This window comes from Tiliqua scincoides, chromosome 8, assembly GCF_035046505.1.
Source record: "Tiliqua scincoides isolate rTilSci1 chromosome 8, rTilSci1.hap2, whole genome shotgun sequence".
Taxonomy (NCBI): domain Eukaryota; kingdom Metazoa; phylum Chordata; class Lepidosauria; order Squamata; family Scincidae; genus Tiliqua; species Tiliqua scincoides.
The window spans coordinates 42367810-42428393 of record NC_089828.1 but is presented as its reverse complement, the minus strand read 5'-3'; the positions used below and the strand labels follow the sequence as shown (position 1 = coordinate 42428393).

The 60584-nt window shown below is 44.5% G+C and overlaps 1 protein-coding gene across 2 annotated transcripts; it reads left to right on the top strand.

Annotated features, from left to right (window-relative positions):
* The first annotated feature begins 11659 nt into the window (after positions 1-11659).
* Positions 11660-57100, top strand: LOC136658618 (zinc finger RNA-binding protein-like). Of its 2 annotated transcripts, none has more exons than XM_066635398.1 (19): positions 11660-11757; positions 23193-23427; positions 26327-26444; positions 28169-28405; positions 28507-28817; positions 30691-30873; positions 33000-33234; positions 33789-33940; positions 35517-35636; positions 38201-38346; positions 39785-39926; positions 40734-40921; positions 43645-43816; positions 43953-44094; positions 46669-46763; positions 46973-47068; positions 48082-48193; positions 53832-53929; positions 54558-57100. In XM_066635398.1, exons 1-19 carry the CDS (start codon positions 11705-11707, stop codon positions 54747-54749), a joined length of 3027 nt encoding a protein of 1008 aa, XP_066491495.1. In that variant the 5' UTR covers positions 11660-11704; the 3' UTR covers positions 54750-57100. The 2 variants fall into 2 exon arrangements, with proteins under 2 accessions (XP_066491495.1, XP_066491494.1); XM_066635397.1 differs by having other exon boundaries at positions 26324-26444.
* The last annotated feature ends 3484 nt before the right edge of the window (positions 57101-60584 follow it).

Sequence of the window (60584 nt, the reverse complement as noted above, 5' to 3'; positions counted from 1 at the left end):
AATGCTTAGAGCTGCCATCCCACCCACACTTTCCTGGGAGCAAGCCCCATTGACTCTAATGGGCCTACTCCTGAGTAGACATGCATAGGAGTGGGCTCTGAGGCTGCCATCCTACCCACACTTTCCTGGGAGCAAGCCCCATTGACTCTAATGGGCCTTACACCTGAGTAGACATGCATAGGAGTGGGTTCTGAGGATGCCATCCTACCCTCACTTTCCTGGGAGCAAGCCCCATTGACTAAAATGGGACTTACTTCTGAGTTGACCTACTTAGGCTGGTGCTTTCCTACTGATGTCAAAAAAGACTTGCCCCTAAGAGAGATGCTTAGGGCTGCCATCCTATCCATACTTATCTGGGAGTAAGTACCATTGGGATACACCTGCCGCCAATAGTGTGCATGGCATCTGCTTCGGCAAGCCATATCTGCTGGGCTGAGGAATGCATACATGACACTCCTTAACAGAGTATCAAATCTGAGAAGAAACTGGCCTGCTACAGGAGCAATTTGGCTTGTGCATCCACTTACCATGAAGGAATGTATAGGAGCTCAGGGACACAATTGCAGGGCTACAACTGCTGCAGAAGTAAGTTTTGCTACACATAGGACACTTTCCATTCTAGTGTGAGCCTAAATACTGTGATGCTCATTTTCTGCAATGATTTTCTATATTTAAAAGATTTTAGAGAAACTTGGGAGAGTATTTGGTTTTTTGTATTACTGTATCTAGCTGCCAATGCTGTGCAGTCAGGTGAACCTGGGTTCCTCATTGGGAAGCCCAGTAGGCCTGGGCTCCAAAGACCTTTCTGGCTGTCACCACCCTCCTCCTGCCTTGTTTTGCTTCCTCCCTACCTCTGTTCTGCGCACCCCTCTCATCACCCTCCCCTGCTCTGTTTCACCCGTCCCCACCCCTTTGGAAGGAGCCCAAAAGAAAATTTGTACCCCTTGATTCCTCTTGGAGGCCAAGTCTGCCTCCCCACCTACTGCACGTCCCTGTGCTCCAGTGAAGTTTAGAGTGTTTTAATCTGGGAGGTCTGCCTCAATTCCTGTCTACGACTGGAAGCGAAAAACAATTTGCAATCAGATGCAGGAGTTCACGATTGCTTGTAGGCCAGAGATGGGCACTGGACTCAGATTGACTTGACTCAAGTCACACAAAAATGCTGTTTTTGATTACAAAATAGCTGGTGCAGACTTGAGAAGCCCCATTGCGGGGCTTGAGGCTTTCCTTGGGGGAAGGAGACAAAAGTCTCCTTCCCTTAAATAGACCTCCAGCAGCTTCCTGGCGTCCGCGGGATACAGCGGTCACTATTTTGGTGCTGCTGTTCCTCTGGGGGCTAGTAAGTATAGGATTGGGCTGCCCAACTCATTGAACTTAGTGGGACTTATTTCCCAGTAAACATGTATAGAGTTGTACATAGTTGATCAGTCCATTAAATCTGCATACATGTTGGATAAATGATTTATTTCACAACAAGTTATAAAAAGTATTCCATAAACCTTACCTATCCCATCTTTGTACTTTTACTCATATAATTCATTGATTAATAGCACAATCCTAGAAAGTTTTACTCTCAGGAAAGTATATGTGTGTATATGCATACTTTGTTGGGAGTAAGCCCAACTTACTCAATGGAGTTTATGTTTGAGCAGACATGCATAGGCTTGTATGCACTTTGTGCCATCACATCACTGTCCAGATTCCATCCCTCTTTCAGGTTCTTTGGCATGTTGATCAGATATAATGAAGGACAGAGTGCCTATACCTTTAAACACTGTATAGAAGAGGGATTTTTGGCAGATGTAGCTTTTTAAACCCTTCCATGTTGTGTTGCACCTGCCAAATTCCCTCTTCTATACAGTTGTTAAAGATATAGGCACTCTGTCCTCCATTGTATCTGGTCACCCTGAATTATCAGGGCTTAGACTGACAGAGGGCTCATCCACATGTGCCAGAACAGCTGGTGGAGTGAAATGGTTCTATTTTAGGGCTTGTCTTGTATTAGCAATCTTTTCTTCTTTTGGGGGATGTCAAGACAATGAACTAAACACCTCTGGTTGGCAACCTTCAGTCTCAAAAAATACTAGAAATCCTGTTATTTAATCACTACAGTAGTTAGTATAGCTCTTATAGCATAATCCTATGCACATCTACTCAGAAATAAATCCCATTGTGTTCAATGAAATTTTCTCCCAGGAAAGTGTGAATAGGATTGCAGCCTTACTATTACAGCAAGAATAACAAACAGTAACTAGCTGTAACTAGATTTTTTCAGGTGGTTTTCCTAACTGGAATTTTAATTGCTTTCTCCTGCTTTATTGCTTGTTTGTTGTGGTTTTCATATTAATTTTATTGTTGCTTATAATTATTTTATTACCATAGAAATTGCTTATTTTTAATGCAAAGCATTTATAAATAAATATTGTAAATAAATAAATAACTATCTCTGGTATTGCTGCTACCAGCAGTAATTGTACCTGTTACTAGAATATCAGAATGTGGCATCTTAAAGGCTTAAACATAAGTTTTCATGGCAAAAGTTTTCATGGCTAAAGTTCAGTTTATCAAATGCATGAAGGTGGCAGGCATTTACATGGACACACACAGAGTTAAAATTGTACAGAGTGAACAAACAGCCATGAAATACAAGTTGTATCATCTGTGATGATTCTGTGTGAATCTGAAATGTGAATTTTTAAAATTACAATACTTTTAACCACCTTTCTAAAAAATCAAATTGGTTAACAGCTAAAATAAGTACACATACAATGTTATAAAGGACATTCAAAACTAAAATCTTATTAGTGATGTCTTGTCCTTGATCTGCTTCAGTGTTAACTTTTGACACCACCACCAAGTAGGCGGCAGCTCCTACTGAAGACTTCTGAGGGAAGGGAGTGGGGCTGAATAAATGGAATTCACTTGCCCAGTGATGGAGGCAGATCTTCCCTTATCTACAATTAACCATATATGAGGCTGCAGGTCTATATGCACTTATGAACATTGAACTGAATGGGATTTGTTTCTGAGTGTATGGGAATTCGCTACATGATGTATATTAGATAAACACAATGACAAATCACAACAGCAGTAACTGATGATAACAAAGCACTTCACTGTGGCTCATTCACATCCACAGAGAAGCCATCACTATAGTTATCAATGGAAGAGGCCTCTAGAAAGAATTTCAATACCTGTTGGAGAGCATCAGGAATGGAGAAAAAAGTATGCTATTCGTACCCCATGGGTTGCCAGTCATGACTGAAGGTGTTTCTGTGCTGTCAGTAACATATATTTACTAATACAGTATATTCAATATATGTACAGTACAGTATCTTGGTTTCATATAGTAGCTAGTGATTTTGTGCACTGTTTAAAATGCAGGTGCCAAATGTCACAGTTTTGGCGTCACTCAGCATTCCCCTATGCACATGCTCACAAGCCTATGGGCTATTTTTTTAATGGTTGCTATAGTGCTTTAGCTCCTTTTCAGTTACTTTTTGAGTTCTCTAAATCAGCCATTCTCAACTTTTTTTGTGGCTACAGCCCTCGAGGAGCTCTTCTTAGTTTCCAGGGCCCCCCTTTCACACACAGGCAAGGATGGGTTTTGTGGAGATGTAATGAAACTATGAACCAACCGTATTGGCTTCTGCCTTTCCATTGGACCATTCCAGAGACGTGGAGAGGGGGGATTTGCTGCATGGGTAACAGCCTATCCTCCATACCTTCTTTACCCAGGCTTCGCGCACTGGAGAGGACACTCCAACTTCGCCATACGGCGTCGGCACAACACGGGAAGCAGCAGTTTACCGGTTATAAGTCTTTGCTCGATTGGCGTAGAGCATGACGCCAGGGGCTGCTTCCGACGGTGGGAGAGATCATTGCATCTCATTGGGCAGCTACCGCCCGCCTTAAGCTGGGCAGTCCCCAGCCAGTAAGGTGTTGCCTCGCCACGGTCCGTTAACCTCATGGGGTGCGTGGGGTTTAGGGTGAAAACCGACAAGCGGATCGACAACTCTGCACCATGCAACAGAAAACAGAAAACTACTGCCCTAAAGCTGGGCACCTGGAACGTTAGGACAATGACACCTGGCTTCTCTGATGACCTGCAAGAAATAGACGACGCACGCAAAACAGCTGTCATCGACATGGAGCTGAGCAGACTGCAGATGGACATCGTCGCCCTTCAAGAGACTAGGCTGCCAGATTCAGGATCTGTCAAGGAGAGAAATTTCTCATTTTTCTGGCAGGGAAAACCACCAAACGAAACCAGGGAACATGGCGTTGGCTTTGCGGTCAGAAATACCCTGCTGAAATCCATCATCCCACCTACTGTGGGAAGTGAAAGAATTTTGTCCCTGCAGCTCCAGTCATCAGCAGGACCTGTCACTCTCATCAGTGCTTATGCACCGACTCTGTCGTCTCCAGCAGAAGCCAAAGACAAATTCTATGATGACCTGGCCACCACTGTCAAGAAAATCCCTGTAAAAGAGCCATTGTTCATCCTCGGCGATTTCAATGCTAGAGTTGGTGCTGATAACAGTTCATGGCCCACTTGCTTAGGTCAGTTTGGCACTGGGAGGATGAACGAAAATGGCCAACGCCTGCTAGAGTTTTGCTGTCATCACGGTCTCTGTGTCAGCAACACATTCTTCAACACAAAGCCCCAACATAGAGTCTCTTGGAGACATCCAAGATCAAAGCACTGGCACCAGCTCGACCTGATCCTCACCAGACGCTCCAGCCTTCCCAGCATCAAGATCACACGCAGTTATCATGGTGCTGCCTGCGACACTGACCACTCCCTGGTGTGCAGCAGAGTGAAACTGCAAACAAAGCGACTGTATCACACGAAAAAGGAAGGAAGACCTCGCATTGATACCAGCAAGACCCGGGATCAGAGAAAAGTGGAGGAATTTGCACAAGCGCTTGAGGAATCTCTTCCAGGCCCGGCCGACGCAAACGCATCCAACAGATGGGAACATTTCAAGAATACCGTTTACAACACCGCCTTGTCCATATTCGGCAAGAAGACCAACAAGGCGGCAGACTGGTTTGAAGCCCACTCTGAGGAGTTGACACCAGTCATTGAGGAAAAGAGGAGAGCTCAAGCAGCATACAAGGCCTGTCCCAGTGAGCGCAACCTGCAGGTCCTCCGAGGTGCTCGCAGCAAAGTCCAGCAGACTGCCAGGAGATGTGCTAACGACTACTGGTTCCAGCTCTGTTCCGAGATACAGATAGCAGCTGACACGGGCAACATCAAGGGGATGTATGATGGTATCAAGCAGGCCCTAGGTCCAACACAGAGGAAAATTGCCCCTCTGAAGTCTGCCACAGGCGAGGTCATCCAGGATCGGGCGCAGCAGATGGAACGCTGGGTGCAGCATTACTCTGAGCTATATTCCAGAGAAAATGTAGTCACCGAAGAAGCACTGAACAACATTGAGTGCCTGCCTGTGCTGGAAGAGCTTGACAGTGAACCAACCCTAGAAGAACTTCACGTGGCCCTGGACTCCCTTGCCTTTGGCAAGGCACCTGGAAAAGACAGCATCCCTGCTGAAGTCCTAAAATGCTGCAAAGAGATCATCGTCACTGAGCTGCATGAAATCCTCTGTCTCTGCTGGAGAGAAGGTGGAGTACCTCAAGACATGAGGGATGCAAACATCATCACGCTGTACAAGAACAAAGGTGACAGGGGTGACTGCAACAACTACCGCGGCATCTCTCTCCTTAGCGTTGTAGGAAAGCTGTTTGCCCGAGTTGTACTAAAGAGGCTCCAGGTACTTGCAGAGAGCGTCTATCCAGAATCGCAGTGTGGATTCCGAGCCAACAGGTCCACCACTGATATGGTATTCTCCCTTAGACAACTGCAGGAGAAATGCATGGAACAACGACAGCCACTCTTTATAGCCTTCATAGATCTCACAAAGGCTTTCGACCTGGTCAGCAGAGACGGCCTCTTCAAGATTCTCCCCAAGATTGGATGTCCACCCAGGCTCCTCAGCATCATCAGATCTTTCCACAAGGACATGAAGGGCACTGTTGTCTTCGATGGCTCCACATCAGACCCTTTTGACATCCGAAGCGGAGTGAAGCAGGGCTGTGTTCTTGCACCAACCTTGTTTGGGATTTTCTTCGCTGTCCTGCTGAAGCAGGCCTTTGGAACTGCAACAGAAGGCATCTATCTCCGGACCAGATCAGACGGAAAGCTCTTCAACCTCTCCAGACTGAGAGCAAAATCCAAAGTCCAGCTGAAATGTCTGCGTGACTTCCTCTTTGCCGACGATGCAGCTGTCACTACCCACTCTGCCAAAGATCTCCAGCAGCTCATGGATCGTTTTAGCAAGGCCTGCCAAGATTTTGGACTGACAATCAGCCTGAAGAAAACACAGGTCATGGTTCAGGATGTGGACTCACCTCCCTGCATTACAATCTCTGAGCATGAACTGGAGGTTGTCCATGACTTTGTGTACCTTGGCTCAACGATCTCCGACACACATTCTCTCGATACCGAGCTAAACAAGCGCATCGGTAAAGCAGCTACCACGTTTTCCAGACTCACAAAGAGAGTCTGGTCCAACAAGAAGCTGACGGAACATACCAAGATCCAGGTCTACAGAGCTTGCGTCCTGAGTACACTTCTGTACTGCAGCGAGTCATGGACTCTTCGCTCACAACAGGAGAGGAAACTGAACGCTTTCCACATGCGCTGCCTCCGACGCATCCTCGGCATCACCTGGCAGGACAAAGTTCCAAACAACACAGTCCTGGAACGTGCTGGAATCCCTAGCATGTATTCACTGCTGAAACAGAGACGCCTGCGTTGGCTTGGTCATGTCGTGAGAATGGATGATGGCCGGATCCCAAAGGATCTCCTCTATGGAGAACTCGTGCAAGGAAAGCGCCCTACAGGTAGACCACAGCTGCGATACAAGGACATCTGCAAGAGGGATCTGAAGGCCTTAGGGATGGACCTCAACAAGTGGGAAACCCTGGCCTCCGAGCGGCCCGCTTGGAGGCAGGCTGTGCAGCATGGCCTTTCCCAGTTTGAAGAGACACTTTGCCAACAGTCTGAGGCTAAGAGGCAAAGAAGGAAGGCCCATAGCCAGGGAGACAGACCAGGGACAGACTGCACTTGCTCCCGGTGTGGACAGGATTGTCACTCCCGGATTGGCCTTTTCAGCCACACTAGACGCTGTGCCAGAACCACCTTTCAGAGCGCGATACCATAGTCTTTCGAGACTGAAGGTTGCCAATACTAATGAAACTATATGATAAGTATTCCACAGAATACTGCCAGCATTTTTTTTGCCAAGGATCTCATGGGAATAATTATTTCTGAAACTAATTATTAAAAAATATTAAGAAAGTAATGAACAAATATGGTATATAATTGTGTTTAGGTTAAAAAATTTAGGTCTTAAAATTGATCCTAAAAACCTGGGTTGACTTATACACTAATACACATATGGTATGTCGGATCACAAACTTGCTATTAGGGCAAGTGGTGGAACAAGGAACCCAGTGGTCCTCTTGCCCCCTTAGAGGCAAGAGACAGCACGTGACCCACCCTGCCCCACCCTTCCTGTCGCTTGTCCCACCACGCTCTACTACCGGCTTTCTTACTCACTTCACTCACAGACATAAGCCATTACACAAGCATCCACCTGTGTTTTCTGAACTGCACAGGGTGTGTTTGCAGCAACACCAGCCTGGGTAGGTTGAAAGGAGGGAAGCCTGGCATGGAAAGGAGCATTTGATTCATCCATTGCAGCAACTTCAAATGTGTGGCACAACCCATAAAATGCTACTTGGGTATTTCAGCAATTCATTTACCAGGCCACCCCTATAAACCATTGAGGTTCCCTTTCTCACAGTTTTCAATCTGTGGCCCCCTCCAAATGTGCCAGGGCTCTGCAGGGGATCATACAGCCCCCGGCTGAGAATGGTTGCTGTAAATAAAAGCTATGTTCAAGGCTAGGTGATGGGCAGCTTTTTGCATGTTGCTGTAGTGGTCACAGTGAGAAGGAAAAGCACAGACAGCCACATGACTACAAAAAACAAAAACTTTCTCTAGTTTCTTTAGCCTTCTTGCATCCTTCCATTTCAGATGACCCCCAAAAAGAGGGGCGGTGCTTGGAGCCTGTTGCTAAGAGAGATGGAGAAACAATTGAAAATGAGACGGCTATACTGATAGAAAATACATATTTTCTAATGTCTGTGTAAAAAGCTTTGCATGATTCACAGCCCAATCCTAACTTGCACTGGCGAAGTGGGGCTGCACAGCTTATGCTGTATCCAGTACTAATTAGGAAGAGGCCAATTTGGGATAAGGGAACATTTGTCCTCTTATGCCAGATAAAGCCACAGAATGCCCAATGGAGCTTCTCCGATCTGTGCAAATCCAGAAAACCCTGTGTAAGGCCATCTGTTTCAGGAAGTGGATTAGGATACAATGGTGGCCTCCTTTGCCAATCTTGCCCCCCCCCTTTCTGGGCCTGTCCCACACCATTCCATCCTCTCCCTGCCTCCATTCCACCCACCACCATCCTCCCCCAGCTTCTGGGCTGCTTGGTGTTTTCCATACCTCCGCCATCAGCCGCTCTGTTGGATGCAGTACTGGGCACGCCTTCCCACCAGTGCTGCTTGTTAATAGTCACAGATGTGCTTTATGACTTGCTTGTGACACTCTAGGCTGGTGCAGCAGCCACTGCACTGGCACAGGTCAAGAATAGGATTGAGCTGTCATAAAATGAACTTCAGTAAAAGTTGAAAGCTATCATTGGCCAGAATTCTCTTATAGGTGCAGAACATCACCACTCTAGGCTTTGACATCTAGCAGTGTGTAATGGAAATGCGCAAGATACCTCGAAGAGATAGGATGTTGTGTCAGCAGTGGCCCCTTTAAGGGTTAAGGCCTGGGCATTCAGCAGAGGGTGTGCTGCACAGCTGCAGCCACTTGAAGGCAATAGAGCCCTCTGGCATAAAAGCAGAGTTTGGGGTGGGTAGTAGTAGGAGAAAACCTGGATGGGGGGGGGGGTGGCAGACTGGTGAATAGACTTTGGAGACTCAGAATGGTGTTTGGCTGCCATGCCCAAGACCTGCTGAGAACCAAGGGGCTGCTGTAGTGGTGGGAGGCTGCTGGCAGGTGAGAGGACCTCTGCAGATTGAATAGGCAAGCTACCTCGGTGGTGGGGTCCAGCAGGACTGCAAGGCAGAACTAGAGACACTGTTGAGTAAAAAAAGGAGCTAATTAGCTAAAAGTGGGCATAGGTTCTCCAGGCAGAGCTTGGATTGGGAATCTGGAAAAACAGAGTGGTAACTGTCTCTAGGCATCCCAGCATAGTTGCTGTTCTGGTGGCTGCTTTGCTGGTGTTTCTTCTTCATATTTTTAGATTATGAGCCATTTTGGAACACTTATCTGTTTTATTTGGTCTAAGATCTGCTTTTCAACAAAAATTTCACAAAGCAGGATCATTTTTTTTTGTTGAAAAGCAATATATAAATTTAGGTGTGCACTGCTTAACAACCTTCTGCTTAACTACAGATTGCATATATGATGGTGGTCAAAGCACAACAAACAGGTGCTTAATGAGGCAGTTGGGTCTTCCATACCCTGCAGCACAGAGTCTGTTTACACAACAAAGGGCACAATCCTAACCAACTGTCCAGCACAGAGGAAAGGGCAATGCAACTCTGAGTTAAGGGAACAAACATTCTCTTACCTTTAGCAGGTCTCCATGACTGCAGGATGCAGCATATGACCTACAGCACAGCAATGCCAGTGCTGGAAAGTTGGTTAGGGTTGTGCCCAAAAAGGCTCTTAATGTAAAGAGGCAATCTATCTCCAATAACCTGTGCAGCCAGGTAGTGTCAGGCAGGGAGTGTCTGTCTACACAACAAAGGTACTAGATTGGGCTGAAGGTTCTCTTAATGACCTAATAGCATAAGTACAGGTTCCTGTTAAGTGGCACACACCTGTATTCTTAATCATCATCATTATAGCTCAGTAGAAAATAAACAATACACATCTACACCTAAATACAGAAAAACAAATATTAAATAACTGTTATAATAACTGTTAGTGGAATTTAATGTTAAATAGTCAGACCCTTTTTTTTATCTGATTTGTCTGGGTAGCCTGGACTAGCCCTGAGCTGCTTGGACTTGCACCTCTAATTTAGGTGGCACAGATCCAAATAGTCCCATTAGGGCTGTGCAGCGTTACCTGAGATAAATGGAAGTATTTTCCCTTGCACAGGGCTGGCCTGCAGTCAGCCCCAAACTTGCACTGGATACAGCGCAGGTCTGCTAGCTTGCCTGTTTCAGCACAAGCATTTTTAAGACGTTTGCTGTAAATGTGTTTTATCTTCTTTTTAATCATGTTTTTAATTGTTTCCTTTTTTGCATTCTTTTTAAGTATTGTTGTAAGCTGCTTTGGGTTCCTTTGGGGGGAAAGGTGTGGTGTAAACAAACAAATAAGTTAGAAAAGTGGTTCTCAAACATTTTGAATGACAATCTGTTAGAACCCATTGTAAGTGATGTCATTAACCTAGAAGTGATGTTGTGGCCGGAAGTGACATTATCAAGCAGGGATATTTTTTAACAATCCTAGGCGGCAATCCTACCCACTCTTACTGAAGAGTAAGACCCATTTACTGTCATTGTTAAAAGCATATACAGAATAGCCTGTTAAAAGTACAGCTGTCCCCAAATGCAGTCACATACCATGTTGGCATCAAGTCTAATATGCTAAAAATACAATATTGAAATGAATGGGGACCCACCTGAAATTGGCTCGCGACCTGCCTAGTGGGTCCTGACCCACAGTTTGAGAAACAGTGAGTTAGGACAAGAACATGAGAATAATAATGAATTCTAATTAGAAATACAGGTGCCCATTTGTGTTTATAATAATAATACAGGTATTTCTATACTGCCTTTCTTGGTCCTCAGATTTCTCCTTAGACTTTATTCAAGGCGGTTTACATAGGGAGGCAATTTAAATCCCAGTAGGGATTTTTACAATTTGAAAGAATTTCTATCTTTCAAGAAACCACAACATTCAGGTGTTTCTTTCTTGATCTGGTCGCATATTCTGGCCTCCATCCTCCCATGCACAGAGCAGATGGAATAGCTCAGCTCAGCTTGTCAGCTGCTTCAAGGTCGCACGATGCTTGAACTGGCGACCTTCGGGTGTTATCTTCAGGCAAATGCAGGCTCAACCCTCTAGACCAGACCTCCTGCCCTCCTCCTGTTTAGTGTGGGACACATTTGCTTGGGAGGCGCATGGGGGTCATTACACTGCTGAATTCCTCCATTCATTCTATGGACAGCTCAGAGCAGCTTAAAAAAAAAAAAATCTAGAAAACCCGGAAGTCGACCTCGTGTGTCACTCTTCTAGTTTTTATTTTTATGCTTAGCCTTTGATTTTTTTAAGCATGGCAGCCGGTTCCGGTTCAAACCGGAAGTCGCTGCTGTGGTTGTGTGGGGGGCATTCTCAGCCAAGCCGGGGCTGGGGATTGACCATAGAGATGTTCTGAGGCCAGAAGGGCAACGGATAAGTGCCACTCTAGCCGCTTCCTCTCATTGGTGGCTCTCCCGTGGGGAGGCGGGGCCTGTGGCGGCGCCGGCCGGCTTGCCGGCGCGCGCTGACGTCGCGTGTTTCCCGGCTTCCCCCGCACTGTCCTGTGAAGACGCCAAGATGGCGGCCAGTAACTACTACGGGTTTGCCGCCGTCGCCGGGCCCCCGTACAGGTATTGGTGGGGGGGACACACCACGGGGGGGGGCGAGGAGCGAGGGAGGGGGTCCTGAGGGCGCTCCTTCAAAGCCAGCGCACAACAACCCTGCGAGGTAGGCTGCTGCCATGCCTCTTGTGGCTTCGTTGCCTGTAGTGGAGCTGGGAGGAGGAGCAGCCCCCAGGCCTTGGGGAGCTTCTCGCCTGCCCTGCTGGGGCTCCTTGCAGCAGCCTGGAGGGGCAGAGCCCCTCTGGAGTCCTTCGAGAAGCGCCGCCGCCATGTGAGGCGCCCACAACCCACGCGCATTCGCGGCGCTTCTGTAGGACTCCGGAGGGGAGGCTCTGCCTCACCTGCTCCCCCACCCTGCGCCTCACATGGCGGCACTGCTATTCAAAGGACTCTGGTGGGGAGGCTCTGCCTCCCCACCCACTGCATGTCCCTGAAGCATGTGTAAATATATACAGTATAGAGGTGAAAGTGAGCAAGCATATTTGAAGCATGCAGATAATTTTGTACATGTGATTCCAGTTACCCTCCCATCAGACTTTTCACCTGTTGAGAAGATAATTTTGCTGCTACCTTCTTAGTTTTGTAGTTGGGGTGGAGAGAGGACATGCCATGTATCCCTCTTGAAGTGTGTAGAGATCTTACCATGTACCTTCAGACACCTTTGCTGCAACAGCCTGATGTGATAGAATCCTAATTTTCATCCACTTTACTGCAAGTGGGGAAAAGTGGCAGTGCTGCAACACCAACGTTTCAAGTGGGCAGAGAATCATCCTTCCAAGAATCTTGCAATATGGGTCTCTATGTAATCACTTGCATACTGTATTGCATGTGGTGAGGGTCTGGGCAGAGGCAGAGAACAAGTTGTGTTTGGCAAAAAGCCTGGCAGATATTAGCTTAGCCACCTTCACAACAGCTCTGCAAAGTCGGTCATTGCCTAATTATTCCCTGATGTGATGTGGTGGGAAGATAACAGACAATAGTATATGGTGCATTTAAGCAATTTGGAGAATCTTGCATATGCTATTCTAATTATCTTCACAATAGCCCTATAAGTTAAAACAGTGCTGTAATTATTGCCCCGCCCCTAGGCAGATGAGGAATGAACAGTCTGGGCTGAAACAAGGTGATGGCCACTGTACATTTTCCTTTTTGGATCATTGAAAAAGCTTGGAAGATGCTCTGAGGAAGGGCAGTGCTACAGTTATCTCCTGTGTTACCAATGGAAAGGAGGTGGAGGTCTGAGGTTCAGGAGTTAAGCAATTGTGTACAGAACACATTTCAAGAGTGCAGAGAATGATCGCAACTGAGTTGTGAAGTAGCCTATTTTGCTGTTATCCACACTTTCTGTCATATTTCTTATTGAGTGGGTCTAGACTGGGGGAGAAAGGCATCATTTGTGTTTCCTTTCAAGTGTCTAAAGAGCTGTCTTCAGAAGAACCTGGCAGTCTAAGCCAGGAAGTGGTATAATTATCATCTTCTATTTTGTGGGGAGTGGAGCAGCAACCCAAGAACCATCTGGAGAATTAGTGGCAGAAGCTCAGTTCACAGTTTGTCTTGGAGTCTTGATCGTATTTAAAATATATATATTGGAAAGCCATACTCACCATTTATATGGCACTTTCAGTCTTGGTGCTTTGTATATATTATTTTGTAACAATACTAATGGCAATCCTCTAAAGTAGTCTAGTATCATTATCCCTATAGTGAGGGTGAGAGATAATGTTGAGAGAGAGAGAGAGAGAGAGAGAGAGAGAGAGTTAGTTGTCTGAGCCACCTTGTGAGTACATGGCAGAGGAGCAGTCTGAGCTTTCAGATACTGTAGCCACTAAGATAAGAATAGTCCTATAGAGTTCAAGCATTCAGAATTTTTATTGATTTATTTTTCAGCTGTTCTCATGGCTGAAACATGGTTCTTCTTATCCCCCTGGGGGCTGGGGATAAGAATAGGCCCTCAGTTTGGCTGTACTTGTCGTAAGAGGCGACTAAACAGCCACCGGGTAGATGGGACTCGATAGCCTGGGAAGGCAGCTCATCTGAGAGAAGGAAAACTCTGATCCCAAACCTCCACTGCCTTGTGGCTACACCCAGTTATGGAAAAGGCTTCAGGAGTCAACCTCGAGGCAAAATCTGGAGCCGGAGTCCCTGAGGCAGTTCATGGCTGAACACAGTCACGTTCTGGCAACTCCTGCGACGCCGCTGGAACCAACCGTATTTGCCTCTGCCTTTCCATTGGACCATTTCAGCGACGTGGAGAGGGGGGATTTGCTGCATGGGTAACAGCCTGTCCTCCATACCTACTTTACCCAGGCTTCGCGCACTGGAGAGGACACTCTGTTCCAGAACCACCATTCAGAGCGTGACACCACAGTCTTCCGAGACTGAAGGATGCCAACACACACTGTTCTCATGGATCATCACAAAAGAGATCTTTCAGCACTGTGTAATGTAGTGGCTAAGGGGAAGTTCTGCTTAATGAAGACAACATAATCTGAATAGATGAGCATCTATTCAGGACAGAGCGACCCCACTGACTCTTAACCCTATCTGCAATTTGATACTGAGTTCAATTTAAAGTGTTGCTACCAGCTCTTAAAATTCTGACAACTATGGGACCAGATAATTTTAAGGACCACCCCTCTGTATGAATCCACCTGAGTCCTAAAATCAACCACCCAGCCTCTCTTCTTTAGCTTGCTATTAACTTGGATGCAGTTTGCATGCCAGAGATGAATCTTTTTGATGGGGGTTCTGTACTTGTGGAGTTCTGCCTTCAGGAAAATCTGCTAAGTTCAGTTTTAGATAGCCTGAGATCTTTTCTGTTCTGTAACAAGGCATTTTAGCAATGATTCTACTATTGCTGGCTTTTAAATTAAACTAGATTTTTATGCTGTTATGTTCTAGTTATTAACTTTGGTTTAAATTAATAGAGAGAAGATATGCAATTATCTTTGGTAAACTATCTATGACAGTGATTTTCAATCCTTTTCATCTCATAGCACACTGACAAGGTACTAAAATTGTCAAGACATCCGTTTTTTTGTCAGTTAACAAAGCACACCATTTTGTTGGTGGGGGTTTCACATTCCCCAATGGCCCTACTAATAAATGGACCTCCGCTAAACTCCTGTGGCACACCTACAGACCATTCATGGCACACCAGTGTGCCACAGCACAGTGGTTGAAAATGGCTGTGAACTTGCCTTTGTATGTGGAGGAACCTAAATAAATCACCCAGAGCAGCATTTTTTGAGCAGTGGTACATAAGATATTGTCCAGTAAATGCAAGGGGCCTCAGTGGCTGGAGCTGTAACATTTGGGTTCGATGAAGAAGTGACTGCTTCAAGAAAATCTGAGAAGCAGTTGCTGCGCCCTATTCTGTGGTCGCTCTGAGCTTTGCCAAGTTGCTGATCCCTGTTCTCACAAGCGCTTGTGAGAACAGGGTGCAGCAATTACTTGTCACAGTGAAAAAACTAATGCTCCGTGTTTTGCAAACCCAGGTGTGATGTCATGGCGCCAGATATTTCAGGTATTGGTGGTACTTCGATAACTGCAACATAAGAAGTGGTACATCAGGAGAAACAGGTTGAAAAACACTGACCCAGAGCACTTAAGAGAATCTTTAAAGAATTGGAAACAAACAGGGACACATGTATGTCCAGAATGCTTCATGCATGCGATGCCAACAGTCTGTACAATAACCTTGGTAGACGATTCAGTGTTATTTTCCTCCATAGTGTAGTCCACAGGTCAAAAAGAGAGCATGGCTGACCCAAGAATACTTTGTAAGTTTGTAACAGACATTATTTGAATAGAAGGCTTACAAGGGGTTCAGTTTTTCTGCTGTGATTTAAAAATAATAATATTGAGCATTTTTTTGAGTGTCAGAAGTAATCCTTACAGCATCCTTTCAGGCTAGTCTCATCCTTTTATTGCAGATGGGAAGCTGAGAGAAAAGTGGCTTTATTTTAAGGCCACTGAAGTCATCGCAGAGGGAAGAAGCTGTAACTCAATGGTAGAGCATTTGGCTTTACTTGCAGAAGGTCCTAGGGTCAATTCTAGGCATCTCTAATAGGGCTTCGAAACTCTCCTCCCTGAAATTTTGATGAGTTGGTATAGATAGTGCTGAGGTTGATTATCCTTAGCCATGATGTTAAAAATAATCATGTATGGTCAGTCCTTGGAATATGCAAGGGATCTGTTCCTCCCGGATACCAAAACCCATGAATAATTAAATCAACAGGTTGCAGACCAATAGGGGTTTCAGTTGTGACTGGAACCTTGTTTCAGTTGTCTTTTAACTGTTCTGAGGCCCCTGGAGGTGTTTGATGGGCATTTCTGTGCTCATTAAACACCTCCAGGAGCCTTTCCTCTGCAGCTTCAGAAAGGTTCCTGGATGTATTTGGCAAACACCTCCTCTCATGTCCGGGAGCTCAAGTCCAGCCTCCATTGCAAGTTTGGAGCCCACGGTTTGTTAAAACCATGGTCCCAAATCTGCCTATATGGAGGCAGGACCTGAATGTCATGGTTTGGGTATTCAAAACATTTTGCAGACATTGTTACCCTAGTTTGAGAAGCCCTGGACTATTGTATCTTGATGCCCCTGCCAGAGGACCTTGGACTCTGCCCCCTTAAGGGGCATTGTTGCAGGGACTGGTAAGTACTGGTGAGACCCCTTAGTGACTGCAGTCTCCTTAGGTACTCTCCTATCAAACTCTCTCCTAGAGAGATTGAGAACCTCTGCAATACTCCTACAAAACAGATCATTAGTGTAATCAGTATGAATGTAAATAATTTGCATCAGCATGGCATAAAACATTTGTTTTGAAAAGTGAAACATGCTTGTATGTTATTGCAGTAGGAGTCATCTTAGAAGAGGCGATCCCTTCTAAAAGAGAACTTAGAGAGAATGCCTCTTCTAAGATAGCACCTGCTAGCTTTAATTTTATATGTATTTGTATTAAAAAATATTTAAAATAATTTTTTTTAAGTGGGAGTAGAGTGATTGAGAGGACAAGTGTCTGATCTAAAGAGAGCTCATGAATTCACAACATGAGGTTCTTCCTTTAGGGTTTTTTTGTTGCTGTTGCCATTATTTTCTTTTTGGCTTTATTGCATTCTAAGCCTTTCTTGAGCAGGATCAGTTTTCTAATGCATTCTGTAGAGCAGTGGTTCCCAAACATTTTAGCATTGGGACCAGCTGCTTAAGCATCATGGCTAAAATGGTGCTTAGGCAGCAGTGCTACCCCCCCAAATAGCAGGTTAACTCTTGATGCACATCATCTGATCAACTCTGTCAGTTTTGTGAACCTCCCAAAATTGGGTCATGACCCTCTGGTGGACCATGGACCCACAGTTTTGGAACTTCTCCTATAGTGACTGGTGGATTTCTTAAGGTTCCCATCAATCAATAAATAAAGATGAAGTTTTGTTAACTGTTAAAGGTGAAGTCAGCAACATTGATTTAGATAAATATATTTAAAATATTTTGGTCATTTGAAATGGTGTCTGTGATTAACCAAGCAGCAGATATTTGAATGCCTGCTTTGAATTTGAATGCTGTTTTGAATGCCCACTGGGAAATAAAGTGGGATATAAAAATTAATTAATTAATTAAAAATATTTCGTTTTAATTATTTCATCTGTTGTAAACTGCCTTTCAAATTGATTGGAAGGTAGGGTATTCATCTTCAAAGTAACATGAATAAATGTAAGTACTTATAAATTCCATGAATGGGAAGTGAAACCTTGGAAGATGCAGCCCCTTTTTTGCCCCCCAAGCTGCTGTGTGCATGGAAAAAATATATAATTTTTTTTTAAAAAAAATTGGTTTTTTTAACATGCACATTTATGCAGACGTCTATTAAAACTCAGGATTCACAAAGGTTTTGTTTGTCAAAGAGTCTGAAGACTAGTTTATTATTGGAACTGTGAACTTCCTGGTGCACAGCTTGTGCACTTACCTGTTATTGCTGTCACTGTTGCTAGCATTTCTAAAGCATGTGTTCCAAGTGCTTTGTTGACATTATTCTAGCTCCCTTTACAGCCTTGCAAAGTAGACCTCCCACATTGCACTTGGGGAACAAGCAGAAACTGGTCTCCTTGTGAGCTTCATGGCTGACTTTCCCTGGGTATTGCTTATAACAGGGACTCTCCTCCTTTTTGATTCCCTGCTCTTCTCCTGACCTACTGCAGCACCTGAATTGTAGTCCCCTTTTGGAATGAGTTTGCCCATTCTAAGGTTTGATTACCCTATTCCTTCTTTCCTTCCTGCCCTGCAGCTCTTGTCAGAATCCATTCCAATTCATTTTGTCCTGACATCCAAAAATGTGTTGTGCACCTTCCAAGTTGCCGCTGCTTCGATGGCTACACTGGCTACTGGCATGTTTCTGAGAACAATTCAAAGTGCTAGTTTTGACTTTTAAAGCCCTTCATTACTTGGGACCAGGGTATTTGTGGGACTGCCTTCTTCCATACAATCCTATCCATCCTCTCAGGTCATCAGAGGGGGCCCTTTTAACTGTGCTACCGTTAATAGAGGTGAGGAGGATGGTGCCGAGAAATAGGGCCTTCTCAGTGGTAGCACCATTTTCATGGAATTACCTCTCCCTGGAGTTAAGAACGGCTCTCTCTTTGGAGACCTTTCACTGGGGCCACAAGACTGTTTTATTTAGGAAGGTGTTGACTGCTGACATCTAGTGCTGGCTTTTAATGCTTTTAATGAATGCAGTTTTTTTAGCAGTCTTTCTGATCCATTGGGGTCTGTTTTTGTTTTCTAATTGCTTTTATGTTTTAACTGTTTAGTTTTGTTTTAATTTTATTATTTCTACTGGTATTTATCATGTTAGTATTCTTGAATGCAGGAGAAAAGGGGGGGAATAAATTCTTTAAATAAGTTCCCCTTTATCATGGGGTACTTCTCTTTTACACTATGACACTCTCCTTCTTCCCTGTCTGATATGTGCACACTGGGAACTCCCCCAATCTTCCTCATTAATATGAATGAGCTGATGCCATGTCTCTCACATTTTGATTCCCACTATCTCCTTTTCCCTCCCTGATCTCCAAATACCCAATAGAACTTAATTTTTTGGGCTGCAAACTTTCACCTAAAAGGGGGCCCTTAATTAAATTGGTCTCTGTGTGCGTGTTTGGGTATAAGAGACACTTATTAATGCAAGTACTGTACTTACGAAACCTATTAACTGCTGCATTTTTAGAAGTAACATTTCCCCTTTGCTCCCCCTCCCCAAAAGGAATGCTTCTTCTAAGATGGCTTCTGCTATGAAAACACGCAGGCATGTTTCTTTTGTTAGGTAGTTTTATTTACATGCCAATTGATATAAAGCCATACAACTAACACAATCCTATACATGTCTACTTAGAAGTAAACCCCAATGTGTTCAATGGGACTTTTCCCCAGGAAAGTGTGTGCAGTGGTTCCTAAACGTTTTAGCATCGGGACCCACCTAAAAAAAGTTTCCACTTTGCCAGTCATTCAAGCCTCTGTGGTTATAATGGTGATTGGGCAGCAGTACTTCCCCCACCAAGTAGCTGGTTGTTTAACCCTTGATGCACATCACTCAATCTGCCTTATTAGTTTTGTGACCCACCAAAAATTGAGTTGAGTGACCCACTGGTGGGCCACAGATCCACAATTTGGGAACCTCTAGATAGGTTTGCATTCTAAGATTAATTGGGGAAATATTGTAGCTCAGTAATAGTGTTTGCTTTTCCTGCAGGCATGATCAATCCTGCAGTTCAGTCCTTGTCATGATCCCTAATGTGAGGCTGGGAAAGACCCCTTTCTGGAGACCTCCTGCTAGTCTAGGTAGATAGTACTGAGCTAGATGTGCCAGTGATCTGATTCAGTAGAAGATGTCATATGTTCATGTATCCTTCTTAATTGGATGACATGTAGAGGAGCTAGGGCTCAACCTTTTACTCTGACATGAAAGCTCATTTCCTTTTAGGATTGTGGTGGTTGGTGGGGACAGAAAAGAGCATGGAGTAATGGTGGAAGAATCTCATACCATTTGGTTACATGTAACAAAACCTAATCCCTGGTATTCAGGAAATAGTGAGTGTTGGCTGAAGCCCAGCATGTCCACCTCCCTTATATCTTTCTATAGTTAATTTGTCCACTCTCTGTTTTAGGATTCATATGCAATGTAGGTGAGTAGCAGGCTGAGCAAAACCTTCCTGACAGCTTATCCCTTCAGTGTCTCCTCAGTGTCCCTGCATTGCTAGACCTCTGAGATTAATGTTGTTGGCAACCTTCAGTCTCGGAAGACTGTGGTATCGTGCTCTGAATGGTGGTTCTGGAACATAGTCTAGTGTGGCTGAAAAGGTCGATTCGGGAGTGACAATCCCTTCCACACTGGGAGCAAGTGTAGTGTGTCCCTGGTCTGTCTCCCTGGCTATGGACCTTCCTTCTTTGCCTCCTTGCCTCAGTCTGTTGGCCAAGTGTCTCTTCAAACTGGGAGAGGCCATGCTGCACAGCCTGCCTCCAAGCGGGACGCTCAGAAGCCAAGATTTCTCATCTGTTGAGGTCCAATCCTAAAGCCTTCAGATCCCTCTTGCAGATATCCTTGTATCGCAGCTGTGGTCTACGTGTTGGGCGCTTTCCCTGCATGAGTTCTCCATAGAGGAGATCCTTTGGGATCCAGCCATTGTCCATTCTCATGACATGCTCAAGCCAACGCAGGCGTTTCTGTTTCAGCAGTGTATACATGCTAGGGATTCCAGCTCGTTCCAGGACTGTGTTTGGAACTTTGTCCTGCCAGGTGATACTGAGGATGTGTCAGAGGCAGCGCATGTGGAAAGCGTTCAGCTTCCTCTCCTGTCATGTGCGAAGAGTCACTGCAGTACAGAAGTGTACTCAAGATGCAAGCTCTATAGACCTCTGAGATTATTTGAAGGAAAAGCACTTATGCATCCTCCAGGTGCTTTTCTTTAGAATAAATAGTTGTATTGAGAATGTACACATGCTAAAGTGCATGCGGTTTGCCTTGAGCGTACTTCTGTATATGTTCACATTAGAAACATTAATGCAAAATACAACTTTTCTTGCCCACATCTAACATTTGGCACAAATCTTACCTTCCCCCCATTTTACTTTGCCTCTTCTGTGCCCCATAGGGACATGCTTCTCCCCTGCTATTGCTTCTGCTAATATGACTTTTCTTTCCTTTTTCATCAAATTTCATCTTTTACATGATTTCAGAATTGATCTTTCATGATTATCCACTAGCTATAGGGGAGACTACTACATATTGTATCTTGTACCGCACCATGAAGCAAGCTGGATTCCCCAAGGCACTGACCACTTGCAACCCTTTGGGTGTTGATCAGTTCCCTACTGTAGGAATTTGCACAAATTTGGATGAAATGTGAAGTAGAAAATGTTGAGTTTTATGTTCATTTAGCCTTTCTATCCTTGCGCTTTCCAGCATATTTGTCTACCGGGGCCTGTGTGAAAGATTTGGCAGTGCGCTTCCAAACAGGACAGCTGTTCTACCAACATGAATTAGATTCTCTGTTTTCTTGCAGAAGTGAAACAAGAAAAAGGCAGAATTTAAATGAGCTAGTTGCTTTCCAAAGAATAAGGGATGTTGGAGGTTGCTTATATCGTGTTTGAAACCAACAAATAAAGGCATTTGATGAATTTAAAAATATTTATATTCTAACTTGCTCTTTCCCATCTAGAGGAGCCCAAGGTAGTTTACATTATTTGTCTTAAACTCTGAAGAATTTAATCTATACAATAGTCTTGGGGTACAGTGACTTTATTTTTAAACAGAAGCATCATTTGGTTGACGTGAACTGAAATCTGACACCTCTTATGAGTTGGATTCTGGCATCTAAAGTCTGAAAACGTTTTTTGAGTCCTGCATCTTTGTACAGTCTTTCCAGACTGCTGGTTTAACAATCACCTCATTAGTTGGTGGTTTCCATTGTTTATTTGTTTCTTGGCCTTCTGCTTCTTAGAGAAGTACCACCAATATACCTGCCTACAGGGCAGTGTCTGTCTTGAGTTCTTTACCTGGGAAGAGTGACTGTTCTTTTCTTGCTACTCCACCCCATCTGCTTGCTTCCAATTTGTTTGCTTTTGTGTGCAGTTGGCTCTTTGAAGTAGGAACACATGTGCATTTGCAGGACTTCCTGTTACAAGGTTTTGCTGGTGGTTTTTTTTTTGTTACCCTGGTTAGCAGGAGACACGTATGAGGTTATTTTATTTAATTATATTTCACATTTTTATACCACCCTTCCTTCAAGGAGCTCAGGGTGGTGTACATAGTTCACCTCCTTTGGTCCTTACAACAGCCCTGTAAGGAGGTGAAACTGAAAGAGAGTGACTGGCCCAAGGTCACCCAGGAAGCTTCATGGCTGAACGGGATTTGAACCTGAATCTTCCAGGTCTAAGTTCAACTCCTGAACCACCACATCTTCCTTGACTTTGTTAGGGACAGAAGGCTGACTTCAGACACAGTGGTTGCAATCCTAACCACACTTTCCTGAGAGTAAGCCCCATTGAACAAAATAGGACTTACTTCTGAGTAGACTTGGTTAGGATTGCGCCCAGTGTTAGTGCTACTGGTATAGGTTTTTCAAAAATTCTGAATTCTTGATACCTGATGCCCTAATTTTGATTGGTACCTGAAGTTATTTTCATTTTTAGTTAGGAAACAAGAGTGAACAAAGGTATGCTGTGTTAATTTTATGTGTTGTGTAAATGTTTCATTTTTCTTCCAAGTAGCCAAATACTTGAACTGAATTGAAATATTAGGAGGCAAAAATTGAGAATGAATTGAACGTGAAAACTTGCAAATATATTAAGGCATGACAGAGCAATAGCTTACTAAAAAGTTACTGAAAACTGTTAAAGTACTATTTTCAGCATGAGCAAAGAACTGATCGTTTTATACAAGAAGCAACTCGAAGCTGTTTTATTTTCATAGTCCCATCAGTATTCATGGTACTTTACAAGAGTGATGAGAGGACTGGTCCCTTCTTTAAGGGCTCACAATTTAGGAATGAACACCGGAGGAAATAGAGGAAAGGGGAGAAGAATGGTGTAGGTGTAGGAGAATAATATGTCATTTCGTGTACATATAATTATGCTTGGTTGTAGTACGGTAGGGTCTAGGAATTTTTGCCCAGTTATGGTGTTATGCATACATTATATTATTAATTAATGTTATGAAGTGGTACTTTTTAAGAAATGGAATATTTTCTATAGAAAAATATAGCAGCAGAACACTTTCTATTAGAGAAAAATTTCCACTACTAACCAAAACAGCGTTATTTGAAAGTAGGTTTTCAGTTCTTGCTTTGATAGTAAACCATGGTCACTGCAGAACAAAAATAGAGTAAGTCTGTGGCTTACAATAGAGCTATGGCTTCTTTTTCTTTCCAATATCATCACTTTTGGTATTCCCTTACAGTGCCCAGCCTGCTTCAGCTTACTCCCACCCCACTGCAACGGCAAGCTACGCGGTCCAACAGGTACCAGGGGTGGACCATGCTGTAGCCCCTGCTTATGCACCAGCTGTGCAGGCTGCTAGATCTGTGGTATCTGCAGCATACGGAGGCTACCAGACCCCTTCAGCGCAGGAATACAGTTACGGGACTCGGCAACCAGAGCCTGCTCCTCAACCTGCAGCAGCGCAGAGCTATCAGGTAGCTAACCAGCACCCCCCAGTAGTTGGTTGGTTAAGGTACTTGAGAAGTATTTCAAATTCTGGTGTGCTAGATTAATACTTTGATTACAAGGAGAAAATTGGCATTTACGTAACAATTTAAAAACTCAAGAGTATTTCACGTATTTTGTCTCCAGTCAGGTCCATGCCTATATCAGAATGGGACAGAAAATGGACTGTAGCATTTCAGGCAGTGGGAGGGAGAGTGCCACTTCTGAATGCTTCCCCTGCTGGGCTGGTTTTCTGTTTGCAAGGAGGTAGGGGAGCATGCAAACAAATGTGGAAAGGCTGCTCTAAAGGTGTGTATTTGTACTATCCGCCAGCCTTTGAAGTCATCTGCAGCTCTTTCTGCCTCCTCCTTTTCAAGTAAAAAACCTAGAGCCTGGTCTGCTTTCACCATCCATCAGGATTGAAATTACTCTGAAAATCTATAGGACCTATGCCTGTGGTTTCACATCTACCACCAGCCTGACTACACCTGCTATTTTTTCTGCCCCCTCCCTCTAGAGGGAAAGCCCTGAAACTGAACTGTGTCACTACCTGCTAGGAGCCAGAAGAAACTATTGTTTTGTGCCTCCCATCCAACCCTACATACAGTGAGTTCTCCTTATCTGTGGGTTTGACATCTGTGAATTTGAATATTGGCAGATGCTGAGCGTCCCCCCAAAATGGAGCGCCTCAGAGGACCTCCTGGATATGACTGGAAGGTGCTTCCAGTTTGACGGTGCAAACCGGAAGTGCCTTCCAGTTTTGTCTGGGGTGCTTCTGTGGAGGCTGGGAAGCCACAAATGACCCCCATAGGGCCAGGTGCAACCCCCAGGTAAGTAACTGCAGCACTGTGCTGTCCCCCACCATGGATATCATTATTCTTGGCACTTGGTATCTGTGGACCATCCTGGAACCGATCCCCTGTGGAAGCAAAGGCTCCACTGTATACCTAATTACTGTAGATGATACCTTTGTTTAAGGCTTTTGTTTGTTTGTTTTGATAGACATTGAATGAGGTAATAGCGGGAGTCAGTCTGGGGTGAAAAGTACAGTGGGCCCTTGGTATCCACCTAGGATTCATTTCAGGCCCCCCCCCCCCATGGATACCAAATTTCACAGATAATGAAATCCATGGTGGAGGGGACAGTGCTGCAGTTACTTACCTGGAGACCGCACCTGGACCTCAGGAGGTCATACACAGCCTCCCCACCTCCTTAGAAGGATGCAAAAGCACTTCCAGTTCACGATGGAGACTTCTGGTCGCATCCAGGTGGTGTTCTGAGGCTCTCCAGCTATCTGGACTCGGTATCTGAGGATACTCAAATCTGTGTATGGCAAACCTCTAGATAAGGAGGCCGCACTGTAGTGTGTAAACTTGAAGAAATTGATTTTATCTCCTCCTCCCCTAGCACAACCTTCAGTCTGAAATAGCACTTATAGCATTGTATAGTCTGCAATGGTGCATGGAGTTGTGTTATTTCAGTAACGTATAAATGTATTTCAGTAACCAAGGTACTCTTTTTCAAGTACATAGTTTGATGGGGTAATGTTTTCAGGTGCTGCGTCTCTGGAGATGAGGAGGCTGGGAGAAGTCAAATGTATGCATTCCATCATTCATCATCCAATTCTTCGTCACCAGAGATTTTTCCAGCTATATTTATTAAATAAACATATATACCCTGGGTTGTTGATAAAACTTGATACAGCAAAAAAGTTTTTGTGTCATATGTATGAGCATTCCTTTACTTGGGAGGAGGTAGGTAAGAAGGAGAAGCAAGTAATTATACATAGAGAAAGGCACAGGTAATGATGTGATATGTCTAAAGAAAAAATTTGTAAGTCTTCCAAAATTGCTGTGAATGGAAGGTTTTTGCATAGACAAAACCTTCTAAGTGCATAGACATGGTGAAACTTCAAAATCCACTATGCCAGTGGTTCTCAAACATAAGGAGAGTTTTACTCCCTAAGTAAGTCTTTGCAGGTGAGGGTCTAGGGCAGCAATGCTAGCCTCAGGATTGTGTTGCTAATGGAGGTGAAAGGGGGCTATTTTTACTTACTGAGGGCTGCTGGCAGCTGCAGGAGTTTTGAGGAGCCTCGAGCAGGGCTCCCTGATACTTAGAATGTTGAGAAAAACCAGATGCTAAGCACTTCCTGGTTGCTTCTTGACCAGTTTTTCCTCAACATTCTAATATTCTAAGTCAACATTCTAAGCATCAGGGAGCTCTGCGGAGGGCTGCTCGAGGTGCCCCACAACTCCTGCAGCTGCCAGCAGCCCTCAGTAAATAAAAAAAGTCCAATTTCACTCCTGTTTGTGATGCAATCTTCCCCCCTTCCCCCACCCCTTAAAGGGGAAGAGATTTGAGAACCTCTGCACTATGCAGCACTTGTGGGATGGGGGGGGCACTTGTTCAATATATCTGAATCCTGACAAAAGCCCCTCATGTCACACCCTTCCCCCTGTTGTTCAGGTGCAGTCTCTTGCAGATCTTTAAGATGTTGGTGAGAGCTTTGAGAGCTGGTGTAACATAATAGCTAAGAAACAACTGAAGCATGATCCAGAATTTCCCTGATTCAAATATTGCCTCTACCATGAATTCATTAGGTGGCTTTAAGCAAGCTGCCTCAGTTGCAGTTAGCGCATAGTAATTTTCCTTATGGAGTTATAAGGATTATATTAACATAATAAGCATGCTAAATGTTGTTATGCCCGCTGTGACTCCTTGTCACCTTTCTCAAATGAGCCCCCCCAAATCTTCAGTGGAACATATATGCATTGACCTCCTTAGTGTGGGACAGCCACCATTTAAAGTCAGTCTTCCTTAACTTCAGGGTTCTTAACTTCAGGGTGATCACGTTTTCTGCTTATTCTGTGTTTTGTTCTGATCTAGCAGCAAGATGGTTATAGTTATGGCCGATCCCCGTCTGCCAGCAGCTACGAGACCAAACCATATTACCAAGCAGTTGTCACGCAGTCCCAGCATGTGGCCACGGACTCATACTATCATTCAAGTGAGTTATCTGGGTATTCGAATAGTGACAGTAATTAGGGTGCAGGCATGGTTCAGAATACTAGAGACAAGGAAGGTTTAGTAAATAGTGCCTATGGCAACAGGCAGGTGATTTGAACTGCACTTAGAAGACCTAGGAAACTGAGCTGGAATGGCAGTTGGAGGTCTCAGGTCTGTTGGACTTAGGCTGTCTCCATTGAGACTAGTTCGTTGAAGAATGCCTGGTGTTTGGCCCTCACCCTACATTTATTATTTATTTAAATTTAAAATTGAAACAGTAGGTTGCAGTGACCTCTAAAGCGTGCAGATCAGGGTGATCTCTCTTTGCCAGCTCCTGTCCCATTTAATTCTTTCAAGAATGGGACAGGAATTGCAGAATGAGATCCCTTAGTACATGCCCAAATTCTCAAGTGCTGCTTGGGAGGGAGGAAACCAACTTCCTGAGAGTGTCAGTGCAAGTATTTTCCTTACCCAGCTTTAACCACTATAGGTTGAGACTAATTATTCACCTGGGTTCCAAGCACTTACATGGATAAAAAAAACTATAGCAAATATATTATACTATATAGCTATACTATACTATATAGCTATACTATATATATTATACTATATAGCAAATCAATTTAAAAAACAAAGTTTCTTTGCTCCAGTGATTGAAAAACAGCCTTACTGACCTTTTGACTCTAGATAAGCATCATTAAGAAGACAATCCATAACACTTCACTCAGCCCCTCCCTTCACCAATGCAAAATGATCCCTTTCTTTCACATGCAGGGGGAAGGGAGGGGTCTGAAGGAGAGAGGATTGATGGATTGTTAGCCTGCTACCCTCTCTCTCTCTCTCTCTCTCTCTCTCTCTCTCTCTCATTGCTGTTGTTAAAGGACTGTTCAGTTTTTAAAATTGATTTTGAAGGGATGCATTTTTCCCCTTCTCCAGGGATCAGCACATTCTTTCTCATTTGCAGGGGCCATTCGTGTTGAGTCAAATCCGTGTATAAAAAATCCTTGTATAAATAGGCTGGACCTGTATGTGGATTTGTAATCAGCCTTTCTCTTCAGAGGGCACCCAAGGCGGCTAACAATATTTAAAAGTTATAAAATACATAAAATACAACAATAAAATAGATAATAAAACTAGCAGTAAAAACAATTGTTAAAAGTGACCATCGTGCCCTCATGTATAGGCATATATTTGGGTGAAGGGCTAAACTGGACTTGGGACAGCACATTCACACCTGAGAATCCTGGTTGTTGCTGAGCAGTACAAACCAGGGAAGGGGGAGTGGGATGTAATTGGCACTGGAGAAGCAGACTGGAGCACCTTGTCTGCTGCTTCCCCTGCCAACCATTGCTTTAATGGCTTTTTCCTACAATGTGGCCAGAGCAAATCTGGAAAGAATCTAGCAGGGAAGTTGCCATGGGGTGTGGAGAAAGTTAAGCATCCCCTCCTTTACCTGCCTATTCTGCACTTCAAATTTTCCATTTCATTCCCCACCCTGACAGTGCTTTGTGCTGTTTAGCTGTTAGGATCCTCTGCCCCAAATGACTGCTTCTTGCCTCTAGACTTGCAGTAAAAAAGTTTGCCCTGTCAAGGGCTTTGAACTCTTTTCTTTGCCGTGACCTTGAGGGAAACTGTGTCCAGTGCTCTTAATTTAGATTTAGAAGATTGTCAGGTAAAGAAACTAGCTGCTGTTCAAGGCATTTGACTCCAGGCTTTCTTTTGCAGACTCCCAGAACAGCTATACTCAGCCTGCTGCAGTATATGGTCAAAGCCAACCTCAGAGACAAGTGATGTCCATTAAGCCAGTACAGACTGTGAATGCTTCTTCAACCAGCTACAGCAGTTACCCAGCCGGAGCAACAGGCCAGCAGAGTGCTGCTTCCACCTCCATTCAGTCATATACCCCTTCTTCCTCTACGTATGCCTCTTCCTCATACAACTCTTCTCCTGCTTCTTACTCTGGTAAGAATCTCATAGAAGCATGTCTCTTTTCTGAATCTTTGGTTGGAAGAAGAAACCGCCTAACTAGGAGCCACTGTTGTATTCTCTTTTTCCCTATCCAGGATCAAACTATTCCAGCTATGACACCACTGCTTACACAGCAGCCAGCACGTCATATTACCAGCCCTCTCAGCAGCCTCTCATGCAGCAACCACCCCCGCTGCAGCAGCCTCAGCAACAGCCCCCTCCTCACACGCAGCAGCCCAAGCCCATGGGGAACGCTCCATGGAGTGGTGCAAGCAACTCTAACTCAAGCAGCAGTTATAACAAGAAACCACCCTTTCCCAGCAAGCCGCTGAAGCCTAAAGGCCCCCCAAAGCAGCCTCAGCTCCACTATTGTGAGATCTGCAAGATCAGCTGTGCAGGGCCCCAGGTGAGCCTAGTCCTTCACCACCAACACCCCAGGATGTATGTAGAATGAGAGTAGCCATCTTGTTGCCTGTGCCAGTGGTTAAGAACATTAGAAGGGACTTGTAGGATCAGACAAAGTCCATCAGCCCATCATCCTGTTGCTGAAAGTGGCAAACCAGATGCCTCCCAAGAAGCTCAGCAGTGCATGACGCAGGGACCCTCCTCTGCTGTTCCTGAATACACAGTTTTGTATGTGCAGGTGATACTTGGAAAGATACTGCTTCTGAACATGGAAGTTCCACATAGCTATTATGAAAAATAACCATAGTGCTCCAACAATCGTTTTCCATTTAATAACATTAGTAGAGCCCTGCAAGAGGTTCATCAGAGGTCAATTTAGTCTAGTATTCTTTTTCCACTAACTAGCCAAATGCTTCTGGCTCCATCTTGGATATCCAAAGGTAGATTGTTTTTGAATCTACAAGTTCCATTTCTCTTGTATGTAATACCTGTTGCTAGCCTTGTCCTCCGTAAATTTATCTAATGCCCTGTTTATCCTGTCATACTGAATCGAATCAGAGGTTCATTTGATCCAGTATAGTTTTCAGCAGTGGACAGCCAACACTTCTGAAAAACCTACAAGTAGAAGTATTAACTATCCCTGCTGTGTACCCAACTCACTCCCAGATGTGGTATTCAGAGGTTGTCTGCCTCTGAATCTTGATATTCTTAGTAATCCTGGCTAACACTCCAAGAAAGGCTTTCATTTGTCTCTCTGTTTGGTTAAGCTCTTATCTGCACCTCCTTTGCACTGCTTGAGGAATTTCTCTGCCCTGGGGCCAGCCATCCTATTTGGCCATGTGTTTGTATGGTGCATGTGCCAAGTATTGGGGCCAGTGGGAGCTCTTGTGAGCCTACTACAACAGGTCTGCATAGAAACCAATCCAGTGCCATTGACCCTCTGTGGTTGCTCCAAGTGCTAGATTAGTTGGATGCGTGCCTGCAGATTTTCATAGAAAATGCTGAGGCTTACTACTCATGGAGGTGGTCAACTGATATGTGGGCTCCTTCAAGTTTCAGGTACATGCTTGCACAGTGGAATGCTTTCCTGTGTAGGAATACTCCCTCAAGATAGAAAACTGCTATGTTGGAAAGACAGCTAACCTAGGATTCTTTCAGGCTACTTTTTATGTACAGGGAATTTGAATTCTGAGTATATATGCAGAGTACTGCCCTACAGAAGTTATGAAGCAAGTAAAAACAAATCCTTAAAATGCTAAAGAATAGCCCTCTCCTCACTACCCAAGCATAAGCAGTTAGCAAAGAGCTCTCTTTTTCTCTGACATGCTCATTTCTGTGTGAAGGCTCTTTGTATGGCCATTGAATCACCTATAGTCTGATGTGATGCAATCCAGGTGCAGGTTGGCCTACTCTTAGATGATGAGATCTTTACAAGGCAACTCCTGACTTTAAACTTTTAGCTTTGGTGCTTTTAAAGGGGGATTAAGCAAATTAATGGAAGACAAATATAAATTACTACTATTCATGATAGCTGTTTGCTGCATACAGGTTCAAAGCAGTCTAAGCTCAGAATATCAGTTGCAGAGGTGCAATGGCAAGTGAGGGCTATTTGCCCATGTGTCCTCTTCTCAGAAAATCTGTGGTCATTGTGTGAAACAGGATGCTGGAGTAGATTGGTCATTGGTCTGATCCAGCAGGATTGCTTATTTCCTAATCCATTATTATTTTATACTTGTGTCCTGATCTCAGTGTGCACACAAGGTTTTCCACCTTGCCTTTCATCTTCACAGCCACACTGTGAGATGGTCCAGTCTCTCTCGAGCTAACCTAAGCCTGCCTTTGTGGCTGAGCTCTTCTTTTCTCGTCCCTTTCAGACTTACCGTGAACACTTAGAAGGACAAAAGCATAAGAAGAAGGAGGTGGCACTGAAAACAGGGAATCAGACTGGCAGTGCTCCTCGTGGGGTCCAGACCCAACTTCATTGTGAGCTCTGTGATGTCTCTTGTACTGGAGCAGATGCTTATGCAGCCCATATCCGAGGAGCCAAGCACCAGAAGGTAGGGGGCTGCAGGGAGGCTAACAAACAGTCATGTCTAGGCTAAAATGTCCAATTAGAAAACGAGAGAAGAAACTATGGTGAAGAAGGACTTCCTGGGGGATAGTTGAGTACGCTGTCTCCCCTCCCAAACTCACATATATAGAAAACTTCATGGATTTTGCAACCATATGTTCAGAACCCATGCAGAAGATTCCAAACTCATGGATTAAGAAGTGGGATAGGGTTTGGATAGTCCGTGGCAGAAAATCTACCGTAGATATTCACCTATAAAATTTCTGCCAATAAATCAACTGTAAATCATCTACTGCCTTATTTGCAGGTCACTGTGGGTCATGGTTGTTCAGGCAGCTAGGGAGAGCAAGGGACAATGCAGAGATAATTAGAGGGCTATTTGCCTCCAGGGCAATGAGGCTGAAAGCTGCAGCCAAAGTTAACCTTTTCAGCTCGCCTGAGACATGTAAGTCAGGGCTCAAGGCTTCCATTTAAATCAAGCAAGCCTCTTTGGTAGGATCACACCCAACTCTCCTGCACCATTTTGCAAACATTTTGCAAATTTTGCATTTTGCAAATGTTCGGCAAAGGGCTGGTTTTTAAAACACCAGGATGGAATCCTCATTTTGATCTGAAGCAAAGTTCAGGGCATAAGAATAACACCCAAGGAAAGCAATGTGTCTAATTCTGAGTAAATCAAGTTGCAACTATGTGCATCTGCACTTGCTTAAGCTCATTCCTTGTTGCTTGTCTGCTGTGAATTGAATTGCATACTCCCAGTAATGTGTTATATGTTGAGCCTCTGGCTTAACACACCAGTTACCTTAAAGAAGAATTTGATTAACCAATTTCAGCCCAGCCCAGAGGTCTGATCCCTTATCAAGTCTGATCTGATCAGGCCACAGGTCTGATCTGATCCCTGTTGCTTATCTGCAACATTGGGCCTAAATGGGTTAATAGTTCTATTGGTATGTTTACAGTGCACTAACTCAGAAGTTGTGAAGAAAAGAATTTAAATAGTTGAATAAAAATGTATTTTATGATCTTTTACTATATTTTTAATAAGAGATTGCAGTTCTTGGGTAACAATTACTGGTAGAATATTTTTCAGGATCTGGCCTCTGGTAAAATCAAACAAAATTATAGTCAGACACCCCCTTGTGTTTAACCCCCGACATCCAAGGGTCATAGAAAATTCCATGATTTTTGACTCAAAACCTGCCCTCAACTTATCTGTGAGATCAATTTGTGCTCGGGTGCCTGTGGTGCATGGGTTTTGCGCCCAAATGTGCACTTGTTCTTGGGGAAATGTCCATTTCCATGGGATCCTAAATTGTCAATTCTTATAAGATCAAGTTGGAAATGAGCAACTTGGAAGCATGTGGGTTCTGTTTTTGAAATCTTTGAATGATTCCCTCATATCTTGAATCTCTAGGTCCAACTGGTTTCCTTTTCTGCATGACCTTGTGCTTTCCAAGGGGAGGAAATCCTCTTCTGTTTTGCCAGATCCAACAACTCTTAATTTTCAGTTCAAAACTGCTTCTTTCTGCTTATCCCACACCACATCTTTGCTCTAAGACAGGGGTTGGTGTAACTTTTTGGCAAAGGGGCTAGATGTTAGTGATGACATCATCATTGAACTTCTGGGTTGCCAAGCTCTTGGAGTGGCTGTGCAGAACCTGACTTGGGAGGCAAAGCCTCCCACCCAGTCTGGTGCGCACTGGACAGGAAATGGCAGAGGCTCAGGTTCACGGAGTCCCTGTGTCACCACCACAGCTACCTGGGCAAGAGTGCCTGTTGGTTGGCAATGGGCTAGAGACAGTGGGCCGAATATGGCCTGATGTTCACAGGTTACTGACACCTCTTCTAAGAGATCTCTCTTTAAGAAATGTGGACATCGCTCAGTGACAGAGCCCATGCTTTGCATTTAAAGGCCTGAAGTTTGATCCCTCGCAGCATCTCCTGATAATGCTGGGAAAGACTCCCACTAAAACCATGGAGAGTCATTGTGTCAGTATGGATAGTACTGAACCAGATGAATCGTCTAACTAGATAGAAGGCTGAGTTAGGCTGCAGCTGAGTTAGTAGAAGGCTATATATATTCATATGAGGTGACTGGTAGGTGTGTTCCAGGTTGTCAAGCTGCACACGAAATTGGGGAAGCCCATCCCATCCATCGAGCCTGTGGTGGTCAACTCGTCTTCAGGTCCTGCCAACGGCTCAGCCAGTAAGCAGGTTCTCCACACTCCTGCATTCACCATGTCTGTTGCACCAGCAAAACCAGCTCTGGGGATAACGAAAAGCACAAGCCACCTGAACAAGACTGCACCAACAAAGAAACCTAACACAACAAAGTTAATATCCACAGGTACAAAATCTAGAAAGGAAGCCAGTCCAAACAGAAGGGGTTTCCCAAGGCAGTTTTGGTTAATTCTAAAGGGAGCTTGCTTGCTCAAAAATCTTGTCTGCAGATGTGAGACAGTGAGGCTCTAGAGCAGGCTGTCCTGTCTCTGATTGCTTGTGGGGGATTACCACTTTTCAATGTTTCTGTTTATTAAAATTTTCTGTTTCTAAAGAGAGCAAAAAAGAACCTACCCTGGCATGCCAGGGAGAGCAGTTCTAGCTTAGCCCACCCGTGCAGGCTAGTTTTCTACTGGCAGAGGGATTTTTTAAGTCTAAAAATCTGACTTTTCCCCCCGTGGGAAGTAATGCAGTCTGTTCTGCCATGTTATTCTGCTGTATTTGTAGACTAATTCCAGACTGCTGCAAAAAAAGTAGAAAAGTCTGATCCAGTGATATGGTGTGGAAAAATGGCTGCGCCCTTCTCTTACCTGACTTGTGACTGTGGGAAAATGCCATCTTGCTGCCCGTTCACTATAACTAGACTCTTAACTGGATGATTCATACATCTCCCCCATTTAGGAACCAGCAAACTGGAGTTATTGAATGCAAAGCAAGAGGAGACAAAAGGGATGCAGATGAAAGCAACAGAGCAACTCCTGCTTGACAGTTCAGGGGATGGTCCAGGGGATCCGCTAGACGTACAGCCAGTAGGCCACGATTATGTGGAAGAGGTAAGACAGGGTCAGCCTGGCCATGTAAGAGCTATAGCCATTCCATTTCAATCCTTGGGGTCTCATCTGTTAAGAAATCTTGTCTTTAAATTAAGCTGATACTTTCCAATGCCACTGAATGATATTTTTTAATGCATGCGCTAAGGCTTGTACCTGAAGAAGGCAGGCCGATCCAGGGGAGTAGTGTTTAATGGTTAGTGCTCATGCACCTCTTCCTGCTCCCTGCTTTTCCTTTTGCTGGGACAGCAGCTGAGTGGGGAGAAATCTAGTTTCTGCCACCATCCCAGGCTACAGAGCTGAGGCAGGGGGTATTGTCTGGGAACACCCCCTCTCCCAGGAAAGTCCTGAACTTCAGGGGGTTCTTCTTAAAAATCAAAACTACAGGACTGTCTGCAAGAGTGATCAGACATGACAACCCACTGAAGTACCTATGAACAAGGAGCAGGTAGGCAAGAGCCAAAAGATGACTAATTAAAAATCTGGAAGAAAAGTAATTAAGCTAAATGGAGGAAAAAAAGGGAAGGGAAGAAATTAATGAAAAATGCCTGAACTCAGCTGGGTACAAAGAAAGTCCTTCTTTGTCTGAAGAATCCTGATCCCTACCCTTACTGGAGAGTAAGTGGGTGTACCTTCCAGAAACCAGCCTTAGATTCCATGGCAGGTCCCTCACAGCACATATGTACAGCATTCCTGTGCTTAAAATTAGGTGACTTATGTGTGATGTCATCACGTTCCCCAATTGGAGGAGTGGAAACTCACTCCATCCCATCTCTTTGCCTCTTAGACAGAAAGATTTGGCCAACCAATTGGCAAATGCATGTCAATCGGTTGGAACGCTAACTACTCCAGACAAGGAGGAATGACTTGAATCCACAAATGTGCATGGCTGGCTGGTAATGGTGTTTCAACAAAGGACAAACTGCTGTAGGAGGATATCTGGCAGCTTTTTAGACTGTTCAACCTTCACAGGAGCTTCTGAGGAGTTGGAAGTATCTAAAATAAAGAAAAATAGGAAAAAGTAGGGGTAAAACCAGGGCATTCATCACAGTATGGCTCTTATTTCTGGTCTTGGGAGATGGGCATATGGTGTTTGAACTATGTAGAATTGCAGCTCAGGTAATGTGTTTAAAGCATTTATGAAATTTATATATATTTGTTGAAAGCTTTGTCATATTCAACGTTACAGTGAATAAAAACACAGAATTAAAAACTGTAGCAGTGTGAGATAAAAGTAGAGCATTTGGTAAAGGATTTCTAATCTCTGCTAAATAGTATGGTCACACTCCATGATGTGAGTGTGAGTGAGCTGTCCTGTAGTGCCTGCTTCACATTAGCAGTTGTTGCACAGGCATGCCAAAAGACCAGGCCACCATCCCATTTCCCTCGACCGAGGCAGCTCCTGTTCTTCTGAGAATGCAACAGGATGGTACTTTGCAAAGACCAGTGCAAAGTGAGGGAGGAGGATTGAGTTGATCTTCCCTGCTTCTTTTGACTAACCTGGATTCACGACTAACCTGGATTCACCAATACCTTTGAACCGTGTGCAGTCTGTGATGCTGCCACCTCTGCTTTGCAGGTGCACAATGCTGAAGGGAAGATGATCCGTTTCCACTGCAAGCTTTGTGAATGCAGCTTCAATGATCCCAATGCCAAGGACATGCATCTGAAGGGACGTCGACACAGGCTTCAGTATAAGGTGTGTTCTGGGGACCTGTTCTGTAAGACAGGCCTATGTATGTTATCCTTCAAGTGCAGGTTACTGATTGTGGTGAGAGATGACCTAGCAGGCTGTGACATTGGTCACAAGAGGTCTTAATTTCAAAAATCCTATCCATAACAAAGAGTGCAGTGTAAGTCCAGTAGATGAACTTAGATCTGTGGTTCCCTGTGAATGGCTTCATGCCAATGCATTCTCCCCATGCCTTAGTTCTAACATTTGTAAATTGGGTATAATTGTGACTGCCATAACCCTGGGTGTTTATGAAGGGAGACAAGATAAGGACTGTAAAATGCAAAGCAGTGCATCTATTTTAATGTCCCGCACTTGGAAATCAATTTAGCTGTCATGGCTTGCCCTGCTACAGAATCCTGGGAAGTGTAGTTTTTGTGAGGGTGTTCAGAAATACTTATTTTAAAAATGTATGTTCCATGCTTTCCCCACTCATTTGGGAGGTGTCCAAGGTGGCTAACAGTGCAAAGTTAAAAATAACAATAAAACACAATAATACCAAAGCAGATATGAAGCAACAGATAGAATCACCAAACCAGCATCACAGTCAAAAGGGGGAGACCAACTGAAATAAAAAAGGTTTCAGCTGATGATAAATTGGCAAGAGTGCCCACCACACTACCTGTGGGAGGCTGTTCCATAATTCGGAGGCTGCTACAGAGAAAGCTCTTTCATTTGTTGCCATGAGATGTACTTCTCTTGGTAGTGGGGCATGTAACCTTCCCTGATGATCCTGGGGAATGGGTGGTCATCTCTTATTAGCAGCAATAATTGTAGCTCTGTTCAGAAATTACAATAACATTGACATCATCCACTTGACAGTTTGTTTCATGTTGGGGTCTTTTGTTCAGTAGATGCATCATAACTCGAGTGACTTAGGATTCTAGTGAATTCTTTGTGATAAAAACAACAGACTTGCAGGCATGCAATTATACTGAACGTTTGTTTTGTACTTGCGTATATAATGTATGAGCAAGTGGTCCCCGTTTATAAGTCTCTCTGTTAAATGTTTACTTGCATGTAAGTCCTCAACTTCCTGATGTTCAGATTTTGCTGTTGCTTGGGATGCATGCTTGTTCTTCTCCCCACAAGCTCTCAAAGGGATATCATTATTACAGTATTGTCAATGTTGGTATTATTAATTGGAGTAACAGGGAAAGTATTCTCCCCACCCCATGCCTGCCAGCTTCACTTTCCTCTTTGTCTACATCCTGTGCTGCCGCTGCCACTGCTTCTGTAATAGCTGCATAGCCACCGGATATTGGGGAAGGGAGGGAAGAGGAGGTGGCAGTGCTGGTCACCAAGATGAAAATGATGATCCTTTGGCATCCAGTGCACTACTGTTGCCAGTGGAGTGTTTGCTAGGAGTCCAAAATTCCCTTCCTGGCCATTAGAGGCAGCAACAACACTGGAAGCCAAGGGGGAGAGATAAATGGGAGAGCTTACCTCTCTCTTGATGTCTAGAGTGGCTGCAGCTTCCTCTGGGTTCCCAGCATTCCATTCACGAGCCAGGAGGAGGAGGAGGCCTTCCCTCTCTTCAGCACCACCACTGCTACCTCCTCTAAAGGAAGCTGTACTCTTGCCCCAGTCCCTAAATTAAGATGGGGGAAGGAATGGGAAGAGAGAGAGAAAGGGATGGGATATTGAAGAGGAAAGCAAAAGACTTCTCAAAGCACAATGATAGTTTCTGTTCTTGAAAGCAGTCTGCCAAGACTGATTGTCAGGGTTCTAGTGTTTTGGGAGACCCAAAAATGATACAAAGACCATGTTCGGAGTGCAGAATTGCTTGGGCAGGCTGCCAGTATTTGAGGCATTTTGGAGAAAGGCTTATGTGCTAGCAGTGACATTGCTAGAAGAAGAGCCCTAATAGGATTTTTGGTTGTGTTCCTGGGATCTTGGTTGCTTTTGGAGATGTGGTGTTTTGTGTGCAAAGTGCCCCTATTTGCCCACCTATCCTAACTGGCAAGACGGTAAATACGTATGCTGTTTACCCATGGGTAAAATCAAGCTGACAAACAGGGATGACATTCTGAAATACAATTGAATTCCCCTTGTAAATTGGTTTGCTGTAATTCCAAGTTTTACTCAATTTATAAAGGGGCTCCACTGTTTATAGCAGGGGTGGCCAAACTTGCTTAGCATAAGAGCCACGTATGAGAAACTTCAGCCGCAAAATTTGAGAAGCATTTAAATTCTTAAATATTTTTATTCCTTATGAATACTGAACTTTTAATCCAATGAACTGTCAGTTTATACCCAGTAAATGATAACGCTTGAAAATTTATTTACTTTTTATATTGTGATGCAAAAAGGAGTTCTGCCATCATGTTTCTGTGAGCCGCACGTAATATGTCAAAGAGCCGCATGTGGCTCGCGAGCTGCTGTTTGGCCACTCCTGGCTTATAGTATGTTGCTTTGTCAGTTTTTGTGTCTTTTCTAAATGTTTTTTTTCAAAAAGGGTTTTCAAGGCTTATATGCAGAGGCAAATGCAAAGAGATGTAATTAACTTAATAATGGCAAAACACTTGCAGAAGAAAGTCAACCCAGATCTCCCAGTCATGATCAAGCCCAGCAACCGGGCTCGGAAGATGCATGAGGAGAAGCTGAAGAAGCAGCAGCTGCGGACCTTAGTGAAGAGGCGCCGGGAAGAAGAGCAGCGCTGGCATCTAGAAATGAGGCGAGTCCTCCTCCCATGGGAGTTGTGGATGGCCTGGGGTACTGCTGGATCCATGTTTTTATTAATTTTTTTAATTTCATTTTTGTGTGTTTGACCCATGCTTTCTGTTTGCAGGTTAATGGCTTTCAAATGTGTGTGTGTGCATGGATGCATATTTAATTGTCAGAAAAGGGAGAGAAAAATGGCTGCAACTGAAAGGAGGACGCTAAGTAGCAACATTAACTGGTTTCTTACAGAGTTCTGTAAGCAGGCCCTTGCTCAAAGTGGACTTGCAATCTAAGATAGGCAGAGAAGAGACCAGGATAGCTAGGAATGAATATGGGTGGATAATTTGAACATACTCCAAAAACTCAATTACAGAGGGCAATGAGGATTTTTCACTTCTGTATTTCTGTGAATCTGTTGTTTCACCTTTAATTCAGAGTTCAAAACATTTTAACTTCTAAAAATATAGCATTATAAAATCACTGGAATGTAATACCCCATAATAAGCAGCTGTACTTGTTGACTTTTTCATAAACAAAGCAATAGAGGAGCCCAACCTGTTTAATGCATCAGTTCCCAATCTTTAAACTGCTGCGACCCACCTTGTCCCCCACAGTGGGTCACGTGTTCCTGATGGTGCCAGGGAGGCTTCCTCTAGCTTGCGCTGGGCCAGCAATCCATTCTACTGGCCTCTATGGGCCTCAGAATGACCTGCAGAGCTTCGAGAAGCAACCTCGGGCTGCCCAGTGCATCTGGAGTGGCTCTGATTTGGAGCCATTCAGATGCAAGGGCTTGTGGAGGGCCCGGCTCGTGACCCACCTTGCATGGGCCCACCAGTGGGTCATGGCTCACACTTTGGGAAAGTCTGCTTTAATTCCTTTCTCAGCTTCCAAACAATCTCTTTCCCTTCTGGAGACAACTGCAGTCGACAAAATGGTTCAAAGCTATGTCAGCATATGTAACTGTCCGTGTTTGCACTGGTTATATATGGAGGGAACATTAGGGCACTTGGAGATTAGGACATAGGAGGAGGGAGGGAAGTTGGAACTTGTATAGATTTCAGAAATCTCCCTCCTCAGGACCTCTAAGCTCACAATCTGTCTTTATTTAAACTTTTTTTTTTTTTAAAAAGAGTGACTGTACTGGTATGAATAGGATCAATTGCTGTCGAATATAAGAGAACCACCACTTTGAAAGGTGCCTGTTTGCCTAGTTAGCAGTGGTAACTCCTCTGTAGGGGGTCTTGGAGAGAAAATGTCCTTTTGCTATAACTCATTTGCAGGAGGCAGAACTTCTAGGATGTGCTTGCTCTTTTCATAATTCTGTGTTCTCATAGCATTTGAAAATGTTACACATTTGAAAAAGTTGGATTTACACACTTTACAGTTGTCCTGTCAGAGTGTTCTGATACAGTCTGCTTGCTTCTTCTTTCATCCATCCTGTTCTCATCTAGGCGCTATGAAGAAGAACTGTACTGGCGGCGGGTAGAGGAAGAGCAGCTGTATTGGGAGGAACAGCAGCGCCGCCGCCTAGCTGCAGACTGGCGCCCTCCACCCCTCATGGGCAGGCCTGGAGTTCCTGTTCCCCCTCTCCTGGTGCGTACTCAGATTTAGACGCTGTTCCTTCACATCCCTAATCACAGCATGTGAGTGGTATTCTCCACAAGCCTAATCCTGGTCAATATAGGCAAGATAATATTTTTTTCTCTTGCCTTTTGTAGCCAGCTTGTGTTCACTGTCACTAAAGTCCATAATACAGATCTTGTGCTGCTATTGAGTAGCAAGCTTTGCTCTGTATTTTTGCAAAAAACAGACTGAATATCTGCTGAATGCAGTGCAGCATCCCTCCCAAGCGAATGGTACCTGAATCCTCTGTACTAGTGGTAGTGCCCAGTGTGCCATTAAGAGATGGAAAGGGGGCCCATGGGGTTTTGCCACAGAGTCCCCAGCAACCTGGCACTGAGGACAGAAGTCTTTTTCCAGATGAAAGAGCTTTTAACAACCTCATGCCTGGACTATGTGCCGAGGCTCTGCTTTTTAAGAAAACATTTGGACATTACAATCTGCAGAGTTCCTCTTGAGCAGAAACGCTTTCTATTTTAAAGAGCAAACTTGTCATTCTCATAATTGCCGATTCTGAACGTGCCGATAATGAAGGTTTAAAACATATGAAAGAGTTGGTCTTTTAATAAGAATGGAATATGCTCTCAAGCACCCATTATCTTGGAGTGTCCCCTACCTTGCCTGATGATAGTCTATTCCCTCCCTAGCTTTGAAATACTTAGGGGTTTGTATGTTTTGTGATTTTTTTTTAATCCTGGAGAATTCTACTGAAATACATTTCTGTTCTTCTTTTTCTCCTTCCAGATTGATAGTTAAAGTCTGTCATTTTATCTCCCTCAGCCCACTCGGCCGCCAGGCTCTTTCGATGACCGTCACATCATGACAAAGCACTCCAGCATCTATCCGACAGAAGAAGAGCTGCAAGCTATTCAGAAAGTTGTGTCACACTCTGAGCGTGCTCTTAGGCTTGTTTCTGATTGGCTGACAGAACAGGAAACTGGGAGCAAGGAAGCAAGTACAGAGAAGGGGTAATACATACGAAGCCAGTTCCTCCATGGGTGTTTTGTGGTAGTTAGGCAGGTGGTGATTGTTCTTTCACTGTCTGGGCCCTTCTGTTTGTAGTATTCTCTTAGTAATGGTATGTGCATTGTCAGTTTTTGGTAACTGTGTAGTCTTGTGGAAGCTCATCAGCCGGAAAGGAGTTGAAATTCTCCCCTTTTTTCTTCCCATCAAATGTTAAAAGTACAGGGGGCCCCCCGTATCTGCAAATCCCATATCTGTACGTTCACTTATCTGTAGTTCGGGTCCATGGGACCCCCTCCAAAGGTGAGGGGAGTTCTGCTCCCTTTGCCTCCAGAGGGTCCTCTGAGCCAGCAGATGCCATGAACATCTGCCCACAGCCTATGCTGGGCTCAGACTGAGTCTGAGAAGTAAAAAAAGTGACTTCCAGTTTTTTTCGTGAAACTAGAAGTGGCACTTCTAATGCCTTATAAGGCATTAGGAGCCTGAGGAAGCGCCCTAATACCTTGTAAGGCATTAAAAATGTCACTTCTGGTTTTACAAAAAAACCAGAAGTTGCATTTTTTACTTTTCAGGCTCACTCTGAGCCTGGCAGAGGCCCCGGGTGGATGTCCACTGCCTGTTGTAGGCACAGAGGAGCTTATGGAGCTGAGGCAGCGCTGCTCTCCTCACCTCCGGAATGTAGGGGGCGTGCACCAGTATCTGCGGTTTCAGTTAACCATGAGGGGGTTCCTGAACTGAATCCCCACATATACCAGGGCACACCTGAATATGAATCATTTATCCTGGTACCTTCTGGAGGGCAAAACCTTGAGTAGCTCCTCCTCACTGAAGGCATAGGCAGAGTCTTCAGCTTTAGCATGCCCTGTTCAAGGGGAGGAGGCTATCCTATCCTCTAGGTTGGCTCTGCCTTATGGCCAGTAACACAACAGCTTTGCAGCCTCTTTCTGCACCATCAGTTTATTTTCTTTTTTTTTCTTCTGACTTTCCCATGTCCTTACCCTTCCTTTCTTTTCCTTAGCCAGGGAAGCACATTCTTTTTTTTTGGTGTGTGTGTGGGGGGGGGGGGAATATTGACTCTTGAGTGGTTGGACAGATTTCTGAAGAAGAAATGGTTCTGCATGGAGACTCTAAAATGCACTACACCAGTGTTTCTCAAACTGTGAGTCGGGACCCACTAGGTGGGTTGCGAGCCAATTTCAGATGAATCCCCATTCATTTCAGTATTTTATTTTTAATATATTGTAGTTGATGCTACCATGGTATGTGACTGCATTGGGGGAAATGTTAGACCTGTACTTTTAACAAGCTACTATGTATATTCTTTTAACAATGATAGTAAATGAAACTTACTTCTGAGTAAGTGTGGGTAGGATTGCAGCCTAGGATTGTTAAGTGTTCCTGCTTGTTGATGTCACTTCCGGTCATGACATCATTTTTGGTGTGTCCTGACAGATTCTCATTCTAAAAAGTGGGTCCCGGTGCTAAATGTGTGAGAACCCCTGAACAGATGAGAACTTATGGCATCCAATTTTCTGTTGGAGACTTATTTGCATTTGCCCACCAGAGACTGCAAATTCCTTTGTTTTGTCATTTCCAGTTGGCATTTCCAACTGGAAATTTCCAGCTGGCATTTCCAGCTGGCATTTCCAGTAGAGAGCACTACTGCCTAGGTGAATATTGGTCCCTTGAGCAGTCACAAAGATTCTGATGGTGCATCACAGGGACCAAGGGTTCTGCCTTCATCTGTATCATCCTCCTACAGTCTTCATCTTACAAGAAGGGCAAACAGGCCATGCTCCAGTGCCTAAGACAGCATGGGTTTGTCAACTTAGAAAAGCATTCCCTGACTCCAGTCAGGTCCCTGAAGTAAATGGCCCATCTCATGGTGTCATGTCCGGATATTGTGGAGTGGTCTATGTTCCTTGTGTGGGATCTCTAGCAGTTGCACCTGGCTGTCCAAGAATAGATTGCTCCATAGCAGTGGAGATAGATTATGGTACAGGTCCAACCTTGTTATACACTGATTTTTTATGCATGGATTTAACTCAACATGAATGGCCACTGCAAATGAGAAGGGAATGTGCTGATCCCTGGAGGAGGGGAAAAATGCATCCCTTTAAAATCATAGTTTCAAAAAAACTTGCTTTTCTTACTGTTGTAGAGAGACAGTCATGCAAGTGATTGTTCCATTCTTCAGCTGAGCCAGGCAAATGCTGGGGGTTCTTTGCATTTCTAATTGCTGACTGTGTCTCTCCAACAGTAAGAAACTGTTTTCAACCACAGTCATAAAGGGACACACTTTTTAAAACTGTTTTTATTTAACACATGGTATTAGCAGGGAGTCCCAGAATCAAACCCCTGAGGATGTTGAGACAAGACCTTATTCCATTAGGAGCAATGGAGGGGCAAGAAACCTGGAAGAGCATCTTTATATCTATTTTTCCATTGTTTTTTATCCATGGTTTTTTTTAATTGAGGATAACGAGGGATGACCTGAACTGGGAGGCCTGAAACACTCCTGGCGTGGTGGAAGGAACCAGGAAGTCCTCCTTGCATAGGTGACATGGTCAGTGTAGGAGGCTAGTGTGGAAATTCATGACACAGGCCATGGAAAATAGACACAATGCCAATGGGCAATGTATTAATATCACAACCTTATTTTTAAACTGCCTGTGAAATGTTGCTAGCCCTCATGAGTGTTTTCCTACCCCACTTCTCTTTTCTACAGGAAGACAGATAGCCCACCCCGAGTTCTTAAAGGGGTAATGAGAGTTGGCGTTTTGGCAAAAGGGCTGCTTCTTCGTGGAGACCGAAATGTTCGCCTGATCCTGCTGTCAGCTCAGAAGCCCACGCTGGCTCTTCTCAAGAGCATTGCAGAGCAGCTGCCTGAACAGTTAGGGGTAAGAGTCCTCCAGGTCTTGGTGGTTTGGGTCTGCTTTTGCCAAATATCAAAATCCCTGGAATCTGTTCAGGGGTTGAAAAATGGGTTGTGATGCCCACACAGAGTGATAAATCCACTTTCATTTATTTTCCCAGAAGGTGACAAATGACACTTATGAAGTTGCATCCAACTTTGATGAGAACAATATTGTAATTGCCTCATGCAAGGAACCCAAAATGCAGGTCACAGTGTCACTCACATCCCCTCTGATGAGAGAAGAGGCTCCAATGAATGCAGGTTAGTCATCTGCCTAGCTGAGCATGCTGCTGGTGTGATTCCTCAATCTAGTGTTGAATCTTTTTTGTTTATGATCTTCTGAAAGTTGGCACCTGAACAGACCTTATAGTGGCAGCACTTGTCTTATGGCGTGTGCACAGTAGCCATGTAATCCAATGTATGCCTTCTTAGAGTAGTAGAGCCCATTCTGGCTTAGAGTTCATTCTTTGCCTGACAAAGGCCCATAGTTCAATCTCTGGTGTTTCCAGATAGGGCTGTGATAAGGCCTCAATCCCACTGATATTAAAATAATAATAATAATAATAATAATAATACAGGTATTTATATACCGCATTTCTTGGTTGTCAGATTTCTCCTCAGACTTTAATTCAAGACAGTTTACATAGGCAGGCTATACTAAATCCCAGTAGGGATTTTTACAATTAAAGAAGGTTCTGTCTTTCAAGAACCACAACATTTCAGATGGATCTTTTATGATCTGGTATCACATTCTGGCCTCCGTTTTCCTCCCACACAGGCTGACATCCTGGAGAGTTGTTGCCAGATGGTCTAGACCAGCCATTTTCAACCACTGTGCCATGGCACATTGGTGTGCTGCGAGTGGTCCACAGGTGTGCCACAGGAATTTGGGGGAAAGGTTATTTATTAGTAGGGCCAATGGGGGATGTGAGCCCCCCACTGGCAGCATGGTGTGCCTTGTCAGTAGTCCAAAACCTAGTGGTGTGCCCTGACAATTTTAGTACCTTGTCAGTGTGCTGTGAGTTGAAAGAGGTTGAAAATTGCTGGTCTAGACCAGGGGTGCCCAAAGTTTTTGGCAGGAGGGCCACATCAGCTCTCTGACACTATGTTGTGGGCCGGGGGAAAAAGAATTAATTTACATTTAAAATTTGAATAAATTTGCATAAGTTTACATAAATGAATATATTAAAGATGAACTTATATGAATGAATGAAGGTCTTGCAATAGCTCAAGGCCTATAAAAAGCCTACTGCATCACAGACGTGAAACAAGCAGTGGAGGGAGCCCTCATCCCACAGCTCACTTGAGAGATCAAACAATCGCCCTCATTCTGAGAGCAGTTGCATCGGGCCAGTGTGGGCTCCAAAAAATCTCTGGAGGGCCAGAGGCTCATTGGAGACTGGGGGCTCCCTGAGGGCCGCATTGAGAGGCCTCGAGGGCCGCAAGTGGCCCCAGGGCTAGGGTTTGGGCACCCCTAGTCTAGACCAAGGGAGTCAAACTCATTTCGTACAGCAGGACAAATAGCATTCATGGTACCTGTTGAGAGCTGGAAGTGACATGAGGCACAATCCTAACCCCTTATGTTAGTGCTTTCCAGCACTGCCATAGCGGTGCCAATGGGACATATACTGCATCCTGCAGTTGGGTGTCACTCACGGAGGCCTCCTCAAAGTAAGGGAATGTTTGTTCCCTTCCCTCGGAGCTGCATTGCCCTTACGTCAGTGCTGGAAAGCACTCACATAAGGGGTTAGGATTGCGCCCATCACTGAGCAGTAAGTGATATTGTTAAGAAGGTGATGACCAGAAATAAGCACTTTGTTCTCAGCTAGTAACTCATTGGCCTCAAATGACATTGATCATATTTTCAAGATAGGGGAGAGCCCAGTTATCATGTGGGCTACCCTTTCAGCTTCATTGCTTCTGCTGAGGCATCAGTTAGCAACTCAGCAGCTGAGAGGTGTTCTGCAAAATGGTGACTTGGCAAAAAGGGCAGTCCACGTGATAATTGGGATCTCTCAGCATGTCAGCAGTGTTTTCTTTCTCCATCTCACACCCCTCTTGGTCTGCTCCTTTCTTCTGAGGCCTCCTGGTGTCTCTTCTCCCAACACCTGAGCAGAAGCTGCACTGATGAAAGAACAGCACTGAGATAACTTCAGTTATCATGCAGGCTGCTCTTTCAGCAGTGTTGCCTTGGCAGAAGTAGCAGTGCTGAAAGGATGGCCCACATGATGATTGGGTGCCACCCTTTCTGCCCTGCTTCTGCTAAGGCATCATTTCACAACTCAGCAGCTGATGGCACTTCTTATCATGAACACATATCTGATATAGACTGTGCTGAGCTAGATGGACTCAGCAGAAGGCAGGTTCATATGTGCATTTATGAGGAAGGGTCATAGCTCAGCCAAAGATTGTGTTTTGCATGCAGAAGATCTCAGGTTCAATCCCCTGTATTTCAGGCAGTTTCATACAAGTATGATGATTGGAAAGAGGACTTCTTAAGCTCTGCAGAATGCTCTGAGTCACTTCTCATGGCATTTCAGGTGTTCCATGCTTGCTGTGGCAATTGCACTGACTGTCAAGGGAGGAGATACATGTCCACCTTAAACATGCAGGCATATGCTCTTGTCTGCGTGCTTTATTTCATATTTGGAGATGTGCGTCTCCCCTAAATAGTTAAATAATCGCTGCAGCAACTGCCAGTGCATCTCCGAGAGCCTGAACAGCTCTTGGTGGTGGTCTTTCCCTGTGATCCACTCTTCAAGGGAAATGTGAGAGTGCCTTTGCATAATGGAGGGTCTTCCCTCCCTCTCTTAACTTCTTTGTGTCCATTAAAAGCATCATCAGAACCTCAGCCTGATGCCTTGGAGTTCTTGAGCAAGCAAAAGTGCCTGGAGTCTCTGGCTGCACTTCGCCATGCAAAGTGGTTCCAGGTGAGACCCTGTCTGGGGAGGTCTGGAATGCATAACACAACAGGGTGAGCATGCTGGCTTTTCTAACTGAGCAGGAGAAGTGATCAAGTGGGTGCTGCTTCCTGGATGCAAATCTCCTGTTGTGGGTGTGTGTTTTGTTTTTTTCAAAGATAGGCTATTGTGACTGGTGTTGAGAGAGTCACCACTGTATCTGTTTTCTCTTTACAAAGGCCCGAGCGAATGGTCTGCAGTCATGTGTGATCATCATCAGGGTTTTGCGGGATCTTTGCCAGCGGGTGCCAACGTGGGCTGCCCTTCCAGAATGGGTAAGGAATTGAAATCTCGGAGAGTGACATTGTTCCTGCCTTCCTGTCCCTCTGACCTGTGCATCTGTCTGTTTCTCATCATTCTGGAGCCATCTATCCATCTGCCCTTCCCTCCCTAAGCATAATTTATTGTCCTGTCTGCTTGCTTCTTGAATGACTTGCACCACTGACTTGGCAATCAGCAGTCACTCACCTGCATGTAAATCAGCATTGGTAAGGTACTGCACTCCTGCAGTGATTGAATCCTGAAAGACAGGGATGATTACATTTCCCCTTGCAATCCTGTATGTTCCCTTTTACTTAAAGAGAAAGGAGGATCACCCAGTCTTTCAGAAAGGGCATTCCCTATTGCCAGGGGAACTGCTGTGCACTTGAGAAGTGTTTCCAACACCTGTCCAGGTATCCCATAGGAAAGAGCAGTGAACTCCAGTGGGAACTTCACACCAAGCTACTATTGGCTATATGTAAATCTTTTAGATTTCCTGTGTAATTTCTCACAGTAAAGCTAGAGTAGAATCCATGCTGTTTCATGCAAACGTTGCATATCAAAGAACCATACAGTGAAGGTATTGCATGGGATTGCCTGCTCATGTCTGAGCCTGCCCATTCATGAGGCTGTACTGTATATGTGGAGGGGGTACCTTCATGTTGGGAGATTAAGAAGCTGACAACCTGAGGCAGGTCCTTTTCAGCAGTGGCACCTCAATTTGTGGAACATACTCTTCAGAAATACTGGCCTGGCACCTATTCTTGTATCTTATCCCAAAGCTGATGAAAGCAACAATATCCTTCACATTAGTTATCTGTGGTTGTAGTTCAGTAGCAGTTGTTCGGTCTTTTGAGGTGGTTTTTATTTTTATTAGTCCATTCCAAGCAGTTGTAGGTTACTTTATGTGGAATGATGCTACAGGAATATTTTAAAACCTATGGAAGTTATTTTCTAGTGTTAAAACACTTGTTTCATGTGTTTTGCCTTCTTTGAATTGCCTAAATCTCTACCCCTCCCTCCACAGGCTATGGAGCTCCTGGTTGAAAGGGCCCTGAGCAGTGCCACAGGGCCCTTGGGTCCTGGTGAGGCCATGCGACGGGTGCTGGAATGCATTGCCACGGGAATGCTCCTGGCAGGTCAGTTTTGCATGAGTGCATATGCAAAATCTCTCTAAGCAGTTGTTGAGGGTGACTGCTTTCTTGTAGCTGACTTACAAGCATCTTCATCTGCTAGCTGGGATGCAAGTGCTGTATTGAAGGGCAGGTTGGAGGTAGAGGAAGAGTGTAAATCAGGAATGCATGTTTTGTCATAAACTGGAAAACACCCAATGACTGAGGGGTTGGATCGGAGGCACAGAAATAGAATATCATAAGAACAGCCCCACTGGATCAGGCCATAGGCCCATCTAGTCCAGCTTCCTGTATCTCACAGCGGCCCACCAAATGCCCCAGGGAGCACACCAAATAACAAGAGAACTGCATCCTGGTATCCTCCCTTGCATCTGACATAGCCCATTTCTAAAATCAGGAGGTTGCACATACACATCATGGCTTGTAACCCGTAATGGATTTTTCCTCCAGAAACATGTCCAATCCCCTTTTAAAGGCATCCAGGCCAGATGTCGTCACCACATCCTGTGGCAAGGAGTTCCACAGACCAACCACACGATGAGTAAAGAAATATTTTCTTTTGTCTGTCCTGACTCTCCCAACACTCAATTTTAGTGGATGTCCCCTGGTTCTGGTGTTATGTGAGAGTGTAAAGAGCATCTCTCTATCCACTCTATCCTTCCCATGCATAATTTTGTATGTCTCAATCATGTCCCCCCTCAGGCGTCTCTTTTCTAGGCTGAAGAGGCCCAAATGCCCTAGCCTTTCCTCATAAGGAATCATCTTAGTTGCACCTTTTCCATTTCCACTATGTCTTTTTTGAGATGTGGCGACCAGAACTGGACACAATACTCCAGGTGTGGCCTTACCATCGATTTGTACAAAGGCATTATAATATTAGCTGTATTGTTCTCAATACCTTTTCTAATGATCCCAAGCATAGAATTGGCCTTCTTTACTGCCGCTGCAAGATCTCTCTCCTGATCTGTCACAGACAGCTCAGAACCCATTAGCCTATATGTGAAGTTTTGGTTTTTTACCCCAATGTGCATGACTTTACACTTACTGACATTGAAATGCATCTGCCATTTTGCTGCTTATTCTGCCAGTTTGGAGAGATCTTTCTGGAGCTCCTCACAATCATTTCTGGTCTTCACCATTCAGAAACGTTTGGTGTCATCTGCAAACTTAGCCACTTCACTGCTCAACCCTGTCTCCAGGTCATTTATGAAGAGGTTGAAGAGCACCGGTCCCAGGACAGATCCTTGGGGCAAACTGCTTTTCACCTCTCTCCATTGTGAAAATTGCCCATTGACACCCACTCTCTGTTTCCTGGTCTTCAACCAGGCCTCAATCCACGAGAGGACCTGCCCTCTAATTCCCTGACTGTGGAGTTTTTTCAGTAGCCTTTGGTGAAGGACCGTGTCGAACGCCTTCTGAAAGGCAAGATATATAATGTCCACGGGTTCTCCCGAATCACATGCCTGTTGACTTCTTCAAAGAATTCCAAAAGGTTTGTAAGGCAAGACTTACCCTTACAGAAGCCATGCTAATTCTCCCTCACCAAGGCCTGTTCGTCTATGTGTTTTGAGATTCTATCTTTGATGAGGCATTCCACCATCTTACTCGGTATAGGCTGACTGGCCTATAGTTTCCCGGGTCCCCCCTCTTTCCCTTTTTAAAGATTGGTATGACATTTGTTATCCTCCAGTCCTCTGGTACTGTGGCCGTTTTGAGGGACAAATTGCATATTTTAGTCAAGAGATCAGTAACTTCATTCTTCAATTCCTTAATAACTCTTGGGTGGATGCCATCAGGGCCCGGTGGCTTATTGATCTTTAATTTATCAATGAGGTCTGAAACATCTTCTCTTTTAACCTCTGTCAGACTTAATTCCTTGGTCAGGAGTGGCCGTTCGGGCAGCGGTATCTGCCCGAGGTCTTCTGCCATGAAGACAGATGCAAAGAACTCATTCAATTTCTCTGCCATCTCTAAGTCTCCTTTTATCTCCCCTTTCCCTCCCTCACCATCCAGAGGGCCAACCGCTTCTCTGGCAGGTTTCTTGCTTCTAACATATTTGAAGAAACTTTTATTATTCCCCTTAATGCTGCTGGCCATGTGTTCCTCATAGTCTCTCTTGGCCTCCCGTATCACCTTCTTACATTTCTTTTGCCACAGTTTATGTTGCTTTTTATTCTCCTCATTAGGGCAAGACTTCCATTTACAGCCTCTCTAACTTGGCTGGTTAGCCATGCTGGCACCCTCCTGGACTTAGTCGAGCCCTTCTTCCTTTGCGGTATACACTTCCGCAGGGCCTCTATTACTGTTGATTTGAGCAACTTTCATGCTCTCTGTAGAGACTGGACTCTTTTTACCTTCCCTTTCAACCCCCTTCTAACCATCCTCCTCATTTGAGGGAAGTCCGCTCGTCGGAAGTCAAGGGTTTTTGTGAGAGATTTGCCCGGTATTCTTCCCCCGACATGCATGTCGAAACAGATCATAGCATGATCACTGTTCCCCAATGGTTCAGTAACACTGATATCTCTAACCAGGTCCTGAGTACCACACAATATTAAATCCAGAGTCACCTGTCCTCTGGTAGGCTCCACGACTAGCTGCTCTAAGGCACAGTCATTTAGCATGTCAAGGAATCTGGTCTCCTTTTCGTGACCAGAACACAAATTGACCCAGTCAATATGAGGATAATTGAAGTTCCCCATGATTACAACCCTGTCCCTCCTTGTCACCTCCCTGATCTGTTTCCTCATTTCAAGGTCCCCTTCCGGTTTCTGGTCTGGACGACGATAGTACACCCTCAGTATTACATCACTCCTCAGGCCTGGTAATTTAACCCATAGAGATTCTATGGAGTCGGACCTGCCTTCAATCTCTACTTTGCTGGATTCTGTCCCTTCCTTTACGTAAACGGCCACCCCACCTCCAACACGCCCCTCCCTGTCCCTCCTGTAAAGTTTATAGCCCGGGATTGCGGTATCCCACTGATTCTCCACATTCCACCAGGTTTCCATTATGCCCACTATGTCAATGTTTTCCCTTGTCACCAGACATTCCAGTTCTCCCATCTTCGCTCGGAGACTTCGGGCATTTGCATAAAAGGATTTGTACATGGACTGCCCAGGATGGGCTGCTTATTAGCTCCTTTATCCCTGAATCATCTCATTGTGCTAAACTGTCTATCACATCCCATCACGCTACCATTCCCAGTTTCTTCTCCTACTCTGCCTTTACCTTGTTGTTCTCTAACCTCCCCATCCTCGTCCCATAGGGATGAGGAGTCCCGAACCGGATGCCCCTCGGCTCCTGTCGACTTTCCCCCAGGGATCAGTTTAAAAGCTGTTCTGCCACCTTTTTAATGTTATGTGCCAGCAGTCTGGTTCCATTCTGGTTCAAGTGAAGCCCATCCCTCTTGTACAGGCCCCGCTTATCCCAAAACGTTCCCCAGTGCCTAACAAATCTAAACCCCTCCTCCCTACACCACCATCTCATCCATGCATTGAGACCCCTGATCTCCGCCTGCCTAGCTGCCCCTGCGCGTGGACAATATCACAATGGAAGAAGATGTAGCTGCTTTTTTGCACTACATGGTAGGGCAAATGACTGTGGTTTTTAAGGGTGAAGAATTGACTTTGAAAACCATATGCAGAATTAAAATTATGATTGGGCCAGCTAATATCAGCATCTGTGGTGATCAGAAGGATGGAAGCCCTGGTGCTGGTGCCACCCCACCCTTTTGCCCGATCTTCCCCATGCCACAGTCAAAGACTGTGGACTCATAGCCACCATGAGGACTAGATCAGTAGAAAGAAACTGTCCTTTGAAGATTCTGTACCAGTTACATGGAGGATTCCCCTCCAAATCTTGCCACGGGTGCAAGAGGACTGAGGCAAGACTTTGTCAGAGTTCAGCTGACAACAGGCAGGCAAAGAGTTAAAATAGCCATTAAAACACACACACACAAAAAGGGGAGGTGGGTGGGTGGCTAATACAAAGGAGGGAAGTATAAACAAGCAGGCTTGGAAAATGGCCTGGGCACTGTAAATTTTGTGGTGTGGATCTTAGCAAAAACACAAATAAGTGATTATAGGAAAACTTAAAAGCAAAATTTTCTAACATTCAATGGGCCCTGCCTGTACTCCCATGGCCTTAGCATGCCTGACACCATTGCAACTTTCTTATCCTCAGTGAGATGGTCAGAACTGGCCATGCATAGATTTAGTCTAAGATAGTCAGATCAGAACACATTAGACCATCCTTGACCTTAAGCTACCCAAGTTCAATGAAGTCTTAAGTCTGTCAAAATGGTTTGTTTATGACATTGCTATCTGCCTTCTGACCTTAGTTGTCAGGTAGACTTGGATGTCCTTTCAGCTGGTACATGCCAGTCTAAGCAGATGGACTGGCTAGGGGCTATTTTGGGGTATGGGCTGGATCACACCAGACTATCGTTGGCACAAAACCACGTCAGATAATGAATTCTAGTTCCGGTTAGCTGGTTTATGTCAAATCATTATTTGTCAATTCAGAGCTTCCTTAAAGACGGTGTGAACATGTTTGTCTTTCCTATCTACTTTGTGCATGTGATAAATGTGTTGAATTTGGGGTGTCACATATCCTTGGTAGCTTCTACAGCAGATTGTTCATTACTCTTATAAGATGCTTGTAAAAATAAAGGTTACAGAAGGTTTTATTTCCCCCACATTTGAAATCCTTAATTAGAATTTTTACAAAGCTCACACAATTGCTTTTGAACCACTTAGTTTTGGTCTGTGGTTCTGAAATTCTGAGTTGTCACTGCTGAATTTTTTCTGCTTAAGGGCTAAAATCCACAGTTTGGTTTTCGGAACACAAGTTTAAAACCAGCATTTTCAGCAACTTTGCAAATTCTGTTTCCAGGTGTGTTTGTTGATTCTCTGAAGCTGAGCAAGGTCCAATCACGAGGTTGTGATGTGTTAGCCCTGAGCTTTAACTTGCTGGATAGAAGCAACCACAGAACCCCATAAATTCTTCCATGAGCAGTCTAAATGTGGTGTTTTTTTTGGGGGGGGGGGAATTCTTTGTGCTCTGGCTTTGACTAGTTAGAATTACATAAGACTGTGAATTCCATTCACCTGAGAATCTTTGCTTTCAGTTTTTTTTTTGGGGGGGGGGGAAGACATATTTCTAGTCCTTACCAGCTGTGGACCACTGCAGCCCCTCACATGGGGCAGAGCTCCGCGATGGTGCCCCCCGCACGCTTTCGCCGCCCCCCTACTCACCAGAGGCTCACGGAGCCTTGCGCAACCTCCTCCCACACTGGGGAAAGCTCTGAGGTTCCCTGGTACTATAAACTGTGCTTCCTGCAAACTGAAAGCAGTTTCCGCCCCGTTGGAGCTTCTGCGGGGGCCAAAGTGGAGGCACTGAACAGGGTTACAAGACTCTGTATATGTATGAGGTCACAGTCAGCAACAGTCACAACCCTGATTCTCCTTTATAACTGCTGTAGGTTCTCTCCTGTGGGATTGGAAGCCCTAAAGTAATAGAGTTTCATTGTTCAAAGTAATGCACTGAGCAAGACAAAGAAAATAATGGTTGCTGTGTAGAAGTGTGTATGTGTACACACACCTACCTATATGTAACAAACGCTGCCATTCGTTCTTGCCTCCAGATGGCCCAGGACTTCAGGACCCATGTGAAAAGGAGCCAGTGGATGCCTTACAGAGCATGGCCCGTCAACAGCGAGAGGATGTCACCGCCAGCAGCCAGGTGAATGCTACCTCCTTGACCTCCAGTAGAAACAAATCATTTCCATTTAAAACTGCAGGTTTTAGGAACTTAAATCAGAGAACTTACAAATCATTCAGGCACTTGTCAGTGCCTGTGAGCACCCCCTCACTGTAGGTTGGTGCTCAGAGGGCGTGAACATGAGATTGGGCTCATTAAAACTCTTGGTCTCAGTATTCAGCACTACCTGTTCCCCATGTGTTTAGTGCTGGGCAGAGTGGTCCATGGGTTTTGCTTCCTCCTAAAATGATGCATTCCCTTTCTGACTCAAATTCTTGCATTGCTATTTAACTGCCTCTTGTGCCTTAACTGCTCTGTTATGAATGCAGATTGTGAGTTGGCTCATCTCTATTCTTGATCTTCTTGTCTTTTGCCTTTAAGCAGGCAATATTCAAAGAACTGTAAAACTAGACCTGTCAGCCCAACGTGGCTTTAGTCTTTGTTTTTTGTTGTTGTTATAGTAGCCTCCCAGTGGGATGAGTTTCAAAAGCAGTTTGCCATATAGAATCAGATATTGATCACTGACTAGTGAACATTCTCATGGGTGAGCTGAAGCGGTTTTGAGGGGATCTCAGCCTGAACTCCTAACGATGCATCTCCCCTTTCCCAGCATGCTTTGCGGATGCTTGCTTTCCGTCAAATCCACAAAGTCCTTGGCATGGAGCCCTTGTCGTCGTTGAAAAACAGGCCTAGCACATACAACCGGAAAAGGCGATGGGACACAGATGAGGAGACAGAGGGTGAAGGGGATGGCAAGAAGGACAAGAAGGAGGAGGAGGAAGAAGAAGAGGATGGGGCCTAACCATTGTTGCAGGATTGGGATGTTCACATGACTTTACTTTTTTATATATATAAATATATATATAAAATGAATTACTGTTTAGTCTGAATTTTGGTAATTTTAGTGTTTTTCCCTTTAAAACAACATACTGTAGACTGTTTTAATACTGTGCGTCAGTCATTAAAGGGATTTCATCATTCCATAAGAGTGACGTTGCTTCTGCAACAGACCCTTCCGTTCAAAACTCTGCTCCACAAAGATCCTTTCTGCAGCTCCTTTCTGCAGCTCCAAGTGTCAATTAAAGCTGTGTCCTTATAAACCAACAACAAATCCTGCAAATCTAATACTTTTTTTCTTGAGTTTTGAAAGGGAGTTTCATGCAACATAGTGGAGAACACAAACTGATTTGGTCTGCAGTACTGAAAAGCATTTCAGTGTTTAAGCCAAAGTACATCTTGTGTTAAGCACATCACTGACCTTTGTGTGTTTTAATTTTTGTTTGTTAAATAGCAGCAGTGCAGGGGCATACCCCGTGCCCCCACCGTGGTCTGATCTGGATCAGGTTACCCTACAGCTACTACTTAGAAAACCATGCATAGAAGGGTGCTACGAGGGTGTGCTTTGCATAACATGTAGTTTAGCCTGTGGCCTTGGCTGCCAAGCCAAGTCATATAGGACAGAATTTTGAGGAAACTACACTATACTGCATAGTCAGCCTCCTCCAAAACATTTAGTTCAAGCGACCTCATATCCTACAACTGACCACTAAGCTGTGCTCTTCTCTCCCTGCCTCCATGTCATTGGCTGCTACTGGGGTGGCTGGACAGATGCTCAGTATGATGACAGGGCAACAGGGGAAGTTGGAGTATGTGTTATGGAGTAGAGGGAGAACTCACAGGCAGGGAGTCGTTTTTGTGTTTCTTACAATATGTTGTCCTTCTCTTGAGCTGTATGGAAACCAACAGCATGGTAGAACAGTATTAATCTGAGGAGAGGGGGGAATAATTGTGCACTTTGTGAGTTCCCTGTGTGTGAGACATTGATGTAGGGCTGCATAACAGGAAGGCATATTGAGGCTGGGACTACAGGTGCCCCCTGTATCTGTGGGGGTTACATTCTGGGGGCCCCTGTGGATATGGAAACCACAGATATGGGGGAACCTATACAAAATACATTACTCTGTGTGTATACTCTCCCCACGTGCATTACCTTTGTTTTTTTATGAGCGGTAGAATTTTTTACCAGTGGTAGAATGTAACTGAGGAACACAACATGCAGTCAAGCAGCCTGCATGCTCCAGGGAGAAGACTAACCAAAAAAGAAAGCAGGGCATTAACGTTCTGTCTGTCTCTAGCATGCAGACTATCTACCTGCATGTCACATTCCTCAGTTAAGGTAGAAACGGTTAAACAAGTAAATGTGTGCTTCCACTGCTAATAAGGAAAAACAAAGGTAATGGGTGTGGGGGGGCTGTAGGGAGGGGCTTTCACTTACCACCAGTAAGTGAAACTGCAAATACCAGATCCACTGATATGTTGGGGGAGGGGAATGCCTGTAGTACTAAATAAGAAGTTGGCTCATGAGTCAATATGGGGTGAAAAGAAACTGCAAATATTGGTTTCCTCTTTATTTGGAGAATGTCAGTGAGTTCTAGCTTCAGGAATTGTTTCTCTAGTTCCAGTTCTAGAATCCCAAATTGTAAGAGAAGTTGTAATAGAAGTGATTGCCTAAGGCATGGTCAGCTGCAGGCTTTCTCTACTCAGAAACAACAGGATTGCACATCAGGCTCATACTTCACTTCCTTCCAAACAATGGATAATTTGATGGAACACAAACTGTGTGCATTATCAAGTGCCTTGTCAAGAGAGGCTGTTGGACAAAAAGCTGCCGCTTTAAAAAAAAAAAAGTTTAACACTGCTGCCTCCTGAGATGGCCCATCTTTCTTTCTACTAGCTGCTTCTCAGCATTGCCCCTTAATCAATGAGAGATTAGTGTGCAGCCATAGTGAATTGCCCCAAGGTGGGCTTTCCTATCCCCTGGTAAGTTAGCAGTCATGTTATGTCACAGGAGGGGCAGGAGAAGGGCATGGACAGGAAAACCAGATGGCCATCCTCTGTGAACCTTGATGCTGCTCCCTTTTGTGGCCTGAGGGGGGAAGCAGCTAAACCAGGACAAACTAGCCTTGTTGGCTTTCCTAAACCATCTGTGGTGTGTTTGAAAATAATGTGTTTATTATAGTGGTGCGCTCTAGGAGCTTGGATTTTTATTACACTCATTTGAATGTATTTCCCAATGCAACATGGAGGTTGGGGAGAGAAATGAAAAGTATGGGAGGGGGACTCTCCCTAAAATAAAGATACCCTGCTTCTTTTGCCTTGTGTAATGTCTAGTGTTTATCCAGGGAGTTGGGGAGGGATGTAAATTCCATCACTTATGGATGGACTGCCAGCTCTTGTCTTCCATTCCCAGTTAGTTATAGGTGGCACTCTTTTCTTAATGCAAACTAGATAGCCTTCCCAAATGCTGCTTCAGTATATGTCCAATGATTCAAGTGATTACTGTATATTTCCTTCTTAGATTATTATTATTATTATTATTATTAACAGTATTGAGCTTTGGAGTTTGTTCTCAGTCCAGCTTGTGCAGGTTAGTTTTAAAGTTTTAGTCCCATCCTCTAATTTCTCATCCTCCTAATTTTGTATCAGTTGAACTATGAGAGTAAAATACATGTGCTCTTTCCCCCTGGTTCTATAAAGAGAGATGGCTACAATAGTGGCCTTGCACAGATTGAGGAAATAAGCTCTTCCGTTGGCAAGAAAGTCCCATCTTTAAAAGGTTGGAAAGATTGCAGGAGAGTTTTCATTAGTTTTTGAGAGTGTGACCTGAGCTAACTAGAAAAACTATACTAAGGTCCTGAGCACAGCACACACAGTGTGCATAGTTCTGAAGCTGCAGTTCCAGCTGCACCCTGCGGTTATCGGTTTATTGAAGTGTTTTGAAATGGGAAGTGTGTGATCACTGTGCAGCTGCTCTAATCCATACTGTAACCATTTTGTTTTGTCTCATTTACACAGCTACATACAATTTTTGTATTGGTTCATTTAGAGAAAAACCTTTTTATTACCAATGAAAATATCACTAACTGGTGGCCAGCAATTAGAGTACAGTGGGCCCTTGGTTTTCACGGGGAATCTTTTCTAGATCCCCCCCACAGATACTGAAATCCTTGGGTAATGAAATCTATGGGGGGTGGGTTTGACTTGGCACCCCAAAACTTACCTGGAGGCCACTCATGGCCTCCCGTCCTCTTCAAATTTCCCAGGGAGGCCTCAGAACACCTCTGGACGCAACAGGAAGTCACTGGAGAAGTGGCTTCCAGTTGTCTCCGGGAGGCCCTCTGCAACGCAGGCTTGGCCTCTGCAGATGCTCAAATCTCACCCTCCAGCGGAGAAGAGTGGGTGGGTAGGGGGCATTGTAGGGAGGAGAGCAGGGCTTTGCCTCGGCTCCTAGCTACCTGATGCTGGCACTGAGACTCCCTTTCCCAACGTTTTCCTTCAATTCTGGACTGCAAAATGGGACTCACATTTTCAGGAGCAAGTCAAACGGGTTTGACATCAGTGCTCCAATAGTAGCATAGGAAGGTGAAGCTACATGTGCCCCCAAAGAACAAATGTTTTTATTAGTTCAATTTTTGTTGCTGAAGGTGTTCAGACTGCTTGAACTGCAGAAGATCAGTCACAGAGGCATCCTCAAGGTAAGGTTCCTTTGTTTCAAGGCTGCATTGCAGCTGCATCAGCACTGAATAGGATTGGGCCCTCTGATTGTCTGCTCATGGTCACCTAATGCTGGTACATGGAAGCACACCTATGCACTTTCCCGTAAAGCAGGAACAGACAACCAATAGATGTACATATATGAGCTACTGAACCAAATGACTAACTGCCAAAGAACTTGGATTTTTTGTTTTGTGTACTTTTAAAAAACAGATTAAAGATAAATTATGTTTAAACAGTGGGACCCGGTGCTAAAAAGTGCTGCACCACAGTGCCTGAAAGGGTTTAGCACTCACTGGAGGGTTTAGCACTCACACTGTGAGTGTGATAGAGAGTACACACTAAATGGTGGTAAACACTAAACCACAGCTCAGTTTTCTGGAAGTTGAATTTTTGGAGCCAGGCTGCTCCAAAGACGGAAAGAACAAAGAGAAGCTTGCTTTGTTATTTATGCAAACACATGGTTTGGATCCTGGAGGAATAAGTTGGGGTGCCTCCATCTAGCATGGAGATGGATGTATAATTCGGCTCACCGAAAGGTTACAAGTACAAAAGGAACAACATTACCTGTGGAAGCCACTGCCTGTAGAGAGGTGATATCTCCAGAGGAGTCAGAAATGAATGCAAAGCTCTGCTATGAAATTCCAGCACAAACATAACAACCATAACAACCTCTGCCATTCTTGCCACCTAACCCAGCCACCAGCCCCTTGGTGTGTGTGAAAGAGCTGAAGCACACAATCTGTTCCCAGGAGACAGGTATTTCAGCAAGAAGCTACTCAGTTAAAGAGTGATGCCTGAAGTGCACTGCACTCTGCACACACTCAGAGGTAACTCCATTTTTGCTTCACACATATCTGCCATCCAAAACATGTCCCTAATAAACCCTGATTTAAATTATATGCTAAAACAAAACCCAGAATAGTGACGAAGTAGCCCACATGGCAGTGGTAAAAGCAAAGCATTTTTCTTTTTCACCCCAGAATCTTTTCAGAAAAGCACAATCAGCCCAGGAGCAACATAGAACAACTCATCCCTGATCCTGGATTGTAGCACACACATACTCAACCCAAGGTGGTAGAATTAACCCATTTTTGCCTGACCCACAGCTGTATACACTTGGTCCCTGTTGCATATATGCAATGTTGGCCAAAATGGCTTAAATTAACATTAAATTAATAGGGTTGTCAGAGATGATCAGGGACAGGGAATGTTCCTGTATTGCAGTAGACACAGACATTTACCCAGCAGAAGTAAATAACACAGAGCAGGTATCAGAGCCAACGCTTCTGGATTGAAGCAGACACAAACACCCAGAGAAGCCCGCCACAACTATGCACGCCATGCGGAGAGGGAGAAGCAAGCACAAGTTCCTCCCCTCCAAGTGATCAGCTGCAGAGGAGGCGGCCGAAGCCCTTTGTCTGCCGTGAGCTACCCAAAACAGGCACGGGATCAACCAGTAGCTCACGAGCCGACCTATGTTGCCTACCTATGCTGTGGAGGACCAGGAATCATTGGACAAATTGCTAGTGCTAAAGGGTCTTTCTAGCTAAAGATGTTCAGAGAATTAATTTATTTTGATTTGACTGGCAACCTCACCCAAGCCAACCTCTCAACATCCCCTGGTTTATTAAGTTAGCAATGTGTTGGGGGGTGGGGGAGGCTGTGTTCTTGAGAAGCATCCTAGCTCTATCTGCTGGGCATTGCTACTTACTGCATTCATTTGATCAGACCTTTTTGTTGACCATCCAGCCAAGCTCAGGTATCAGCCTGTTTGTATTTTTTACCATCCATGTTTCCTTCCCTATTTTAATTCTTTTTCTTTTGGAATTTTTGAAAACCAATTATATTTTGACCCTTTTTCTGCCTAGTCTTTATTCACAGGTGATTAATGGATTGTTGTGTATCTTCACCCTGCAGATGCTACTGTGGGTTTGATTTTTAATAAGATCCCCTGGGCTTCAGCACTCTCCTGGGAGGGATTTTACCAGACAGCCCCCACTCTGCCTGATTTCTGTAGCCTGGGATAGTGGCAGCTGCTACAAGCTACTAAAGTTCTTTTCTGTTCAGCTCCTATCTTGTA

What these genes read in the sequence shown, in the direction of transcription:
- LOC136658618 (XM_066635397.1), top strand. Translation starts at nt 11,705, where the DNA reads ATGGCGGCCAGTAACTACTACGGGTTTGCCGCCGTCGCCGGGCCCCCG. An exon ending in GAAGCAAGTACAGAGAAGGG is followed by an intron (nt 40,922 to 43,644) that starts GTAATACATACG and finishes TCTTTTCTACAG; the next exon opens with GAAGACAGATAGCCCACCCC. An exon ending in ATGTCACCGCCAGCAGCCAG is followed by an intron (nt 53,930 to 54,557) that starts GTGAATGCTACC and finishes CCCCTTTCCCAG; the next exon opens with CATGCTTTGCGGATGCTTGC.